Source organism: Cervus elaphus, chromosome 7, assembly GCF_910594005.1.
Source record: "Cervus elaphus chromosome 7, mCerEla1.1, whole genome shotgun sequence".
Lineage (NCBI taxonomy): Eukaryota > Metazoa > Chordata > Mammalia > Artiodactyla > Cervidae > Cervus > Cervus elaphus.
Window position 1 is genome coordinate 16,345,708 of NC_057821.1, and position 70,877 is coordinate 16,416,584.

Below are 70,877 nucleotides of genomic sequence, written 5' to 3' on the forward strand. Positions count from 1 at the left end.
TACCTCCTAAGACGATCGTGAACATCAAGTGAACTAATGGATGTGACATACTAAATGTAACAATTAGGCCAAGGTACAGATCCTAATAGAAACTTACTAGGTTCTTTACTTTTTAAAAATAACAATGACAATGATTAACATGTATTGCTATTTGCTTCTGTTTTCTTAACTTGCCCAGATTGGGAAGGGTTTGGAGCCAGGGTTTCTGGAATAAGGGGCTGTGAATATGCAAAGCCCAGTGGAGAACTGGGGTTGGGGGGGCGGGGAGCAGGGCAGAGGGAGCAATCTGCCTCAGGTGCAGGCAAAGAAAAGGTTCATTGTGTGTCGAGAACTTTAAAACAATAAAATTGACTAAAAGTCGGTCTGCTTTTTTCTTATCACCATGTGCCAGCAATTCTGTGTCAGAGATAAAATATTCCTCCCTTGGAGAAAAAAAAAAAGAATCTTCTGTTGTGCTATGTTCTAAGCAATTACTGCAGTTACTGTTAAGTTTCAATAATATAGACATGAACTTCAAATGAGCGCATCTCTGTTACTTATTCTTTCATAGAGATTCTACAGTGAGTTCGTTTGAAGAACTCTTCTGGCTACAGTCGGCTTGGAACACACAGAACTCCCTACACTCTTCACTCCGGGAGTCAGTTTGTAACAATTCAGGGTCATTAGTGCTGGTTTCAGTCACAGTACCTCAGCTCCTGGAGTTCTACACATCCCTGCGATTAAACGGCAGATTCAAAAATAAACCATGATGTGCAGTGATTCCACAGACAAAGTCACAGACTCAGTCCTGTCGTTCTCTATGCAAATCATTCTCAGCAGCTTGCTGACTTCACTCTTTGGGGAGCTTTTCTCCATGTATTTCCTTCTCCCCAGCCCCCCCAAAAAGCCATTGCGTGCGTGCATGCTAAGTCGATTTAGTTTTATCCGACTCTTTGCAGCTCAATGGACTGTAGCCCGCCAGGCTCCTCTGTCCATGGGATTCTCCCAGCAAGAATACTGGAGAGGGTTGCCATGCCCTCTTCCAAGGGATCTTCCCCACCCGGGGATGGAATACGCATCTCTTATGTCTCCTGCCTTGGCAGGTGTGTTCTTCACCACTAGTGCCACCTGGGAAGTCCCCAAAAGAGCCATTAATATAATTTTAAAGTGTTAGTCAATTAATTTTATCTTTTCTGCAGTATAATATTCATGTTATTTATTACTTAATGGCTGATATGATTATACAAGATTCTTTTGATGTGTACCATTTTTAAAGTCTTTGTTACAATATTGCTTCTGTCGTTTATGTTCTGGTTTTTTAGCCAAGAGACACATGTGACCCTATGTCCTCAACCAGGGACTGAACCCACACCCCTTGCACTGGAAGGTGAAGTCTTAACCACTGAACCGTCTGAGAAGAAGAACATTAATGAAAGAACATTTTCACTGATTTTTTTCCAGCCATTATTATTCTTTATTTATGACAATAATTTTGTTACATGTGGGGTTGTTTAAAAGGATTCACCTGGGGTGTCTAATAATCAGGTCCCCCACTGGTCTGGAAAGGGACCCCTCCTCCCCCGAGGGGGACTCTGCCCCTCTCCCACCTGCCTTCCCGAGGCCCCGCCTCTGCTAGGTCCCTCCCCCAGAAGCCCCGCCTCACCCCTGCCCCTCCTCCCCCATCTGGCCCCCTAAGCCCCTCAGTCTCAGGGGTTAGTGAGTAGGGAAAGCTCCCAGAGGAGACCACGTGTGACCTGGGAGGCAGGCACACTTCAGCACCGGCCACAGCCTCCACAGGACCCAAAAGAACATAATGCTCAGATCTGGGGAAATTGAAGCCCAAGGAGAGGTGGTACCCAGGCTGAGGTCGCCCATCTTCTCGGTGGGTCGGGGGGGAACTGGAGCTCAGCATCCCTGGCCTCCATGCTGGGCCCTTCCAGGACATCACTCAGCCTTAGCCCAACTGGAAAGGAGTGATGGGGAACTTCAGGCATCAGACACGGGCCTCCATGGATGCTCTTTCTGGCCAACAGGGCCATCCTGGGCCCCCTTCTGAGCCCAGAATAGCCTGACTTGGGCCCACCTCTAGCTTGGGCTTCCCAGGTGGCTCAGTGGTAAAGAATCCACCTGCCAATGCTGGAGACACAGGAGATATGAGTTGGACCCCTGGGTTGGGAAGATCCTCTGGAGGAGGGCATGGCAACCCACTGCAATATTCTTGCCTGGAGAATCCCCATGGACAGAGGAGCCTGGCGGGCTACAGTCCATGGGGTTGCAAAGAGTCAGACACAACTGAGCACATGCACGTGCACACACACACACACACACACACACACAGCCTCCCTTCCCTCCCCTAGTGTGAGCTGAGAGCAGAGTCAGGTATGTGATGGAATTCTCTAGATCCATGTCCACATGACGTGCAACCTGGAGGCATTGGTCTTTCCCCGAGGAACTGAGATTGGCCTCAACCCAGACCTCTGGACCCTTGGCCTAGATTGAGAAGGGGTGGATGTGGTGGGGGTGTGGGGATGGATCATGTGACCCGCACAGGCAGGATGCCCTTCTTTTTCGAGAAGAGGCAAATCCAGGATCTCTTCAAGCCAAAGATGCTCAGCATCTGTGAGTTCTACTTCCAAGAAGCCCCTTCCCTCCTCCCACTGGCTCTGCTGCTGCTGTGACGGTTGCTGCTCCCATTTCAACCAGCACCAGATCCATTAATAGCATCAATTTTATTTGCACCAGCCTTGGCTCCCTCCCCGCTCCCCAGGGGCACTCGATCCAGAATGCCAGGGCCTGCTTCCTTTTCTCCTGGAACACGTTGACTCCCTCCCTTGGGCGCCCAGGGAGTTGGCAGGATAATAACCTTCGAGAGGAAAACTCTCTTCTCCCTGCCTCCTAATCTTCAGTGCTCACCAAATTAGAAAAGGCGTCAGAAGCCCATCGGGCCGACAGCCGCAGGGGTGTCACGCCATTAACCCCAGGCCGCCTCCTGCTGGTATTGGCAAGGTGGGGGGAGGATGTTTCTGGCCCCCTAACCCTTTCCAGCTTCCCTTTCTAGCAGGAGAACTCACCTTCACCTCTGCTTTCCCACCCCCATCCCCACCTCCACCACTTGGTGTGAGACCCCTGCCCCATCCTCCTTATGTTTCCCAATCCCCTCTTCCACCTGCACCCTCGTTTTCCTTCTCCGCACCCCACCTCTATCAGAACAGCCAGCAAGGCCTCCCGACCAGCCCAAGCCCTTTCTTCATGTGTGAGAAGGTTGCGGGCCAGGGAGGGGAGGGCCGTTGTCCTGTTCCTCCTTCAGGACGGAGCTCAGCTGGCTCTTCACTTGTCCATCCAGCAAAGACTGGATCTGTGCCAGGCCCCAGTTCTCACGGCTGGGGGTAGAGCAGTGGGAAAAACAGGGTCCCACCTCCATGGAGGGCGCTGTCTATTGGGTTGGCCAAGAAGTTCATTCCAGCTTTTCCATAGCTTCATATGGAAACCCCCTGAACGCACTTTTTGACCAACCCAATACTTCTGCCAGAAGGCGGCCCCTCATCCCTGAGTTTGGGCCAAGTATCCTCCACGTTGGACCACAATTGTGGTTTGACTTGTCGGCCTCCCCACTCGGCCAAGCTCATTGAGACGGCAGGACCACATCCTGTTCCACCCCGCCTCCTCAGCGCTCCCAAGCATCCTTAGTGAACAGTCACGACGGACACTTATATAGCACTGACTATGTGTCAGGCGCTAAGGGCTAAGTGCTGTCATTATTCCCGTTTTAGGAAAGGGAATGGAGTCCCGGACTTGTCCCAGGTACCCAGCTAGCAAGCAATTCAAACCTCGGCGTTCTGGCTCCAGACCGCAAACACGTGGCTGTGAAGGAAGAACAGCCTGACACCAGTGATGGGCATGCCAGCCCTTCTCTGGGCCCTTGTTTCCATGCCTCTGGGGCAGAAAGTTCTTCCTTGCTCCTGACACCAGTCTCTTCAACTGCAAACACCACTAGAGCTTTGTTTTGTAACCTCCAAGGAGGTGGAGCGTGGGAACAGCTCCTGATCTGAGTCAGGTCATCTCCCTAAGCACAGGAGGCAGGCTGGAACCAGGCTCCTGGGGTCCCCAGGAGCCCTTAGGTGTTCATTCCCCTCTCCCTGCCTCCAAGTCCTGCCATCCCAAATCCTACCCATGCCACCTCCTCCAGAAAGCCTTCCTGTGTCTGCAGCACCTGCTGGAGTAGGAAGGGGTGGAAGCCAGCCTGTGTGCCTTCCGGTGTGTGGTTCAGCCTGGTTGTTCTCCCCAGTGGCCTAGGGTGGGGGCCCGTGGTACATGCTAAGTAAATATCGGTGTAGTGCAAGGCCAGGGCTGAATCCTAGCCCAGGGCAAGCCACCCCCTCTTGGAGCCTCAACCTCTTCCTGTACTTAGAGGGGTTGGGTGACTTAGACCATCTCTGAGTTACTTTCCTCCATAAAATTCTAGGTTCGATTGTAAACATTCCCTTTATGAGTCAGCATCAAGCAAAGTTTCCTTCCCAGATCCCAGGTGAGACCTGTCAACTGAGACAGCTGGTCATGTGAGGAGCATCTGAAAAAGGGCCTAGAGAGGAGGTGTCCTCTTAGGGAGGGACTGGGCAACCTCTAGGAGGGTCTTTCCATAGAAGCTGGGAGGCGGGAATGATGAACAAGAATAATACAGTGTTCCCGCCCTGAGCCTGGCCCTGCTGTGGGTACCCTACATGTTTCTGTGCAGTCAGAGCTCACAGCCTCTCTGAAGGGAGTGTTCTCATGCCCATTGTACAGATGAGGAGACTGAAGCTCCTCTCCAAGTTCACATTTACAGCCAGTAAATACCTGAGGGAAGCGTGGGGCATATCTGTCTGACTCCAAAGATCGGGCTCTGCCCATGGCACATAGCGGCATCTTTCAGCTGCCCTGATCTGCGTGTGCCTGGACTGTGTCCTGTCCCTGCGTGGTGTACACAACTTCCATGTGTGCGCATGGTGTAAGGAGGGCTCGCATGGGGCTACCGTGCTCACGCTCTTTCTGGAGAGCCACAGCTGAGTGTGCCTGTGTGTGTGTGTGAGAGAGAGAGAGAGAGAGAGAGAGAGAGATCACAAGTGAGCTGATAGGGACCCCAAAGCGGGAACAGAAAGAAAGGAGCAGCTGAAAGGAGAGAGGGAGGGAGTTAACACGCAGCATAACGAGGGTAACAATAATAACAATAATAATAACAAGGGTAGCACAAACCTTGCCTTTTTTTTTTTCCTCCAAGGCGAATGTGAGCTGAAGCTGGGCTGAGGGGATTAATCTCTTAAAAAATAAGTGCCGTGTGAGGAGACAGGCAGTGATTAAGGTTTTAACTGATCAGTCTGCATCTGACAGTGAACCAGCTATTATCTTAACGGAATCAAACGAACATTCAAAGCCGCGCTCAGCCCCAAACATGAAAGGAGATGTCATCTGCTGGCAGCTGGCAAGCCGCAGGGGGAGCCGAAGGGGAGACAGGAATGGAGGGAGAGGAGAAGAGAGAGGGAGGGAGAGAGAGAAAGAGTGTCACGGGGCGCGAGAAGGGAAGATGGAGGAAAAGAGTGACGGGAGCAGGACCGCTACCCCACTTCCTCCTCCCATCCCTGCCCTAGAGCACGGTGTCACCACCGGCTCAGGGGACCTCGGTGTGACCTACTGATGAAGCTGAGGTGTGAGGAAGCGGAGGCCAAGGGCATGGGCTGCTAGGCTCTGGCGGGAATCTTGTTTCCTAGAGAGGGGACATCAGGACTCCCACCCTCTCCCCCTCCCTCAGTTCCCGCATACTGAAGGCTCAGGAAATTTATCTTAAATAAATAAAAGGGCAAGAGAAAAGAAGCAAGGCCAAAAAGAGAGAGAGAGAGAAAATGGCTTTGTTAGACACTTTGGCTCATTTCTCTAATTTCACTCTCCCAGCAACCCCACAGGAAAAGTTACAGTCTGGATGAGGAAATACAGAGGCCAGAGAGGTGAAGCCTCTTCTTGCTGCAGATGCCACAGCTTGGAAGAGGCGGGGCTGGGATGTGAACCCAGGCCTCTCTGGCTCCCATGTCTCTGCATTTCTCCCCAGGAGGGAGATAGGAGAGCAGAGACCACAGTGGGAAGCACCAGGGCAAAACCAGAGAGGCGCGCTGATGGGGGTTTCTGTTCTGACGCATCAGGCCTGCAGAGTAAGCAAAAGATGCTCCCTTCCCATCCCACACTCCCAAAGCAAGGATGCTGGGGCAAGGGGGACTCCAGAATCCGCTGGGCCCTGGGCCTGGACCAGTGCCCGATGCATCATTGGTGCCCATCACGCGTTTGTTGGGGGAGAGATGGAGGGAAGGATATGGACACAAGGCAAGCTGGGCAGAAGCGAGACAGGGAGAGTGACCTGGTCTGTTCCCCTAGCCCACTGCTGGCCAGGCTCTGACCCCACCCCATCCCAGGAGAAGCCTGAGCAAAGGAGGGGGCACCCCCACTCCTTGCCATCCGAGCCGCCAGACGGAGGGAACACTGCCTGGGGCTGGCACAGGTGCGTGAGCCTGGGGGAGAGAGAAAGGTGGGGGGGAAGGAAAACACTGGAAAAGGAAAGATTTCGAGAGAGAGAAAGGGAAATATCTGAATAATCAGAAAAACTGACACACGCAGGGCCCCGCGTGTGGGACAATTTATTTGCTAATGTGGAGCTGATCCCCTAACCCACTTCTCTTCTTCCTTTGCTGACTCTCTCACCCACTTGAGGAGACATCTGTTTTCCAGAGAAAACAGACATATGGTCCTTCCTCTTCCCTCTTTGTCACACACTCACAGTCTCTCTCACACACACAGGCACACACAACAAATACACAGACAACAAATACACTCTCTCTTAACACGCACACAATCTCTGTCTCATACACACACACACACACACACACACAGAGCCAGGGCTGGGTTCCCCCTCCCAGAACTGCTTCTCTTGGCAGAGGTCCACACTGGGGACCAGATGGGGTCCAGTCATTTCTCTGGGGGTGGGGCTGACCCTGTGCTCCCCCTTCCTGGATGCAGCCTTCAAAAAGCCTGACCCGGAAGGGAGGAAGCGATAGTAGAAGCCAGAAGCCGGGCGTGGTGGGTGGATGGGCAGGAGGCTCCCCTAGAGCTGCAGTGACTTCCCTCTCCAGGTGGCCAGTCCCTCCCTTTCCCTCCGCCACCACCTAGGTCTGGGACCTGCCCATTCCATGCCTGAATTGTGGCCATGGTCTCCTAAGCCATCTCTCTCGTCTTTAATCCACCTGCACGCCACTGCCGGGGGCTCTTTCACACACAGCCCAGATGGCATCCCTCTCTTGTTGGAAAGCTGTGAGGATCAAGCCCAAACTATTCTAGCTGGGCTTGAAGACTTCCACAGTCTGCCCTTCGCACTCCTCTCTGCCTTGGCTCCTGCTGCCCATGCCCCCACCCTCACTCCCGAACACTTCCACCGGGGCAGAGTCGCACTCTCCCCATCCCCGAGCAGAGACACAGGCACAGTCCCACTTTACACCTGCAGTCCCTGTGTCCATCCACCCGGAGAGCCCTGTCCCTCCTCTCCACCTAGCCAAAGTCTCCTCCTAGGAGGGCTGATGAGGTCAACTCAGCTCACTGAGCAGCTCTTCCATGTCAGACACTGCTGCCCTTCATAGGAAGTAAGTCAGCTACTCCTCACTGGAGCCCTGGGAGATACACACACGTAACAGAAAGGAAACTGACATATAGAGAGGCTGCTCATCTTGCAAGATCACAGAGGCACATCCAGAAAGTGGCAGAGCTAAGATCTGAAGGCAGGGAGCTCGGCTGAGTCTGTGCTGAAGCACTGGACTGTCCTCCCCTCCATGCGCACCCCTCCTTCCTTGAAAGCCCTCACTGGCCACCCAGCCCCCACGTCCAGCCTCTTTGTCCTCCAGCTTCCTCAAATATGTTATCTGTGCCTCTCATGGGCTCTTTAATTACACAATGCCTTGAATTAGTACTTTGATCTCAGCGTGTGTTAATTTTATCTCATGAACTAGATTATTTATTATCAAGAGTATAAACTGTTTTTGCCACTACTCTTATAGCCCTCCCTCCCCCCACCAGTTGCCTAGCACAGTGCTAGGCATATGGGTTAGAAATAAAACCAGCACCAGCTAACATGTAGTGAGTACTTACTATGTGCCCGACACTGTTCTGAGTACTTCCCATGGATTTCCATGGAGTCCATGGATTTATTCTTCACAGATGAGAACACAGATGGAAAATTAGGAAGGTTAAGTAATTTTTCTTGCTCAAGGTCACACAGATGGTGGTGGGTTAAAGATGACTGCAGATCCTTTGTCCTTCCTCCACTAAGACATGAAGCTTATTTCTTCTCCCCCTGAATTTAGCCAAGAGGATGCGGCAGAAGTGAAGTCGTTCTTCTTTTGGGCCTTCGTCTTGAGAAGGCCTGGAATCTCCCACTTGGATGCTTCAGGGAGTTCTGAGCTGCTGTGTAAGAAGTCTGGTTGTCTGCCTGTAGGGCTCATGAGGAGAGGAGAGGTCCTGCGGGCCCACAGCGAGCAAGAAGCCTGGCCATCCCTTAGTTAGTGACTGAAAGCAACAGGTTCTCGTGGGCTGGGTGTCTGGACACAGCCCAGGGCTAACTGCACTCTGAGAGTACGGAGCAGGAGGAAGGGTGGAGCCAGAAGGCAGGACCCTGGATACTACTCCCAACCTCCCATCACCCCGCAAGCCCTCATGCATCTGATTTCCCTATAGAACTTTCACAGACGACTTTCTGTGAAAAATGCATTCTGGGTTCTTTTGGTTTGTTTTGTTTTTTACTCTACTGGGTCTTTATTTTGATGTTTCCCAGGTGGTGCTAGTGGTAAAGAACCCACCTGCCAGTGCAGGAGACGTAGAGATACAGGTTCTATCCCTGGGTCAGGAAGATCCCCTGGAGTAAGAAATGGCAACCCACTCCAGTATTCTTGCTGGGAAAATCCCAGGGACAGAGGAGTCTAGTGGGCTACATAGAGTCCATGGGGTCGTAAAGAGTCGGACAGAGCTGAGCAGGGGCCCTGGAGTGTACCGGTTCAGTGGTTGCGGCTTCTCTAGTTGTGGTGCAGGGACTCAGTTGCCCTGAGACATGTGGGATCTTAAAGGTCCCCGGACCAGGGATCGAACCTTTGTCCTCTGCGTTGGAAAGTGGACTCTTAACCACTGGACCACCAGAGAAGTCCCCTGCATTCTGCTTTAAAAGCCGTGGACCAGATAATCATTAAAGCCCCTTTAGCCCTAATATTCCAGGATTCCATGAGAATGATAGGAATAAATGGATGAGTGGATGGTCAAACTGTCATGTTCCATCTCTGCGTGAAAGGTGGGAGGGTACTCAGAGAGGGGAGGAATCCTTGATGCACGTGAGTGACTTGGAATCCAGAGGAGTTCTGGAAGTTGGCAAGAGAGAAGGCAGAGATTCGGGTGCTAGAGATGCCTGCAGGGGCGAGAAGGGCGGCTTGCGTGGAGTGGGGCCTGGGTAGGCAAGCTGGGTATTCTGGCACTTGCCATCAGGAAGCAGGGTGGCATCAGGGAAGAGGCGCAGAAACTCTGGAACTAGCAGGCGTGGGTTTGAATCCCATCTCTGCCCTGTGACACTGTGTTTAACTGCCCTAAGCCTCAATTTTCTCATCTGTAGAAATTACCTGTCTTACAGGGCCGGCCTGAAGTAAATGAGATGATGCGGGTAAAAAGCATAACCCAATGCTTGACGCTTGGTGAGCACATCTTATTTATTTATTGGGTGATGCTGGGTCTTAGCTGCAGCACGTGGGATCTTTGATCCTCGCTGTGGCCCATGGGATCTTTAGTTGCATCATTCAGGATCTCTCAGTTGCAGCATGTGGGATCTAGTTCCTCAACCAGGGATCAAACCCTGGCACCTTGCTTTGGGAGCACAGAGTGCTTAGCCACTGGACCACCGGAGAAGTTCCTGTGGCTTCTTTTTAGGAGACCTGGAGTGGCTTTTGCTGAAGCCCTAGTAGCTTAGCTCACCCCAGGAAATCTAGAAAGGTACCTTTTCCATTCCCCCAGGGAGAGGTACACATGGAATGTGGGGCTGGGGAAGGAAGGTAAAGTAGAATCTGAGGCTGACGGGGTTTGGGGTGTCATGCAGAGAGAGAGCAGGGACAGGTCCCCAGACACCTCTGGGACTGCTTGGAGCTGGGAGCCAAGAAATGACCTGCAGGAGACAGAATGTTAGGACTGGGACAGGGCCCCACGCAATTGGGGGTGTTAGTGAGGTCATGCAAAGGAGCAGGCCGCTTGAAAAGGCTGGGGGTGAAGCTAGGAGGCTCGGGTACCATCACACCCTAAGAGCCACCACGAGGGTCATCCCTCACTCATGACGATCCTCAATGTAAGGCAAATAGAATCCAGGAAGGATACGGCAGGAGGTCCACAGGTGACACAGGACAGAGTTTTCAGGTCTGAGAGACAGTGTTCCCTGGGGGCCAAAAGCACAGACTCTGGAGCCAGGCAAGTGGGGTTTGAAGCCTGATTCTGCCACTAACTAGTTGCATGACCGTGGACAAGCACCTCTGCGCTAAGTGCTGTGGTTGTAGTTACGACTCCTGATCTTGTGGTACTTGTGCCCTAGCTGGGGAGGTGGAGGCTCAGAAACACGTAGGTGGCAGGTGACACACCCATTCACCAGGGCTGTCAGTGCTGTGAACTGGAGGGAAGGGAATGTCACTGTGTTCTCTACCAAGTCTTCAGGGACCATGAAATGCCAGCTGGGTTTGGAGAGATTAAGGGGAAAGCTTTCAGGGAGAGGAGAGCCTGGGGACAGGGACGCCAAGAATCTGTCCCCCCAGAGCAGAAGGTGGGCTCGTGGGATGGGGGTTATGGCTAGAGGGGCGCTAGGATGCCAATCGCCTTGAATGCAGACAGAGAAGTTTGAAGCTCGGGGCTCCATCCGCTCCCTCTGAGCTGAGGCAGGTGTTGGGGCAAGAAGATGAGTCAGAAGGCCTCACAGGTGCCTCTGACGAGGCTGTGTCCGCGCAGCTAGCCCCTGCCAGCTGCCCCAGCCTCCCTGGGTCCCCAGGGTCAGGCCGTGATGGGGTGAGATTTATCATGGGCAGGTGTGCTCCGAGACGGTATATTATCCAGGATTATGAACTGTAACAGGATAATCTCTCTAATGTAATTCAAGCTCTCGACATGGCTTATGGCTCCTTAATGTACCTCAGACTGAAGAATTACAAGAACATTCTCCCCCAAGCTCCCCCATGTCCCCTCCCTCCCTCCTCTGTCAACCCCTAAATGATTTAGTCAATAGCCTGAAGCCAGATCTTGGCATTTAGTCATAATTCAGTGCAGTTCAGTAAACATGATGGGCAAGGAGCTTTCTCTGCCTGCCTTCTCCCACAAAGGCCTCTCTTTCCTCCTCCCCCAAAATCTACCCTCCAGGGACAGGCTGGGATGCAGGACAATGCAGGAAACTCAGCTCCCCAGGACTCACCTCAACATGCCCTCTGGGCACCAAGGCTTAAGCTGCCAGGCTTAGGATCAGGGTCCCCAGTCATTCAGCAGGGTAGTCCCTGGACTTGACACCCTCCAGACTGAGAAGATAACCTCAGAATTATAGAATAACAGGTCCAGGAATCTCTGGTCCTGTGACTCCACCCTGTAAAACTCATGCTCTCAGGGAAACATTCAAATCTTCTGTAAGCTACACCACAAAATGTGCCAAGCTTTATTTTCTATAGTTTTGCCCCTCCTGGGGGGAAAAGAAAAAAAAAACCTTCCCCAGAGAGCTGTGGTCACCAAACCAGAAATCACTCGACTGACAGAGCCTGTTTCACTGCACAGGTGATGATCTTGTAACTCAGATGGGTCTTTTCTAATAATAGACTGCATTTATTGAGCACTTACTATATTGCTGGGCATTTTCCTAAGTACATCACATGATTCATTCATATAAGGCTTCCAAAAATCTTTGGGTGGGAACTACTGTTCCCCCATTTTACTGATAAGAAAACAGGCTCAGAGAGGTGAAGCCGAGGCCAAGATCTATTTATTTTATCTTATTCATTTATGTTTGGCTGTGCTGTCTTCATTGCTGCATACCGGCTCTTCCCTAGTTGTGGCGAGCTGGAGCTCCTCTCCAGTTTCGGTGTGAAGGCTTCTCATTACTGCGGCTTCTCTTGTTGAAGCGTTCGGGCTCCAAGGCTTGGTTGCTCTGCAGCCTGTGGAATTTTCCCATACCAGGGATAGAATCTGAGTCCCTGCACTGGGGGGCAGATTCTTTACCGCTGAACCACCAGGGAAGTCCCACAGATCTATTAAGTGGGGAAGCTGGGATGTGAACCCAGGCAGCCTGGCTCCAGAGCCTGCATTCCCGACCGCTGCTCTGCAACGTGCAGGGTCATACAGCGCTTGAACCCAGGACGCACTGTGCTCCACGCCCGACCCCAGGCTTTTCTCTATCCACTTAGCATCCTGCTGATGAAGCAACGGGACACAGAAACCGCGTCTTTCCTGGCTCCTGGTCCATTTTCACAGTGGCCCTCGAGCCCAGCTTTGCTTTCCAATCCCTGGGGTGACCAGAAATCCAGGCCTCCCCTCAACCAGCTAGTGAGCCAAATGAAGCTATTTGAAAGCCCCCCAGCTCAGGGCAGGCTGGCAAACCCTCTTGGAAGCCAGCAGAAATCTCCTCTGTGGTAGGAAAGGACTGCAGGTTGTAAGGACTTCCTCCCAAAAGCAGCTCAATAAAAACGAGACAGTCTCACGGGCAAGTGATGTGTCTGTCGGTGCCTCTGTATGCACCACAATGGTCTTTCCTCAGTGTTCTTCTTGACCTTGGCAAATCACTTGGTCCTTTCACTGTTATCTCTAAAGTGGGCTAATAATAGCAAGAGCTAAATTAAAAGATGTAGGTTAGAAAATTTTTGGATAAAGCACTCCATACTTGCAACTACAACACACACACCACAGTGCACCCACCCCTCTGGTTGAGTTGGTCATTTAGATGTGGGTTTAGCTGTGTCCCCAGCCTCATCCCTATAACCAGACCCCAATAAAAAGAAAAAAATCCAGGTGAGTGGTATAATCTCTGATCTCTGGATCCAGAATACATAAACTCAAGTTATACCAGCCTCTCCGGCTACAGAGTCTTTGGCATTTGTTAATCTTTGCCCTGGGAGAGACTCCTGCTTAGTCTGAGGCCCTTAGGAGGTATGCTGCCAGACATAGAGGGAATTTGCAATATACACTGTTCATTGAGTTGGATTGCATACGGTACTTGGTGTGACAGAATGAACCCAGCATAGGAGTGGATGGACACCTGAGTCATGGTCCTGCCCCTAACTTCCTTTTCCCTGAACCTCAGTTTCCTCATCTGTAAAATGGGGTCTGGGAGGAGGGCCCAGGTCCCTTCCAATCTAACATTCTGTTTCAGGATTTACTTCCTTTGCAGGTTTGTCCCGATCCTTTCCCAGGTCTTCAGGTCCTTCCTCTTCTGGGTTCTTCCAGCTCCCTCTTTGTGGTCAGTCTGGCCCCATGTCTTATCAGAGACCTGGTTTGTTATTCCAGGAAGTGCCACAAGGGGGAGCCTTCTAAGGATGTCTGGGGTCAGGAAGGAAGCCTAGGCATAAGTGCAAGGCTATGGTGGGAGTCAGCCAGTCCCAAGGGGCTGCAAGACCCAGATGAAAAAAGTTGGGAGAGCAAGGGAGGGGGCTGTAAGCTACAAAGACCATACTCCAAGCTCCTGAAGGACTGAGACCTTGCTTTATGTTAGTTCTTGTCTCTCTGTCATACACTTGTAAGTGCATATGATGAGCTTATCTCATTTGATCCTCAGTGTACTCCATGAGTCATACAGTGCAGGTGAAATTATCTATTGCCTCTACCGTTGGGAGAACTAAAGCTCAGACAGGCTCCAGGCTCACCCAGGGTCACACAGCCAACCTGGACCAGAGCTGTTGATGGCCCAAGTGTCCTGTCCACTGGCCCAGGTCTCCTCTGGGGTCTTGCCCCAGGCTGGACACATGGGAGACCTTCAGGGATGCTTCCTGAATGAATGAGTGGGTGCTCTGGGTGAGGCTGCAACCTCCATAGGTAAGCGTCCTCTGCCTTGCCTGGTGTTGTAGGCACAGAGCAAGGTAACACCTTGGTTCCACTTTCTACCCCTTGCTCTTACCTTCCCAAATCACAGCGTTCATCTCTTACCGAATCACTTCCATGATCCAGAAGTGCTGGCATACAGTCATGCCGTCATCAAAAGCCCTACTCACCTCATTTATCTTTCAAGTCTTGCTCGGGTGTGTCACCTCCTCCAGGAAGCCTCCTTTGACATCTGCACCCACCATGGGTAGAGTTGCGATCATTCTCCTGTAGGCCCCCCAAATAAGCTTCCTGATTACAATACACCAATCATTGTTTAAAAGTTATTAGATACTAGTCTGAGCTTCCCCAGAAAGGGAACTGAGTCTTATTCATCTCGGACACCCAGTGTCTATAAAAGCTCAGCTCAGCCATCAAAGACTCATTTTGGTTACTGCCCCCTTCTCCCTCTACGGTAGTGCCTCTGCCCTGGGGACCCTCTGGTAAAGGCGTTTGAAGAGCATTCGGCCTGAACAACTGAATGAATGATTAGCACACTGCTCCCCCCTTTTCTCTCCTGACCCCTCAAGTATCAGGAAAAGGTGACAATTCCAGATTTCTGAAGATACTTCAGAACCCTCCTCAGCCCACCTTCAACCCCTCTAAATCACTCCCATTGGGGATATTTTATACAGAAGACATTCCCCCTGGCTTGGCTGGAGTCCCCCATGGGACTCTCAAAGCCGAGGGGGCTTTCATTGGATCCAACTCACTTGTACAGGTGAGAAAAGTAAGGTCCAGAAAGGGAAGGTGGCTGGGTCATTCCTTTATTTACTCATTCATTCAACAAATAGTCACCAAGTGCTCACTATGTGTGAAACTCTGTTCTCTATCTGAGACATTTTTTTAAATAAGTGGATTTTTTAAAATATTTATGTATGCATGTATGTGTGTATTCAGCTGCATGGAATTCTGGTTCGGCATACAGGGTCTTGTGGCTACAGGGCCATAGCATGTAGGATCTTAGCTCCATGACCTGGAATCGAACCCACCAACCAGGAACTGAACCCACGTACCCTGCATTGGAAGGCAGATTCTTAAACACTGGACCACCAGGGAAGTCCTGAGCCGAGACTTAAAAAAAAAAAAAGTCTCTGACATCATAGCATCTACAATGGAAGAGACAGACAAACAAATTAGCAGGTAAGTATGTAGCCTATATTAGATGGTGATAAAAGCTACTGAGATATGCAAAGTGAGGGAAGGGAGATGGGGAGCCTGGGGTATTGGTTGGTGGAGGGTAGAAAAGAACCTTAGCAAAATGAGTGATAAAGCACTCTAGGGATCTGGGAAAAGATTGTTCCAGGCAAAGGCAATAGCAAGTGCAAAGGTCCTGAGGCAGACACGTGCCACCCTGCCCGTACAATACTGCCTGGAGAAGAGTGAAGGGGAGAGGAGTGGGAGGCAAGGGCAGAGCACTGATCAGATCCTCTGGGGTCTTTGAAGGATCCTTTTCTGTGAGTGAGATGTGCACCCATTCGATTTTTGAGCAGAAGAGGGACAGGATCTGACTTTGATTTTTAAAAGATAACCCTGGCTGCTCTGCTGAGAACAGACTGAGGGGACAAGGGATGCAGAGTGACAAGAGGTGCTGAGTTATTCCCGGCAGGAGAAGCTGGTGGGTTGGACCAGGGCGGAGGTGGGGGTAAGGGGGGTAAAGTGGTGAAGGGTAGCAAGCAGATTCTGGACATACTTTGAAGGTAATGTAAACAAGATTCGCTAAAGCATTTGGATGAATGACAGAAAAAGAGAGGGGTTGAGAATAACTCTTAAGATTTTCTTCCCGAGCAACTGGAAGGATGGAGTTGCCCTTTTCAGAGATGGAGAAGACAAAAAGGAGCAGGTCTCGGGGGAAGATAAGAATTTCAAAGTTGAACACGTTGAGTTCAAGATGTCCACTAAACGTTCAGGTGGAGATAGGAAACAGGACTGACAAGCAGGTAGGTCAGGAGAGAGGTTATAGGAGAGCTAAGAGAACAAAAACAAAATCTCAAGCCTCCCGACCTGCCACAGTACAGACAGGACTCTTCCTGTGGGTTGGAGAAGTTAAATACCTGCGCTCAAAACCCAGGGCGCAGGGAAAGGAAATACGGTAACCCTGCGCGCGCGCCCCCAGCCTCAGCAGTGCCAACTATCAAGCAAGAGCAGGTCCGCGAGAGGGGGTGGCTATCCTGGGGCTCTTAGGCGAGACCCGAGGGGGGCTAGGGCTCAGCACACACATATCAGGGGCGGAGCGGGGGCCGCTCGGACTCGGGGGCGGATCTTCACTGAGGTCTGGGTTTCTTCTCCCGGCAACGGTCTTGACTCGTTTCCTTGAGTCACCGTCAGATATTTATTTAACCTCGTGGTTCAGCCTCCCTGGGGCCAGCAGGAGGGATGGAGGCAGGGCGCAGGGCGGGGGAGGCTGGCGGAGATGGGGAGCGAAAGGGGAAACATTTTCTTCCCTCCGACAGGCCGCGGCTGCCTCGCTCCTACGTGGGGTCCCACCCCGGGCCCCCAGACCTCCGGGGGTCAGCCAGCTTCTTGGAGTTAAGGGAAATAAGGAATCACGCTGGTCCACCCCCACCCCACCCCCATCGATTTAAGACCAGAGGAAACCTGGGGAGGAGTAACTAGTCTAACGGCCTACACTGAATCCGAGGCGGTGCCAGACTGCCAGTCTCTGGGGTCCCCCACTCCTTGTCCATCCAATGAACGCCCGAGGCCCGGCGGTGCCAGGGGAGCCCACAGACCTCTGAGTTCTGACCAGCCTCCTGTCTGGGCTAGACACTTCACCTCCGCGCGCCTCCGCTCCCCGGTCGGTAAAAGGGAGTCCTTACTCTTACCCCGCCCTCCTTGACTTGCTGAGGGACAAATACTGTTTTAAAAATACCAGCTGCCAGTTGCCGAGCGAGGCTGGCACCGTCCTGGGCGCCTCGACAGGGCCTACTGTTCTCCAGCCTCGCACACCCCGCCGCGGTCTAGCCAGTGAGAATGGGGGGCTGGAGAGAGGGGCGCGGGGAGGTCAGAACCCAGCTCTTGGGTCAGAAAGGAACAACCCCCCCCACGTTACCTCCCCCCCCAAAACCACGTCCCCCGCCCTGCCCCCCGCCCCCCGGCCTTAACCCAAGGGTCCTTGCTGGGAGCGCTGGGGGCGGGGAAGCTGGAGGCCCAGGGGGAGCGGAAGTCCCCGCTCGGAGGCCCCACTTCCCCTCCCCCCGGCCGGCCCCGGGGCAGGTGAAGAGGGGACCGGGCCCCGCTCCAGGTGGCGGGGCAGCGGCGGGGGTGGGGAAAGGCAACAATAGCACTTTTATTTGGGACTGTTTGGTTCTGAGCGGGTGGGCGGAGGAGGAGGCCGACGGGGCTGCGGGGGAGAGGGGTGGTGAGCGGCATCTGGCGACACACCTGCTCCCGCTTAACCCTGTGCGTGCTGGGGCCGGGCGCCCGGCCGGGGAAGGCGGGCGGACGGCGGGGCGACGAGCCCCCGGCAGTGAGTGCGCGGCTGCCGGGAGGGCCAGGCCCCCCCCCGGGCTCGGGGCTCGCAGGAATGGGGACCCCTAGAAGGACACGGGGGAGGTCCCTGTCCCTGGGACTGTGCCCTAGACCGGCGCCGGCCTCGCGCGCAGCCCGGGGCTCGGGCGTCGGCTTCCCCAGCGCGCCAGCTCGCCTCGGGCGGGATCGGGGAGGAGAGGGGTGGCTCCAGGGCCTCTGCGCGGATTCCCCGCCGCCCTCGGGCCGTTCCGGGAAACCGGCCTTCCGGAGGCGGCGCGGCGGCCACGGCTATGCCAAGGGCGCGGGGCGCGGGCCAGGCCCAGCGGGCGGCCGCCGGGCGGGGGAGCCTCGCGCTGGGCGCGCCCTCTCGCGCTAAACGCTTCCAGGCGCGGCGCTGCAGGTGAGCTGGGCGCCCGGCGCTCCCCACCCCCGTCGGGGCCTCGCCAACGCTCTCTGCCCGCCAGAGCCCGCGCCGTCGAGCCCCGCGCTGCACCTGCCCGCGCCGGGACCCCGGCCTGCCCGCGGACCCCCACCCACCTCCCAGCCCCGGGCTGGCGCGCTCTCCCGCCGTACAATCGGAGCTTGTTTGTGGGCGGAGGAGCCGCGCCGGGTGCGGCGGCCCCGCGCCAGCCCACTGATCCCATAAAATATTATTTGTGTTTAAAAATTCCAGTAATTGGCTATGCAGCCGCTTTTTCCGAGCCCTGTGCCAAGCTCAGTAAAATCGCAGTCCGGCTAGAGTTATTTTCATCATGCAAATTCCCATTTCTGTAAACAGGGTTAAAGCCCCTGGAAGAGGCTGGGCTGGAACCAGGGAAGAAAAGCAGACGGCTGTGTTCCCCGAGTCAGGGAGTTAGTCAAACTCGGTCTCCATTCCTGCGGTGACCTGGGCAATTGGGGAGAGCTATTAAGAAAATCCTCCCCAATCGCTTCTCTTTGAGTCTCAGTGACTGGACTCTATTGGTTAAACTCCCTGGTTTCCTTAACTTCCCCTGTCTCACCTGAATAACTTACATCAGATCACGGAATCATCATTCTTTTCTCCTTTTTTGAATCGCAAAGCAAACTGAGGCTCAGAGAGGGGAAAAGACTTGCCCAGCAGTCACACTGGCAAGTCTGTGCAAGAGCCCAGGCCAGCACATAGTTTGCCTGACTCCCCAGCCATCAGGACCCCTTCAGGTCCTAGTAATAATAGTAGTAGTAGTAGGTTGCCTAGTGCAGCCAGCACCCAGAGCCCCAGGGCCTGGCTCTGGGATGCTGGCTCTGGGATGCTGACTCCAGGTACAATAACTAAGGGAGGACTCCCCCCTCTCCAAACACACTCACTTCCTGTCCCTCAGGAGCTGGGAGCTGCCCAGAGAGGAGGAGAGCAAGGGAGTCCCTGCCAGGGTCTTGGAAACCCTGAGTAATGGACAGGGGAGCCTCTGCCCTGCCCTACCCAGGGATGGCTGCTGTCTGCTGCAAGGAGAACCACACATGTGAGAAGAACGAATTTCTTAAACAGATACTGAAAGGGAGCCCAGATTCTGCTGCCGGAAGGAGAATTGGGGCTCAGAAAAGAGTAAATAATAGTATATTATTTGTAATATAATATTGTATTATATATAGTATGTTATTGCTATTTGGAGCTTCCCTGGTGGCTCAGAGGTTAAAGCATCTGCCCGCAATGTGGGAGGCCCAGGTTCGATCCCTGGGTCGGGAAGATCCCCTGGAGAAGGAAATGGCAACCCACTCCAGGATTCTTGCCTGGAGAATCCCATGGATGGAGGAGCCTGGTAGGCTACAGTTTACGAGGTCGCAAAGAGTCAGACACGACTGAGCGACTTCACTTTCACTTTATTGCTATTTGGTATTGACACTTAGTATGTGCCAGACGCTACTGCACAATTTGTCTCATTTAATCCCCGTAACAAGTCTAGGGGAAGGGTGCCCACTTTCCAGATGAAGATACTGAGGCTCTGAGAGATTAAGTCACTTAGCCAAGGTTGCCTGTAAGGAAAGCCCTTTTTCTGGGGATGTTTGTGAATCTGGGTTTCCTTCACCAGCCCCAAGGTTTTCATACCAGCCCAGCCTCCTCCTGCCTCCTTCCATTTCCCCCCACAAGCCTTTGTGCAGGCTACTTTGTACCCTGAGTATTCTTCCTCCCTCCTATTCTCCATCTTCCCCATTGCCTCCCCTCTTCAAACCCTAGGCTCCTCAGTCCCAGAGATCAAGGAATATCTGCATAAATAAACTCTATTCGGGGCTTCCTTTGTGGCTTAGCTGGTAAAGAATCCACAGGAAGACCTGGGTTCGGTCCCTGGGTTGGGAAGATCCCCTGAAGAAGGGAAAGGCTACCCACTACACTATTTTGGCCTGGAGAATTCCATGGCCTGTATAGCTCATGGGGTCACAGAGTCAGACACAACTGAGCGACTTTCACTTCACTTCACTTCAAACTCTATGCGATGCTGCACTTAGACCAGCAATTCAGGCAAGTAAAGGCAATCAGGTTATGAAGCTCTTTGCATAACGACAACAGAACTTTTTTCCAAGAAAACTGGTTAGTGTTTTAGAAGTGCCTCCTACATGCAACCCCTGGAAGAGGACACGGCAACCCACTCCAGTACTCTTGCCTGGAGAACCCCATGGACAGAGGAACTTACAGCCCATTGGGTCACAAAAACTAGGACGCAACTGAAACGACTTAGCATGCATGCACCTACATGCACATCCAAACACACACACACAAACCCCAAAAGCAGGAGTCTCAGTTGTGGTTCCCAAGAAGGAAAGTGTTTCTGGTGGTGCAGGATTATTCTGCCGCAGAATGGGCAGCCTTGTGAGGAACTGAGCCTCCCGTCACTTAAAATGTGTCAGCAGGGGCTAGAGGTCCCCAGCCCAAGGGTGGTGTCAGAGAAAGTCTTGAATCCTCCTTGGCTTGTTTGCTCAGAAATCAATCCAACCCCAGGATTCCACCTACATTACTGTACAAATGTAGGTCCTACTTGTAATTAAATTGAATTCGGAGTTAGTATGTAAGTTTCTCTTTGATCTCCGAATTGCAACACCATCCAGGTGGCCGATGTCCATGGGAGAAAGGAGAAGGACCCTCAGGTGGGAGGGCAGCTTTTGGGGGTGAGAAGGGATACATTATGGTGGCGGTCCTTGAGAAGTCCATGGTGTGGGGGAGGGAGTCCTTGAGAAGATGGAGCATCCCTGAAAGAGTAAATGGGGAAACAGTGTCTAGTGGATTCTAGTCAGGGGAAGAGGTTAGCAGCACAAGACTCTAGCAGGAGGAAGGATAAGAGAAAGCCAAGGACTTCCCTGGTGGTCCAGTGGCTAAGACTCCGAGCTCCCAATGCAGGGGGCCCTGGGCTCAGTCCCTGGTCGGGGAACTGGATCCCACATGCTGCAACTAAAGATCCTGCATGCCACAACTAAGATCCGATGCAGCCAAATAAATAAATATTTTTTAAAAAGGAGAAAGAGAGAAAACCAATGCTTCAAATCCCCAGGGCGTAGTGGAGTCCCTGGAGGGCTCCCCTCCTCCTGGGAGCTCATCCCAGCCCCCTAGATTTCCTACCTTTGGTCTTGCTTCCTGCTCAGGTGGGTTATGTGGAGTGTGTTATGTTCAGGTGGGGGTCCTTCTTCCTCCCAGCTCTGGAGGTCTGGACACGGGTTCGGGGCCCAGGGGTGTTTGAAGGATGCCTCTTCCTGCCCATGCCTCCAGGTCCCATCACCCTCCTTCCCAGAGCTCATCACAAGAATTAAGATGTGGGGTGACTGCCTCATCCCTCAGGGAAGGAAAGAGCCTCCCCAGTGAGCCAAGGGCCATTTGAGGGGCACGGGGAGAAACGGGGGTACAGTGGACTTCCCGGGAGTCTGCCCAGGCCAGGCTTGGTAAAGCCACAAAGACTTCTTGGGGTATATGCCCCACAGGTATGGTGGCATGATGGGTTTAGGAGGTATGGTTGGAAGCTTTGAGGTCTCTTCTTTTTGGACCTTGAAGGACTGAGAAGGGGAGTTTCTTTCCTCCCAGGCCCCTGTCCCCTTCACCCACCCAAGAGAGGGTAGGATGGAGTGGGGTGGGTTCCATAACCGAGCAGTGGGTGCTAGGTATACTTATTGCTCCTGGAGTTAAAGATGTCATTTTAATGTTTTACTTGATATTTGTATTAAAGTTATTTTTTAGAGCGTCCATATCTTTTTGTTTTTTGATACATAAATATTTATGGCTCAAGTGATATGCCTGTGATTTGTCTCAAAATCATATGGGGAGAGATGGGACAAAATTGACCACGAATTGCTTCTTGTTGAAGCAAGGTGATGGGATACAGGGCGGCTCTCATACTATTCTGTCTACTTTCATGTATGTTTGAAAAATCTAGAGTAAAAGCTTAAACATAGTAGGACAAAACTCAGTCCCAGTCGCCCCATCTAGAAGCCGTTCCTGATTGCTCTCACATAGCCTGCCATCTGCTCCTGCTCTGTAGGTGTCTCGGGTCTCTGTTCACGGCCAGCCTGTGGGTGGGGTGTCCCCTCAAAGTGGCCACCACTGGAGCATCCCCGCTGTGGGGGTGCTCAGCTTCAGAGAGGGAGGAGCTGCCCCCACCCGCCATGCCCACGTGCTGAAGTATGGAGGGCAGCATGCCAGGCATGTTCACAGATACAAATTATTCCTCATCATACAGTCCTGGGAAGTGAACTTTATTCTTACCCTGGATTTACGGATGAGAAAACATAGATTAAGAGAAAAAGGTTAAGAGAACTTTCCCTCTTGATCCATTTTCCCAAGTGTTCACCTCCCATCTGCAAAGCCATCTCAGGTATAATATAGAACCACAAGAGTTCTGGTGTGCCTCCCCACACCTCCTCCCTCAAGCTTTCAGGAAATGGTGTTCACATCCACCAGTCTGCCCAAAGCTCAGCCATCTTCCTTTTTAAAAAAATATGTGTATGTATATATAAATATATGTACACATATAAAATATTATATTATTTGGCTGTGCTGGGTCTTAGTTGCGGCATGCGGGATCTTCAGTCTTGCTTAGGACATGCAGAATCTTTAGTTGAGGCATGCATGATCTAGTTCCCTGACTAGGGATCCAACCCGGGCCCCCTGCATCAAGACCGTGGAGTCTTAGCTACTGGGCCATCAGGGAAGTCCCATCAGTCATCCTTCTCTCTTATCCTTACCCCTCCTCTCCAACCCATCAGCCAGTCCTTCAGGGTCAAATTCACGCTCAGTCACACTTTAACTGCTACCACCAAGGTCAGTCCCTCTGCCTTCCAGCCTGAGCTTGGCTCAGCCTCACTGACCCCCTGCTCCCACCCTTATCCTCACCCATCCCTTCTCAGAGCAGCAAAGACAACCTTGGAGCATTCATCCAATGGTGTCTCTCTCCTCTTTCCTGTGACCTCCAACTGCATGTAACAAGGAAGTCTCAACACCCTACGAAGGGCAACAGCATCCTACTACACAGCAGGGCCTTTCAATGGCCTCTCCCCTGCATCCCTTCATCCCTCTTCTTACTCCCCACTCTCTTCCCTCAGCCTGCACCCCGGTTTCCTCTGCACCATCTGTGCCTCTGCCACTGTGCTTTCCTCAGTTTCTTCTCATCCTGCAGGCTCACGTTCCATGCCACGCTTTTGGATGACCAGCCATTTTAGCCTCTGGTTAATTTTCTTGCAATTCTTTTGCAGTTGTCTTATGCATGCATTGATTTTCTTTCTTTTTTTTCCTTTTGGTCTGTGTCACTCCACTAAAGTGAAAGAACCATGAGGGCAAGAAACATGACCATCTCCTCAGCACAACTGGTCTAGTGTTGGCCTTGACACATTCAGTGCAGTTCAGTTCAGTCGCTCAGTCGTGTCTGACTCTGCGGCCCCATGAATCGCAGCACGCCAGGCTTCCCTGTCCATCACCAACTCCCGGAGCTTACTCAAACTCATGTCCATCGAGTCGGTGATGCCATCCAGCCATCTCATCCTCTGTCGTCCCCTTCTCCTCCTGCCCCCAACCCCTCCCAGCATCAGGGTCTTTTCCAATGAGTCAACTCTTCGCATGAGGTGGTCAAAGTATTGGAGTTTCAGCTTCAGCATCAGTCTTTCCAATGAACACCCAGGACTGATCTCCTTCAGGATGGACTGGCTGGATCTCTTTGCAGTCCAAGGGACTCTCAAGAGTCTTCTCCAACACCATAGTTCAAAAGCATCAATTTTTCGGCACTCAGCTTTCTTCACAGTCCAACTCTCACATCCATACATGACCACTGGAAAAACCATAGCCTAGACTAGACGGACCTTTGTTGGCAAAGTAATGTCTCTGCTTTTTAATATGCTATCTAGGTTGGTCATAACTTCCTTCCAAGGAGTAAGCGTCTTTTAATTTCTTGGCTGCAATCACCATCTGCAGTGATTTTGGAGCCCAAAAAAATAAAGTCTACACTGTTTCCACTGTCTCCCCATCTATTTCCCATGAGGTGATGGGACCAGATGCCATGATCTTAGTTTTCTGAATATTAAGCTTTAAGCTAACTTTTTCACTCTGCTCTTTCACTTTCATCAACAGGCTATTTAGTTCCTCTTCACTTTCTGCCATAAGGGTGGTGTCATCTGTATATCTGAGGTTATTGATATTTCTCCCGGCAATCTTGATTCCAGTTTGTGCTTCTTCCAGCCCAGCATTTCTCATGATGTACTCTGCATGTAAGTTAAATAAGCAGGGTGACAATATACAGCCTTGACGTACTCCTTTTCCTATTTGGAACCAATCTGTTGTTCCATGTCCAGTTCTAACTGCTGCTTCCTGACCTGCATACAGGTTTTTCAAGAGGCAGGTCAGGTGGTCTGGTATTCCCATCTCCTTCAGAATTTTCCACAGTTTATTGTGATCCACACAGCTGAAGGCTTTGGCGTAGTCAATAAAGCAGCAATAGATGTTTTGGCACATAAAACAAGTTTAAAAATTCTACATTTGATCAACAAAGGAATTCTCCATCATTCCTAAAAGGCCAAGGCCTTTAGGAACTCAGTAAAGATGCTGAAGACCATTTAGTTACCATCTTGGGCCATCCCTGAACCCTTCCAGACTTTGCGAAAGGTCTCAGCACCAGGAATTCTTTGAGCCTGCTCTAGTCTGCCTGCCATCTGGCCACCTTGGCCTTTTCTCCCGCTTCTGCTCTCCCCAGGCATACCTTTAACAACATGCCTGGAATAAAGCTTCATTTCTAAAACAACTACTATGTGCCAGGTATAGCCAGTCCTCCCACCCCAACTCAAGAAGATAGATTTAAAAACAGAAATGAAGACATGGCCAGAAAGAGGCTAAATCATTTGCCCAAGACCACACTAGTGAGTGGGAAGTAAGTAGGTAAGTGTTAATCGCTCAGTCATGCCTGACTCTTTGAGACCCCACAGACTGCAGCCCACCAGGCTCTTCTGTCCATGAGATTTTCCAGGCAAGGATACTGGAGTGGGTTGCCATTTCCTTCTCCAGGGGATCTTCCCAACACAGGGATCAAACTCAGGTCTCCTGCACTGTGGGCAGATTCTTTACTGACTGAGCTACAAGGGAAAGAGTGGGAAATACAGGACAATCTGATTTACTTTAACTGTCCCAAATTAGTGGGTGGGGCTGTGAGAAGGTTTTTTTTTTTTTTTTTTTTTGTTAATTGTTTATTTATTGAGAGACTATTTCTCACCCCAGATAGTCATAGTTTCATAGTTCAGGAACACAGGAAAGTGACAAACTTCCATGGAACTCAATCCAAGAAATTCTTTATATTCCAAATCACTTTGCACTCTGAAAAATACCAGCCTTCCTCATCTCCTCAAAATCTTTCATGGAATCATAATTTCTGTAGAAATCTGCATATGCCTTCTTTCTTCGTTCAGCCACAGCAAACTTATAGAAAGTTGCAAACCCCAGAGAGACCATGAATGCTCCAACAATATGAAATCGCAGACGTTTGGCCAAGAGGCCACGCATCTGAGGTTTTGCCAAAGCAGTGGACATGGTAGTTCTCCTTCTCGGCGGCTCAACCGCAACGTCCTTCCAGGCTGATGGAGAAATGGACGGCGAGGTTTTTGTTTTTTAATATTTATTTTTTATTTGGCTGTGCGGGGTCTTAGTTGTGGCATGTGAGATCTAGTTCCCTGACCAAGGATCGAACTCAGGCCCCCTGCATAGAGCATGGAGTCTTAGCCACTGGACCACCAGGCAACGTCCCTGTGAGAAGGTTTTTAAGGCCTCTTCCTTGTAGCATGCTTACCCCTCCCTTAATGTCCCGTCTTGCCCTTCAGCCCTGGGGGTTCCACCAGGAGCAGGAGGTAAGATATCAGGACCCCCAAAGTTAGAAATCCAGGGAGGGTAAGGTCAGGGTGATAGTGTTGGGGGACGTGGGGTTTGGTCTTAGGTATGAACAGAGCTCTGGCTTCAGGTGGGCATGTGAAAGGAGGGGATGGTAAAAGGGAAAGATGGCCAGCGGGGTGATGGGGAAATCTAAGCACCCTAATTCTGAACACCTGTGTCTCCTTGCCTCGCCTGTCACACAGCTCCGCTTAGGAGGCTGCAGGTTTGCCATTTCCACTTGGGCAGGCACGACGGGGCAGGAAGGGGACCCCTCCTCCCTCCTTGACCTACCTGCCTGTAGTCCCCACAGCCCATCTGATAGGCAAAGCATTCGCAGCAGCTGAGGCGAGAAGAAGGGGGGCAGGTGGGAGGGAGGTAGCTCTGCTCATCTTTGGGAGAGAAGACTGCAGCCAGGAAGGAGGGGAGCAGGACAGTGCAGCCAAGTAGGGGTCAGAAGCCAGGGCTGGCAGAGAAGAAGGGGCTCTGGTGGGGTGGGGAGAGCAGGACCCAAGGTGGACCTGCCTCCCCCCACCCAGTTCAGCCCAGCCTGGGAAGGGAAGTGGGGAGGGGTCCTGTCACCAGGAGACCCTTTGTACTGCCAGCTTTTTGCAGCAGAAATTGCCCCTTTCTAACCAGCATCCTCCTACTCCCAGGGTTAATAGGAATTCCCTCCCACCCCCGGGGCCCTAGGCCTGGAGGGTTAGGGATGGAAGGAGGTGTAGGCCAACCCCACACAGGCCACCCTGAGTGTCAGCAGACTCTTGCCTCAACTTCAGACCCTGGTCCCATCCCAGCCTGGGAGAGGAGTGCCAGGGATCACAAGAGTGAGATCAGGTGGTCTCTGGCATTCTTGAGAGCTCTCCCGGCTGCTAAGCTCCTCCCCTCCTCCCGTAGCCCAGAGGTGGGTAGGTTTACCATCCCATCCCAACCCCCTCTCCTTCCTGTTCAGACACCTTCTTCCCACATGCATGAGGGGGAAGATTGTAGACACTCGACTCCAAAAACTCAGTTCGAATCCTGACCTTGCTTCTAAGTAGCTGTGTGGCCTTGGGCAAGTCGCTTAACCTCTCAGAGCCTCAGTTTCCCTGTCTCTAAAAGGTCATCTCTAAAAATCATGAAGGAGCTAGACTTACCTTATGATGTCTTAGGGAAGACGGAGAGACAGGACCTCTGGTAAGCTAAAGGCATCTCACAGCATTGTCTACTGGTCTCTTTTCCAGGGAGGGGAAGACCTGGCAAACTTCCTGGAGGAGGTGGCTGGGAAGTGCTGAGGGGCCGACAGGGGTCGCTGTGAGTAGGCAGGCCCATCGGGACCTCCCTGGGGCTTTGAGGACGGGGTGTCGGGCGTGGAGAGCAGTGGAGGTTCTCTGAGCTGACACCAACCCTCCCCAAACACGCACCACCCGCCCGGTCTCTTGTTCCTCTCAGTCCAGGGCACGACTCGGGCCGCACCTCCCGGCTCTCTCCGCCGCCCCCCTACCCAGGGCCCCCCTGACCCACACCCTAGGACGGGCTGGTCTCCCCTTGGGGGGCCGGGGCCAAGAATGGGCGCGTGAACTGGGGCAAATTAACACGTAGGAAAACACCCCGGCACCTGGAGAAACAGGAGCTGGGGCCGGGGGAGGGCGGCCAGAGCCTTGGAAGTCAGAACCCGAACGGAGCGATAATTCACCCGAGTGTCCGCGGCCTCCCGCCCGCTCCCCGCCCCCGCCGCTCGGCCTCCGGTTTCAAAGGCGGACAAACAGCACACTGTGCTGGTCCCGGCTCCCTCGCTAAATCTTCCTGTCTTCAGCTTCTGGTAACCTGAGCCGGCAGCGCTGACCCTCCCTCGGAGGCCTAATGGGTACCGGGAGAGGGGAGAAGGTGGTGGGAGGAAGACGGAGGGGAGGGGGATGGAGAGTGCCGACCCGCCCCGCTGGGACCTCGGCCCTCACCCCTCCTCTCAGGGGCGGCCCGGCCAGCCGCCCACATCCCTGCACTTTGGGGTACGGGTTGGGGCCGGGGGGTGGGGGGGGGTACAGTGGGCGAATGTTGCTTTAGAGCAAGCCTTTGCTTTCACATACCCTGCCGCTTTGGCCTGTGTTTGCGCTTCTAGATGCTTCTGCGCGTGGACAGAGTGAGAGTCTGTGTGTGAGAGGGAAGGGGGGTGGCTGTTGTGAACTCACACCTCAGCATGTGGAAAAGTCATTTTTGTGCTTAAGTCGGGCACCGTCGTGGGAAGACCAAGGAGCCCCGCTCCTTCCCCCTCCCTCCTCCCCTTCCTCCTCCCCCTCCTCCCCTTTCTCTGCTCTCTCCTCCTTCCCCTCCCCCTGCCACTCCTGACCAGAGGCAGGGCTGAAGGGGTTGCCGTCTGCCCAGAGTTCTTCTCCAAGGCTCCTTGACAAGTGAGCCTGCCTGCCTGGGATCTTGGCCCTTAGGAAGCAATCTGGGCCAGAACCTCCTGACCCCCTGTCCTCTCTTTGGGGGCAGGATTGGGAGGGGGAACGTGTTCACCTGGAGAGGTGCGCCCCCCACCCCCTTTGCTTTGGGATTTCCAGCGGGAGGTCCTACTTCAAGGCCCAGGGTGGAGTGGGTCCTCAAAGCACAGGGGACCTGGAGACTTCTGGGAAGGGCTGAGGACCATTTAATTAAGAAGGCGCTGACTGGATGGGGGGCGGGTCAAGATTTGATTGGTGAGGGCGGGGCTAAGAGCAGAGGTGAAGGCAGGGCTAGAGCTGCGGTTGAATCGGGGGTCAGAGAGTAGGAGTGAGATTTGAGGGTCAGGAACTAGTTAGGGGAGGGGTTGGTGTAGCGGCAGGCCTAACTGGAGGGGTGGACAAAGAGTTGGAGTTGAGATTCAGAGTAGGGAACTGTGTTGGGACAAGGCGCGGTGGTAAGTGCAGAGTTCATTCATGCTGTCTTTAACCAGAAATCTTTTAAAAATGTATTTGGCAGTGTCGGGTCTTAGTTGTGGCCTGCGAACTCTGAGTTGCAGCATGTGGGATCTCGTTTCCCTGACCAGGGATGGAACCCCGGGCCTCCTGCGTTGGCAGCCTGGAGTCTGAACCCCTGGACCACCAGGGAGGTCCCCAACCAGCAAATGTTAATTGCCTCTCATGTGCCAGGTCCTGTTTTACTTACTGGAAATAGATAGCAGAACACAAAACTCTGCCCCCCTCCAAGGTGGGGGCATGCCAGTGGTGGACAGATAATAAAATTAGAAACTGGATAAATGATATTTTAGATGGTGGTAGAGACTGCAGAGACAAAGCTGGGAAGGGGGAGAGGGAGTGATGGGGCACGTCTTGCAATGTGTGATATGGCCTCACTGAGAAGGTGACACATGTGTCAAAACCTCCCGGAGGTGGGGAAGCCCGCCAAGCAGATACCTTGGTGAAGAGCGCTGTAAGCAGAGGAATGGCAAATGCAGTTTCTGCCGTGTGTGTACACCCGCCCAGCATGTTCAGTTCAAGGAACAGCAGAGATGCTCAAAGGGTAGGGAGGGTGGGGGCGAGCAGGAGGGAGGAGGCCGGAATGGTCAGAGGCTGGGGTCAGGGTAGGATCAGAGTCAGGGTTCTGTATCAGCTCTGTCTTCTCCCTCTTGAGTCACGGGGAGGCAGATAGCTTAGGCAGGGGCCAGCAAGGAGGAAATGGGTGAAGCTGGGAGACTGGTGGGGGGCCCATGAAGCCAGCCCACCCCTGGGAACTGCAGGTCAGGAGAGCCTCAGCTTGGGGCATCTGACTTCGGGGACCTCCTGGTCTTACCCAGGATCTCCCCTCCAAAGCATGAGACACCTCTTCACTTGGAGCTTCAAGAACTTTGTCGCCCACCCCCCATTTGTTTGCTAATAAAAAGATGAAGGGGGGGGCCTGTCTGCCTTCTCCGGATCACTAGCCTTCTCCTTCCCTTCTCCCCTGCCTGCCTCCTCTCCCTCTCCTTTCTCTCCCCAAGAGCTGATGCAGTTAATTGGAGCGTCTTGGAAGTGCACATTAACACACAGAGCACCAAGGAGACGTCTTGGCAGCGAAATATCATTATCACTTCTTGAGCTCCAGCCAAAATCCCCTCGCGGTCAAAACACAATTCTTTAAACTAAACAATTAAAGATTTGTGCAAGTGTGGCTGCCATGAGGTATCAGCCTGGGAACGGTCGCCCCTGCCAGCGTGTCAGCAGAAGTTAGCAACCTGCTCTGAGCTCCGAGCCAGGTGATGGGCCCAGCGTCTCCTGGGAAGGAGGATAAACAGCAGGCTCACGGCGGTGGCCTGGTGACAACCTGCCCCCATCCTTAGAGGCACAAGGATTTTGAAATACCAAGCCCCCAACACCTTTTATTTCCTGCTTTGTCTGCAGAAGCCCCCGGCCCTAGAGAATCACTGGGCACCACACTGCCCCTTGTGGCTGGGGCTGGGAGTGCTGGAAGTCACAGGCTAAATTTCCCGGATTCCTAGAGCCCAGGCTCACACCCACCCCCTCCAGCTCAGCCCTCTGACACCTGGGCACACGCAGGGCTATGCACACCACACAGCTGAGGTTAGAGCAGAGAGATGCTGGGCCAGCACTCCAAGTCTACCCCATAATATGTAGTTTCTACCCTGCCCAGCCCTCAATGAGGACCCCAAGTTCGATCACGGGGCAAAATCTGGGCTACAAATCTCTCCAATAGGTTGCAGGGTAACCGCCTCTCTCTGAGCCTCAGTTCCCATGTCTATATCATACAACTTAGGCTTGATATTGAAGATTCTTCCAGTTTAAATATGCTGTGGGTCTTTGACTTTAGGTACCAATTGCAAGGGTCATAGTCAGTGAAATGTGTTAGTCGTTCAGTCGTGTCTGACTCTTTGCAACCTCATGGATTGTAGCCCGCCAGGCTCCTCTGTCTGTGAAATTCTCCAGGCAAGAATACTGGGGTAGATAGCCATTCCCTTCTCCAGGGGCTCTTCTGAACCAAGGATGGAACCCAGGTCTCCTGCATTGGAGGCAGATTCTTTACCATCTGAGCCTCCAGGGAAGGGCCATGGAGGTATTTGGACAGCAGGCTCAGATAAACCTCTCCTTCCACGCATGGAAATTTCCTCTTGTGCTGTGCATTTCAGCGATCCAGTTCAATCAGATACTTGCCATGCTCTGGGTACAGTAAGTCAGGGAGATCAGGAATGATGGTCCATCTGTCTCCAGCTATTTTGAAATGTGTCTCTCTAGACTGTCAAGGAAGCTTGAGTCTGATGAAGCAAAGACTGTGGAGCCAGACAACCTGGGTTCAATCCCAGCTCCCTGCTCACTAGTTATGTGACCTTGGACAAGATGCTTAACCTGTCTGTGCCTCAGTTTCCCCATCTGCAAAGTGGGGTTAACCATAGAACCCACCTCTTAGGGTGAATATAAAGATGAAATGAGAAAAAAAAAAAAGTATTGAAACCAGAACAGTGCCTGGTTCATAGAAAGCACTCAATGAATAGAAGCTATTGTTATTTCTGTGGCTTTTCTAGTGGGAAGCCTGTGGCAGCTTGTCTCTAAAGCTGGCATCTCGGGAATTTCCTGGTGGTCCAATGGTTAGGACTCAGCATTTTTCACTCTCTAGTTGTGTCCCGTGGGTTCCAGAGCCTGTGGGCTCAGTAGCTGTGGCACATGGGCCTAGTTACTCGATGCATGTGGGATCTTAGTTCCCCAACGGGATCAAACTCTTGCCCCCTGCATTGCAAAGCACATGCGGGGTATTTTATTCATCACACTTGAATAAAATCCAAAGTCCCTCTCTGCGGCCATACATAACATGTGCCCCACTCTGCCTCCAACCTTGTCTCCCATCATCTCTTTCATCCTGTCCTCTGCTCCAAGGATTCTGGCCTCCTCGTAATCCCTTAAACACACCAAATAGGCTCCTGCCCCAGGGCCTTTGCTAGTGCCTGTCCCTCAGCTGGGTGTGCGCTTCCCCCTATTTTCTCACAACTCAATCCTCCACTTTATTGGGGTCCTTGGCCAAAGGTCACCTCTTTTGGGGGAGTCTTTCTTGAAATAGCAACCCCTCCCCAGTCCTTCTAATTTTCCTTTCTCTGTCCTTCCCTGCTTTATTTTTCCTCAGGTTACTCATTGCTACCTCCTATTTTTTTATTGTACATTTTATTTAATTATTATCGGCTTATTTGGTTGTGTTGGGTCTAGTTATGGCATGTGCTTCTCGCTAGTTGTGGCACGCGAGCTTAGTTGCCCCGAGGCATGTGGGATCTTAGTTCCCCAAGCAGGGATCGAACCCACGTCCCCTGAATTGGAAGAAGGATTCTTGACCACTGGAACCACCAGGGAAGTCCCACTACCTGCTATTAGACTGCACGTTTATTTATGCATTCATGTTCTGTCTCTCTTCTTTCCACTAGAATGTAAGCTCCCTGAGGGTAGGAGTTCTGTTTGCTTGGTTGACCTCTGAGCTCCAGGGCTTGAAACGGTGCCTGACACATAGTAGGTCTCAAGCAACAGTCGTAGGATAAAAAAAACTCCTCTATTCCAAAGAAGGGAACTGAGGCCTAGAGATGGGGTGGGGACTTGCCCAAGGTCCCACGGCTCCTTAGCCTGACCCCAGCCCAGGGCTCTGCCTTCCTGGGTGCCAGAGGGCTCCGCTCCCCTTTGCCTACAAGCGGCCACAGCCACAGCCCTCTGTCACTCAGGCGAGCCAATAGCCCTATAACTGAAGGGGATCCTTCAGCTGTTTCTGTCAAACAGTATTTACAATAAACTTTGTTTGAACTTTTGTCTAAGTGATAATAATAATAACACGATAATTATATGGAGTATAACGTACAGCCAGCTGTATTTAATTAAAGCTGTAATTTCACTAAGGGTTTCTGGAAACAGTAAACCGCAAGAGTTGTACCACCCATGCCCCTTGGTGGGGGATTACAGCTGCTCAGGAGCGGGGTGGCTGGAGCGGAGGCCGCCAAAGCCAGAGGCCGCCAGCAGGGTCCGGCTTCCGGAGTCTGAGCGCTCCCGTCCTGGGGCCACATGCAGAGGTGGGTCTGCCATGGCCTCGGGCCAAAGACTAAGTCTGGAACCGCTCAGAGCGCGTGCACGGGTTTCTTCCGGCCTTCACTGGCTCATGAGAAACTAGTTTCTCTCAACACTCCGGGATAGAGGGCTGGGGAACCAGAAAGACACCAAATAAGAGCAAGGAAGATGGCTTGGAAGGCCAGAGGCCGAGGGTGTGGGTCAAAAAGAAGGAATTAGCACCTAAGGAGGGAGGGCAGGCCAGGCATGGACTAAGTCAGCACAGTTTTGCTTGGTTGACTCTCATGTACCCAGCACCACTCAGGGTTAAGGAGACTTGGGTTTTGTTATGCCGAGAGTTTGGTTGAGCAAGGAGACAGTCTCTTTTTTTTAAAAAAAAAGAAAAAGTTCTTTATTCATTTGGCTGTGTTAGGGTTAGCTGTTGGGTGTTAGTTGCAGCACAGGGGATCTTCATTGTAGGATCTTTCGTTGTGGCGTGTGGGCTGAGTTGCTCTGAGGCATCTAGGATCTTAGTTCCCCAACCAGGGATCAAACTCACATCCCCAGCATTGCGAGGCAGATTCTTAACTGCTGGACCACCGGGCAAGTCCCAAGGTGACAGCCTTGTATACCAGCCACAAGAGGAACCCTCCAAGAGAGGACCTGATAGCCTAGTGGCTAAGAGCCCTGTCTCTGGAGCTAGAGTCTGAATGGTTCAGTCCTGGCTCTGCCCCTCTCAGCTGGGCTTGCCTTTTCACCTCTCTCTACCTTCCTCTTTTCATCCGCAAAATGGGGATAATCGCATTTACTTTAGTGTTTTTATGAGGGTAAAACGGGGGAATCCCTGTTGAGTGCTTAGGATAATGGGAGAGTGGGTCAATAAATATTAGCTGTTGTCCTTGGACATTCTGGGAACACAGAAAGAGGCGGAATCATTTTGACCTGGAAATAGGGTGACCAACCATCCTGGCTTGGTTGTGGAACATTCTGTGCTGAAACCAGGACAGTCACAGGAAAACTGGCCCATTGGTCACCCTATCTAGAAAGCCAGAGCAGGAGCTCAGAGAGGAAGTGATGTCTGGGCCGGGCATGCGCTAACGATGACAAGGACTTAGCTCAACAGAAGATAAAGGGTACGTGGAAAGGTATAGAACCCAGGTTCAGGCCCAGGTCAGCTGTGAGCTCCCTAGGTGACCCTGGGCATTCTCACAGACTCAGTTGTCCCATCTGTAGCCTAAGAGGGGACTGACTGCTCCCAGAGGCAGGCCCCTTGGGGGTCTGCAATCTGGGGAGATGGGGGCTGCAGGAACGCCTGGTGAGAGAGCATCAGGGTCACCCACTCCTGCCCCAAGCCTGTGCAGACACACGCACATGCACACACACACAGACATCCACACACAACAGCAGGGCAAGGGTGAGGGGTCAGCCTCACAGGACAAGGGAGGCACTTACCCCCTTGGGGCCGGGAGCGGCCCCATCGGGAGGTCTAACTGGAGAGTCAGCTTTAATTGTCTAATGAGGCTTACTGCTGAGGGTGGGGGTTGAGCGAGAAGATCTCTGAAGAGATGCAGAAATATTCCTGGGTAATAAAATATCCCCTTTTCAGTGTCAAAGTTAATGTTCCAGGCCTCAGGTAAAACTGGATTCTTATCAGCCAGCTCTCTCCCTGGAGAAGGCTAGGCGGCTGCGGGGAAGGAGGGGACAGGTGGGTTCCCCTCATCCTCAGAGTCAGGGGCTCGGTGGTCAGAGGGAGCCGAGCTCCCGTTTTGAGCCTGCCCCCTCGGTCCCTTGGACGTGCCACCTGGATGTCAAGCTGACACCCCTTCCTCAGTCATTCTGCCTCCGCCCCATCCCTCCCTCATGGGTTCCTTTCTCCTTTTTTTCCTCCCATAGCATTCTGCCCACCTGCCTGTCTCCATCCCTTCTGCATGTGCCGGCACCTGTGACTATTTATGTCTGTCTGTCCTGCTGCAGTCTGTCCCCTGAGGCCAGGACAAGAGGCTGGAGGCCTGGTACACTACTTGGGAAGAACACACATGCACCGCACGCTCATGCACCCCCTGCAACTCTGCACCAGCAGGTGGGGGCGGGTGGTGGCTTTGCCCCCAGACGCCGCGTCCATGCCCAGGGCTGCCGCCTGCACCCCTGCTTCTCTGCTGGGCCCCAAGCCCTCTGGCATGTGCCAGCGGCGCAGCGGCTCTGACAGGCCATGGGTTTAAATATAGAGTTGCGTATGCAAGACGAGGCTAATTTTAGCAGGAATGTGCTGGAAACTTTCTGAGGGCTCTGTTCTCTAGCTGTCTCCCCTGTGCTCATCACTCGGGGCTGGGAGTCAACCTGCTGGTCCCCTGTCCCTCACCTTCCCACTTCTCTCTCCCAGGCACCCCTCTCCCCAGACCAGGACCCCAACACTGGCCCTGTCCCTTGTCTCCCCAGGTCTCTGCTCCCAGGGGCCCAAGCCCACCCAGCTGCCTGAGATTCTAAGTCCCTCAGGTCCCCTCTCTTGCCCCAGTCTCTTGGGCAACACCAAGGCTGGCCAGCCCTGGGGAAAATGATCCAGCCAGCAAAATTCCCCTTCCCCGCCCCCACCCCAGTGATGTGTCCTGTCGGAGTGATACCCCAGATTCTCATGCTCACCCAGTCGCCGAGCAGTCACTGTGTGTCAGGCACGTTGATGAATGCATTTCTAGAGTCACTTGTTTAATCAGTACGACAACCTTGAGACAAGCGTGAGAAATAGCCCCATTTTACAGAACAGCACACTGGAGTGCAGAGAAGTTCGAGGACCTGCCCAAGGTCATTGAACATCACAGCCTGGTCGTGAGATACATTAATTTTCCCAGGGAGGGTGCTTGTCTTGTAAACGAGAACTCTGGAAGAAGGGGGTCACATTCAGCACGAAGGAATCACTGACATGTAAGTTCAAGGACTGTGATTCTGGTAGAGCACCGCTCCTCGGAGGCTGGAAGGGGGAAGCCCCTTGCCTCTCATCCTTCCCGTGTCCTGTTGCCCCACCCGGGGGCCTAAGGCAACAGGCCATGCTTCTCCTCCAACCAAATCCCGCATTTATTTTGGTTCCTCTCCTGTCTTGCATCTATGGGGCACCGACTGTGGGCCCAGCACTGCCTCGCGTGCCCAGCTGCAAAGATTAAGGGAGTGAAGGGCCAGCCGGGCTCTGAGGTCCTCCTGGCTCAGCTGGTGGCAGGCAGCAGCCTGCAGTAAACAATGAGTTGAGCACTCGACGACGGTAAGGATGATGATAGGAGCTGGGAGGACAGAGGAGAGAAAGAGTTGACATCCAGAAGGGACTGCACCCCCGCGAGAAACTCCAGAAGGCATCAACTCTTCCTCCCCGGGCTGCTCTGACTGTTCTCCCCGGCAGCTCCAGAAAAATGCCCTGTCTCCCCACGGAGCCGTGTAACAGGCTGCGTGGTTGTTGTGTTTGAGCGTGAGGACAGGTCCCTGTAATGAGGATTAGAATAGTAACAGGAGGATGACACGCTGCAGTTAGAGCGCAGAGGAGCTCGGGGAGCGCAGTCCACCCCCGAGGGAGGGGGATGCCGGAGCCCCCCACACATGTCTGACCAACCTTCGCTGAGCCACTCCACTGGGGCCTGTGGGGCTCTCCTTACGCCCTGGCACTGGGGGGGGGCGGGCAAGGGTGCCCCAGGAGGGCGCAGAGGACCCACTTAAAGTTGTCCTCTTCTCTCCTTCCTGTTCTGCCTTCGAGTTTGTCCATAGCAATAAATTCCTTCTTATACACGAAGTAAGTTCCTTATTCATTTTTCTTACTGTCTAGAGTGGACTCTCCAGGTTTTGTCTCCTGCCACCTCTCCAGTGACTAGGACAGTGCCTGGAGCATGGTAGTTATTCAAGAAATATGTGTGTGTGCATCAGGGAAAACCTTTGAATGTTAGTAGATAGACTTCAAATATCTGAAAAATGAATATTGACTGGTGGCCCGCACAATCCCCATGTATCACAGAAAGGAATTAAACTCCCAGTAATACATCTGAAACCTGAACATCAAACCATCTTGAGAGGTTTGATAAAATGAGATGGTTTGCATTTTTAACTAAACTGATAAAAATATGATCAGTTTGATAATCTTCATTTTCATGAGCAGGAAGTGGAGACTCATTCATTCAACAAATGCTTATTGACTGTCTACTGCGTAATAAACTTTTCTGATTCAGTGGGAAAAAAAAAAAAGAAATATGTGTGTGTGAACAAATACTTGTGGGTTTCCATGGGCTGTGTGGACTTGCCGAACCTATGGGACTGGAGATGGGCTTCTCGTGGCTGAGCCTGTCTGTGGGAGGAAGGCTGTGAGGGGTGTGTGTGTGTGTGTGTGTGTGTGTGTGTGTGTGTGCGTGCACATGCATATGTATGTCTGTGAGGGGTGTGTGTCTGTGAGGGGTGTGTATATCTGTAAGGTGCATATGCCTGTGAGTTGTGTGTGTGTCTGAGAGGCACACACATGTCTCCGTGAGGGGAGCGTGTGTGTATGTGTGTGGGGGGGCTTTCAGCCTGGTCACTGACCCCCTGCACACCATGGCGCAGGCGATTGTATGGGCTCAGGTTCTGGCCTAGGTCTTGGTACCGATGCTTAGGGAGCCGAGGGGTGCAGGTGTGTGTCTGCGTGCCCCAGTGATGAGCGTCGTGTCTCCCTGGAAGATCCCGGCTGATACACATTTCCCCACCCCCACCACACACCGGGTCCCTGGGACTAACTCCATCAGGTATGCCCACATTCAGTCACATCCCCCCAGGTACTGGGGTCACTGTGCCAGCTTTGGAGCAGAGGCCACTGTCTGCAGGAGGAGATACCATCTGGGTGAGGTGATCGTCCCAAGCGGGTTTCCATGTGCTCCTCATGGAAAAGTCAAGGGCTCTTGTGAAAATAAGAAAGATGGCCCGACTTTGAGTCGTGCCTGCTGCGTGCCAGGCATTGTGCCAACGGCCTTCTGATTCTCCCAGCCCTGTGGGGTGGGTGCTGTTGGACAGATGAGGAAACGGAGGCACTGGGGGAAGAAGCAACTTGTCCAAAGTCACACAACTGGGATGGGGACTGGACCCAGCACCACACCGATGCCTCACGCCTCCTGCTCTCGCCACCATCTGAGGGCTTCACCCAGGTGAGAGAGCTCCCTTCCCCCCTTCCCCAGACACCCCCCACCTTGTGCAGGGGAGGGATGGAGAGTGCATGAGGGAGCTGCCTGCTTTCGAAGAGTCGCATGTGGGTTTATCACCCAAGCTTTACTGACAACCACCCCTGTCCTACAGTTGTGTCCTCCAAAGACGTGTTCAAGTCCAAACCCCTCGCACCTGTGAATATTATTTTATTTGAAAATAGGGTCTTTGCAGATTGGTCGAGATAAGATAAGGTCACACTAGATCAGGGAGTGCCCTTAATCCAATGACTGGTGTCCTTATAAGAAGATGGAAACGCAGCCTCAGATGCAGAGACACGCGGAGAGAACATCCCATGGCAGTGGGAGCAGAGCCTGGAGTGATGCCTCCGAGTCAAGGAACACGGAGGGTGGCTGGCCGTTCTGAGAAGCTGGGAGAGCAGCGTGGAACAGACGCTCCCTCTGAACTTCCACACAGAATCAAGCTCACCTCAGCCTTGATCTCAGACCTCTGGTCTCCTGAACTGTGAGAGAATCTGTTCCCGTTGTTCTAAGCCACTAACTCCATGGTAACATGACAGCCTTAGGAAACGAGTCTGCCCTCCCCTCCCAGCATGAAAGGACACGTGTACACACACACACACACACACACACACACAGTAACTTAAATACACAATTACTGAGGCTCACACTTCAGGTCACACAAGCCTATGTTGGGTGTCTTCTGGGTACGGTGCTCGAAGCTACCTCACACCCGCCGGGCACACGCATCCCTGCCCGTCACTGGATGGAATTCCCTTCTCCGGGCCCACCAGGAACTCACAGCGGAAGCCTCGCTGAGGACAGAAACCACACTCCTCCTGGGGCTTCCTCCCGGGTGTCCCCTTGGTCCACTTCCCAGCCTTCAATCTCCTGGTTTCCCTTCCTTCCTGCCTTCCTTCCTGCCTGCCTCCCGCCCTCCCTTCCTCCCCTGCCCCTTTCTCTTCCCCTTTGAGTAAACACAGCCCCATTGCAAGGCCCTGCCGTGTTCTGAGAGCTGCACATTGCCACCTGTTGCTATGGAGAAGCCTCTTTATCACAAACACTGGGTAAACAGCTGCTGCTGGGAGCCCCTTTCTGCTGGCCAGGGGTTTATTTGGAGAAAGTCAATAAGGAAAAATAAACATTCCCAGCCCTGTGTATATACAGCCTTGGGACGAGTGCTCCACAGAGGCTCAGGGCCTGCCAGCTCCCCAGAGGGTCCGGCAGGCTGCTCCCCGCCCCTGCCTCTGATCCCAGAATCCTCTGTTCTGAGGCGGGGTGGGGGGCCAGACAGCCCAGGACCTCCCTTCAGACTCACCCACCCTGTCCTAGGCCAGGCCCAGCCGAAGGGTCACGACTTGGACCCCTCAGCAAGGGTGTAATGAAAGAAATCCTTTCAGGGATGCTCCCCCAGGACACCAGAATTCCCGGGAAGAACCAGGCTCAATTTGGCTAGATTAGGTTTCTCTCTTAAAAAAAAAAAAAAAAAAAATCAATTTCTTTAGCTGCATCAGATTTTAGTTGTGGCATGTGGGATCTAGATCCCGGATCAAGGATTGAACTGGGGTCCCCTACACTGGGAGCATGGAGTCTTAACCACTGGACCACAGGAGACATCCCTAGGCTTCTCTCTTGTTTGGCATCTTAGTTTCAGTCAAATTCAATGTTACATGTTTAATACTATAACCATCCATTCATTCAGCATGTACTTATCTGACAGTTATGATGTGTCAAGAGATTGTGCTGGACTCTGCTCGCTCCCGCCTTCAAGGTGTTTACAGTCCAGTGGGGAAGACAGGGCATCAGTCACTATCATGATGCACTCCGCTAAATATTTGTAGGTGTGTGGCATGCAACACAGAAGTATAGGTGTTGTGGGAGTGTGTAAAGGCGCTCATCTCTCTTACATGTTTTAACTCAGTTCATCCTCAGAACAATCCTGTGAGGGGATAATATTTTTATTCTCATTTTACAAATGGAGAAGTTACTTTACCTAAAGTCAATTAGCTTCTAAGTGGGAAACTCAGGATTTAAACCCAAGACAGCCAGAGGCAAAAGTCCCAGGCTCTAAATCACTGTGTAATTCTGTCAGGCTCGCAGTAGAAAAGCTACAATCCCTACCCTCAAGAAATTCACAAGGAAAGTTTTCTTGAAATATGTCCGTGTCATTGTGGACAGGCAATGACCCGCGTGGTCAATGAGGAGCACCAGACATTCATTCAGAGAACATCAGTGTGACACAGAGGGCTCGAGGCCAGAGGAAGCCATTGGGTTGAGCTTTGCAAGCTGAACAGAATTTAGATAGAAGCCAGATGGCAAGGGAGGGATCTCCCAGGGGCGGAGCTGAGGACAGTCTGGCTAGGGTTGGGGACCAGGAAGACATGCTTTGGAGAGGCGGGAGGAAGCCTGCCACCTTGCTTTTCACTCCAGACCCCTATGCATCTCTTAGAAACTCACCCCCATCCACACCACCCTGCTTTGGGTCAAGACCTCATCCTCTCCCTCCTGCAAATCTAGGCAGCTTCCTTCCTGGTCTTCTTGCCTCCAGTCTTGCTCAGCTGTAATCCACTCTCCACCAGCCCCCAGGATCTTACAGAAACACAAATCTTTTTTTTTTTTGTCCTGCTGGGTCATTGTTGCAGCACATGGTCTTCTCTAGTTGTGGTGCTTGGGCTGCAGAGTGTGTGGGGTCAGCAGTTATGGCCCCAAGGCTTAGTCACTCCGCAGCATCTGGGATCTTAGTTCCCCAAACAGGGATGGAACCCGAGTTCTCTGCACTGGAAGGCAGATTCTTAACTGCCGGACCACCAGGGAAGTCCCCAGAAACCCAAAACTACTCATGTTGCAACTCTCCTACTTGCCGTCTCCAGATAGACAGAGGCCACGCCAGTTTTGCTATCATCTCTTCCTCTTTTCCATGAGCACTCGTGCTTGTGCACCAAACATGGAGAAACACTCATGTTTGCAAATGCGTGGGTCCCTCCTGTGCATTTGTGCTTTGCCCTCATTCTTCCTCCTGCTTGGAAATCCTTTCTGAAGAGTTACCTTCATCCGCAGACTCTCAATGAGCACCTATATGTGCCTGGTGGTGCTGTCCTGAGCCTTGGGAACAAAACAGTGAAGAAAACAGCAATCCTTGTCCTCACGGAATGTGTATCTTAGTGAAGGGTCTGCACTACAACAAAACAAAGGACAATATGTACAAGAGTGGGTGCTGCTGAGTGCTGGGGGGAAAATACAGTGGGGAAGGGATGGGTCAGAGCTAGAGGCCATTGCGATGATTCTGAGTGAGATGAGGAACTAGTTCTCAGGTTTTAGGGAGATCCCTCTGGCTGTTGTGTTGAGAAAGGGCTGAAGAGTGGGTGGGGTGGAGGGGGATGGAGCAGGATTCTCTCTCCCTCCCAAGGCTGGCAGGGGCTCTGTCCAAGGTATCCTCCTCCTCCTGCCCCAGCTCCCTAGGGGATTCCTGAGGATAACCTGGGATGAGAAGACACCCCCTGCAATCCTCATCCATCACCACAGGTCCCGCCAAGGTGCTCTGGTTTATGGGCACATCCCTGCAGGTCTCCAGGCCTGACATTGCCCTGGCATTACCTGATTCTCTCCAGGCTGCCTGCCCATCTCCCCCGCCTCCACCCAAGGCTCTGGGGAGGGCCCGAGCCCTGCAGAGCAGTGATCCATGTATCAGGAGCAGAAGAATTAACATTCCCAAGCTGTAATTATATCTTCCATGGGTGACACCTAAGGAAGCATCTTTTTATAAAAGCAGGTAAATTGAAGGCTTATGGGATTGTGGGGAATGGGTATATTTTTAGCATGCTCCCCTCACCGCCCCTGATTGCCAGAACCCTGATAATTGCTCAGTGTGGGGTTAAGGGATTCTTGCGAAGGGGATCTGGGAGGCACTGAGAACCTAGTTAAGCCAAGTGAGCGTCTAGGAAAGAAGCCTGGAGAAACTCCTCCTGATGAGGGAATTATGGGATGAGTCATTCATGAATGGGTCGGGTGTAACCCTTATATGGTACCTAGTACGTGCCAGATGGTGTTCTCAGTGCTTTCTGTTAATCTTCACAACAATCATACGAAGTACGTACTGCTATGACCCCCATTTTGCAGATGAGAAAACCAAGGCATTGGAGGTTCAAGTGTGATTTTGAGTCAGACATTGGAGATGCATATACATGTCTATACACATATCAAAGTATGCTGACTTCCGTGGTGAATGAATGAATTCCTTCTGTATTCCTCAGATGTTTACAAAGAAACCTAAAGCTCAGCCAATCAGAAAGCTCGGAAGTTAGGAAGTCCCTACCCTTTGGGGTGGGGCCTCTGAACACACTTCCTGTTCCTAAGAGCTGGAGGTCCCCGCTCAGTGTAAAGTCAGCCATTTTGGTTGGTGGGTGGCCCCTCTATGTCCTTAAGCGCAGAACACTGGAGCTTGAGGCTGTGATAAGATGCTTAAGGAGCTAAGAGCAGGGTCTCTCAGGCTTACAGGATCTTCTGCCCATTTAGGGAACTGGTTGGATTAGTAGATCTGCTGACATTGAAGAAATGTAGAGAGAGAGAAGGAGGGACTAGGGTCTCCCTATGTGTTGTCCAGCGGCTGCTGTTGTCCAGGGACACCCCTTCTCCAGCAAGGACATCAGCCTAGAAGAAGGCACAGGAGAGAGAGAGAGGCCGGGGGAAATGTGATTTTTTAATGCAAGCCTTGGTAATCAGCTATTTGTGATGGAATTTTATCTGTCCTGGTCTCTGAGGGACGTGAAGCGGGAGTGAGGGAAGAGGGGTCAGAAATTAGTATGCAGAAATATCTGATCAGCCAAAGTAATTTTCTTTAATAATCGTATTCATACTGCCTGCTCTCTGCTCACTAGAAGAATTAAGTATTTAATAGTAATATATTTCATCTGGCAGTGGTTCCGTTTCGTTAGGAACCGTGATGCCTCGTTGGTGTATGTGGGTGGGTGGAGGTCTGGTGCGGGGACAGGTAGGAGGTGTCAAAGCAGAAAGAAATAGATAAGTGAGGAAGGGAGTCGGTATGGGTGGGCAGGAATAGAAGAGGGGAAGCTGTGTGCCAGGGTGAGCCCAACAACCCTCGGAGACGCCATTCAGGTGCTGTCACCACCTAAGCTGGGCTGTCCAGCTCTGTCCTCTGGCCGCAGTTAACACGTCCCAGAGGCACCCAGTTCTGACCCAGTTCCTTAAGCTTTATCCCTAACCATCAAAGATGGGTCCTCCTTTCTGACCTCTGATCTGTCCCTAGCCCCCAGTATGGAGACTTTCCCAAAGACTGATAGATGAGCTGCATGGCAAGTCTCGCTGAGGGTAGCATGACACAGTGAATCCCAGATTAGGCGCTGACACCCATGTCTAAGCTTCTGGACAGATTCCTGGGGCTGCCTCCATGTATTTCCCAGGTTTATGCCATTCCTGGCTCATGCCTGAGCAGGGCTGGTGCAGAGGAGAGAAGCATCCTATATGCTGGCTAGCGTAGCTGACAGCTGCCTCTCTGCCCCAGGGCTGCAGGAGCAGTGTGCTTTAGCTATTACATGATTTTAATAGTTAAAAAGCAGGCCCAGCGCGTGCCAGGGATGTAATTGATGACACCTAGGGCTTGGGAACTCGTTCTCCACTGGAGGCACTTGGAGAAGCTTTTGGCCTCTTTTGCCAGGCTCTCTGAGCCCAGCTGCCCCAGAGGAAAACGTCAGTGAGCAAGGGGCAACTCCATTTGCCCGATGAGATGGAGACAGAGACACAGAGGGCCAGGCTACAGAGAGCAGAGTTCAGCTTCTCACTGTTCTTGTAAGAGCAAGCTCCACAAACTGATGTGCAGTGATGCTGGCTGGCATTTCCAGGCACCCGACAGGCTGGAATTAAACACCTGTCCATTAAACTGACAGCCCCGGGAAGGAAAGAGAAGGGGAGAAAAGGGAGGTAGTGGGGGAGGGCTAGCTGGTAATCCAAGCCCAGACTGGCTCCTTCCCCGCAGGAGGTAACGTACCTGCTGGAGAGAGAGGTCAAGGTGGGAGCAAGCCACGTCTTGGTCCCCACTCTCCGGTTTCTGAGGCAGAGTGCGGGCAGACTCACAGCAAACCAGTATTCAGATGTGGACATTGGGGATGGGGAAAGGAGCATGAGATGTCCCCAAGAGACTGAGCCAAGAAGCTGGGAGATTTATCTGCATTTACTGAAAGCTCTAGCTCATGCTGTAACAGCCTCCCTAGCCTCTTCTACACAGATGTTCTTCATCTGCTCTGAGCCATTTCAGCATGTACCAGGCGCTGGGCAATTCATGCTGGGCTGCCCCGAGACACCTCTTGGGCTGTTGCTGAGCATCTGAGTGGGTCTAGCCTGGCTCCCCAGGTTTCCCCGATGGCTCAGACGGTAAAGAATCCACCTGCAGTGCAGGAGACCCAGGTTTGATCCCTGAGTCGGGAAGATCCCCTGGAGAAGGGCATGGCAACCCACTCCAGCATTCTTGCCTGGGAAATCCCGTGGACAGAGAGGAGCCTGGTGGGCTACAGTCTGTGGGGTCGCAAAGAGTCAGACAGGACAGGTTGACTAACATATACCCACACATCCTGGCTCCCCAACTCAAGTGTAAGCTCCTAGAGAGAAGGAAGCTCTTCTACTTCATAGATGCCCCCATACACGTGCTTGAGCCTGTACACAGTGGGCGGGGCTGAGGGGGAATGGGTTTATGAGGTGTAATGGGAATGGGATGATTGATGGGTGCTCAGCTGGATGGACATAATGCTGAGAGTTGGGTGGTATATACTGGTGTGCCTGTGCTGGTGGTTAGCATTTCCATACCAGTTAGTAAATCATCTCTGCCCCTGCCCAATTCCCCACCAGTCTAGCCGTTGCCCTGGAATTTACTGGACTTCCCCAAGATTCAACAGCTAAACATTAGCACCCAGCCCAGCAGGGGGCCTCAGGACCCTGCTCCATTGCTATGATCAGTGTCCATCCCAATGGGCTTATTATTTTAACCCACACCCTTGGGTGGGTAGATGAACAGAGGCCAAGACTGAAGAGATTAGATGGTTTTAGGGAAGGCGGAATGGGAAGGAAATAGGGTGGGACAGAAACAGCAAATAGCTTGTCAGGTGGCCAGGTTTTAATTCTCACACCAGCCACCACCTTGCGCTCTTCACTTGAGTTCTCCGAGCCTCAGCTTGCTCACCTCTTGAGTGGGGATGACGTCTGCCTTCCCTTCCTTGGAGTATGTGTGCGCCCAGTTGGAAGCTCCCCCTTGGGCCTCTGCTCACTCTTCTTTGCCATGTGCTTCCCCCTTTCTCTAATAGCTGATGAGCTCCTTGAAAACAGGAGGTCAACATCTCTATATCCCAGCATGTGCTTGGTAAATGTTTCTTGAATGGATGGGTGGATGAGTAATGGAGAAATGAATGCAAGAAGCGGCAGGCTCTGGAGAGTATAATGGGAAGGGGGTTACAAATGGGGGAAACTATTAGGAAATGGATAAGGAAGTCGGGGGAAGGAGGCCTCAGGATGGTGCTGCCAGATATCAGAAGAGATCTTCTCACACCTTTGGCCCACCTTGCCATACGCCACCCCCCAGCTCAGGACCACACAATGCATCACTTAACTAACAATTATTAAGTCCTTACTATTTCTTTTTTCTTTTTTTTGGCTGCACCACATGGCATGTGGGATCTTAGTTCCCTGTCTAGGGATCAAACCTGCATCCCCTGCATTGGAAGCTCAGGGTCTTAACCACTGGACTACCAGAAAAGTTCAGCATTTAATTCTTTCCCATCTGGAGTAATTCCCGATTTGCCGGTGTGAGTCTGGACTGCCCTTGAGGGCAGTCTCCCAGGACATCCATCACCCTCGACTGTCTGGGCTGATACAGCTAATCTGTCTGGGCAGGCCACTATCCTCTCCATCAGGAATTCCAGCAAGATCGAAGCTGCCACAAGTTGGGCAGGGGGGCGTGGTGAGCAGCACCTGGCTGGACTGAGGTGTGTTCCTGGCTGCCCCCCTGCCAGAAATCATATGTATGTGAGCATGGATGTTAGAGTTCTGGGTTCAGCTTCCCGATCTGTCATTTATCACCTGGGTGACTATGGACAAGTTACTTAACCCCTCTGAATCTCACTCACCTGCCCTGCCCCACTTTAAAGGGCTGTCTTGAGGATTTAAGGTGAGGAGGGGTGTGAAAGCTCCCTATAACTAAAACGATACGCAAATGCTCAGGAGCCATGCTGCAGTGACTGGTATCATTGTGACGGTCATCAGTTTGGGTGCAGCTGAGAAAGCAGGAAGGAGCGACGGCCGGATCTTATTAAGGCTCTGCCGTGGAGCAGGGTGATAATGTGCAGACTTCTAGGGGAGAAGAATTCTTTGCCATCTGTTTGTGTTAGAGCAGAGCCTTTAGCTGCTGCTCCAGCCCACACCGGCCCCTCTGAACCCACCCTGAACCCCTTTAGGACTCGGCATCGGCACTGCTCATCCTAACAGCAAGCTGTCCCCTGTCTCCACTGCTTTCAGCCTCCTCTGACTGGTCTCATCTCCTCACCCGGACGGACTGTAAATCTTCCCTGGCCAGGATGGCTGTTAGTCTATCTTTATAGCATTTATCACTTGGGGGTGGGGGAAGAAGGTAGGTGGAAAGGAAGGAGGGGAATGCCAGTGTGGGGGGTAGGAAGAAGAGGGAGACCAATCCTGGCTTTGGATCAAATCCTGGCTCCCCCCACTCTCACTAATTTGAGTGGCCATCATCAAGCAGCTCAGCCTCTCAGTGCCTCAGTTTCCCTATCTGCTCATGGACCTTCCAGCTCCTTCTGCAAAGAGTCAGAGAACCAGAGACTCTCAGACCTCCTTCCTTGCCCACCACGTCCTCCGCCAGCCCCATCTCTGCAGGGAACCAGCCCCCTCATGTTCACTTTCTGAACCCCTGGTCCCCCACAGTCTTTCCTCCCCTGAGCCCCCCCATCCATCTCCTCACAGGGGCACCCCGGCTCCAAGCCCGTGTTTGTGAGCTCACCGGGAACCGCGGGACACGGGCCTTTCTCTCTGCCGTAATGAAACCCTTTAATCATATTCAAATAGGTTACTGTTCAGGGGGAAAATAGAAATATGGATTTGATAGCAATAAATTTCCCTGGCTGGCTAAGCCCAGTTCTTAATTGTCCTGTCCCAGGGCTCGCACATTTCATTGTTCGTTAGGTGCTTAAGTCCCCACTCTCATTTTGTGGCGGTGACATTACCGTTGATGGCTCTAATACTCTCATAATTTGAAAGGGGATTTGCATGATAGAACGCAGAGTATTAAAAGAAAAAGAAAAAAGGGAGAGAGAAAAATGGGAGGGGGCAAGATGGGAGGAGGAGCTCAGAAGGGAAGAGGGATGGCAAGGGGGAGGGGGCGGGTGAGGAACTCAATCCAGTTTTCACTTTAAAAAAGTCACTTTCTTCAAAGTCAAATCATTGTTTTCATTAAAGTAAAAAGGGAAAAAAAAAAAGGAAGAAGGAAAAAAAGCCGAGGCTGCACATTGGGCTGACTGGGCACTGGTATTCCTTATTGTTCCTAATGGTTATTAATTATTATTCTCCGGCTGTGCAGGGTTCTGTGGACGTGATGTCCCCAATGTCCTTGGAGTGGGTTGCGGGGGTGTCAGGGGAGGGACTGACTCCGAATGGGGGGATGTGCTCCTGGGCCACTGGAAGATGCCCGTGCCCACCTTGCTGCCAATGCCAGGAGGAGCCAGGTTTGGAGAGGTGGAGGGCAGAGGGGACACTTTCCTGGAAAGAAGGCCTCTGTCCGAGGAATCTAAGTTTCCTGGGTCACGGCCAACTCTTCTTGAGTTTCCTAGAAGTTTCTTCTTTCTAAAAGCCAGGGACTTGGACACCACCAGTCTTGCTGGACATGAAAAAATTTTGGTCATTGGTGGGGTCTTCCAAGTCTCTTTTACAAACTGGATTCTGCACACACACACTCACCTTGCCCTCGCCTTTCCTGTTTGCCCCAGTCCAGAACCGAGGCCTTGCACATGTTTGACTGGATTCCCAAAAAGAAGCTCTCCTAACTCCATCATTAGGGTCCGAGAATGCTAGGGCCAAGCTACCCTTTCCTCTCACTGGGGAGTCTCAGGTTCCCAAGACACCATCACACACACCCCCAACCCCCCCACCCCGCCCCCTGCCGCAACAGACACACACGCTTAGCATCTTTCTACCTAGGAGGACATAAGTTCTAGAAATCACTGCAGCCCTGGTTTTCTGAGGTTTGAGGGATGGCTAATTCAGCTTTTGTTGAGGCGACGGATCTGTGCCTCAAGCAGGGCCACCCCAGGGGATTCTTGACTCTCCTCAGATGTGGAGAGAGAGTGGAGTTTGGGCTCCTTGGACAGATGGGGTAAAAGTGCCAGGAGGGGCATTGCAGGGAGCCGGTGTGGTACCAGTGGGTACTGGTCTGAGGAGCTGAGGAGTACGTCCATGAGTCTATATGGCCAGGAGTCTAGGCTCATGAGTTTAGGTAATGGGCCCCCCACCCTCTGTGCAAACCCCACCCACCCCTCCATTTTTGTCACTTTCTAATCATCACCCTCACTGGCCTGAGCCCCTAGTATGGTCCCTCAGGGGACAGAGCAGGACCCCCCAGAGAGCTCAGCACCCCCAGACACTGCCAGCCTGGGAGCTGATCATACCTGCATTTCCCTGGTTCCTGCCTGGCTCAGCCTCACCCCCTCCATTTCCCGGGGACTCTCTTCTGGATTAGAATTTTAAATCAAATAAATTCTAGGATTGGAATAAAAGTCGTCTGCAGAGAACTTATTCACCCTCCCGCTTCTTCCTCTTTTTGGCCTGCTGTTGGAATTCAGGGTGCCAGGAAGGCACACCCCCAGGGCTGCCTCTGTCCCCTTGCCCCACAGGGCGCGTGCCCCCCCCACCCTGCCCTATCTGCTAGTACACCCGGCCACCCGACCCCCATTCACTCCCCTTCACTGGGAGTCCAGGACCACCATCGGGGCTGGCAGACACCCAGTTTCTGAGGCCTAGGTCTAGGATCGGCTTCCTCAGACGAGTGGCCATCACTCAGCCCTCTGCAACTACAGAAATCTAGATTATCCCCCATTTAATGGGGCTGAAGTTGCAGGGAGAGGGAGGAAGGGGTAAAGAAACAAGTGGAGGTGATGGGGAAGAAATCTAGATCACCACAGGACGAATTTCAGGTCTATGCCAGACAGGAAAACCATAAGTGTCAATACATTCTTTATTGGCTTTTGTCCGCTTTTTTTTTTTTAAATATTTATTTGACTGAGCTGGATCTACATTGCAGCACATAGGATCATAGATCTGATCTTTCTTGCAGCATGCGAGATCTTTAGTTGCAGCATGTGGGATCTAGTTTCTTGACCAGGGATAGAACTCTGGCCCCCTGAGTTGGAACTGCAGAGTCTTAGCCACTGGACCACCAGGGAAGTCCTCCCCTTATTGTTTCCTATTGTGAGGATCCAAGTGGAGGATGAACCAGGGACAGGAGGGTCCTCATCTCTCCCTCCATACAAGCAAGGCAGGGCCTGGCCTTTCCCACCTCTTCCCCTTGCCGACCCCACCCCACCCCGGAGGGAGGGAACACCACAGACACAGACTCTGCTCCCCAGCCTGACTCCTGGACTCGTAACATTCCAGACATGAAGGGCCCACAGTCTGAGCTGCAGGGTAACAAACTTGGTGCCCCGCTCCCGTATCTCACCCTGAGCCCCCCAAGGAGAAGCTGTCTCCAGGCAAAGGGAAAAAAAAAAAAAAGCCAGAGAGACAAAGTGATTCTTAAATATTTTCCTTCTCTGCAGTCACTCAGGGAGGAGGGGGTGAGGGGCGAGGGAGGCTGGAAGGGGGGACAAAGGGGGTTTAATAGGCTCCGGTGACAGCACAGTGTCCACATTGGGAAAAGATTAATGACGAAAATTAATCGCCTGACCTTTCTTTCCAGGAGCTGGAGGTGAGGCGGGCCATTAAAGCCTCTTATGTTGTAATTAACGTTGGAGGGGAGAAGAGAGCTGCCTTCAGAATGGATGTGATCATTTAATTAGGCTCAGGCGTAGGTGCCACAACAGGTCCGGAGAAGTCATAATTTAACTACGGCTTTAAATTACACAGGCCGAGTGGGGATGGCGGATTTTGACGGCAGGAGAGCCTGGCGCGCGGGGAACTCAGGAAAACAATGACATAAACACCCCGAGTGAGGGGGAGAGACGGTGACAGACAGACAGACAGACAGAAAGACAAAGCAGTAGGTGCTGACAGCGGGGGCTGGTGGGGTTGCGGGGATGGACTGGGGAGAGCCCTGCTAACCGGGCAAAACTGTGGGGTCGCCGAGAGCTGGAGTGGCCTGGGGAGGGTGTGTGTGTGTGTTCACATGCGGTTCTGGGGCGAGTGCCTCTGAGCACCCTCACCTCTGACCGCATTCCACGAATATATCCCGATCTTGGAGAATTTTGCAAAAACGCTTTCAAAATGCAGAGTGGGCCAAGTATTTCACTTCGCCTAGGCCCTCGCGGGGCGCCCCTCTCCCCGCAGTCTCGCCACCAGCGCTCGGGCGACAGGAGATACTCCCTTACTAACCTGGAGATTCTGGGGGATCCGAGCGCCACGCACCGCCCGCCCGTCCGGGAAGACGAGCAGGGCCGGGCCCCGCATGCTCGGGCCGATGTCGAGGCGCCGGGCGCGGGGCCGCGGGGTCTAGAGCCCGGCAGGACGGCGTGAGCGAGCGGGGTCGGCCCTGGGTCGGCGAAGTTCAAGGCCGGGGCACAGCGCCGCGCGGTGGGGGACGCAGCCGCGGTCGCCGGGGCGCCGGGGCCGGCTAGTTGCTCAACCAGCGGGATTAGTCACTCGGGCCGGAGGAGCCCGACCGTCGGAAAACCGCGAACAGGCGCTTCTGTGCAGGGGGAGGGGACAGAACGGCCCGGAGGGCGGAGGAGGAGGGACTGGCGATGCGGCCCAGGCCAGCGTGGACCGAGAGTGAGGGCCCTCCGGGCTTTTGCGGAGCGCCTGGATACGGTTGCCGCCGGCTTTGTTCTGGATGGTGGGAGGGGTGGGAGCTGCTTCCTTTGGGATCCAAGAAAGGCCCCGGGCGCGGCCCTGGGACGCGGGGTCACCGCTCTGCCTTCAGATGCCGGTGACTGTTGGGGCTTCCTGGGCCCTGGGGGACCGTGGTGACCTCATTGTCCCCTCCTGCTCTAGAAGGGATGGAGTCGCAGACGTGAGGCAGGGTAGGACTTCCCTTACGCTCCAAAGGGCTCCCGGGTCCTCCAGGCATTGGGCTGGAAGCCAAGCCACCAACTTTTTTTTCTCTTTTCTCTCTCTCTCTCTTTTTTTTTTTTTTTTTTAGTTTTTATTGAAGTTCAGTTGCTTTATAACGTTGTGTTCGTTTCTGCTGTGCTGCAAAGTGAATCGGCTCTTCGTATGCATATATCCCCTCTTCTTCGTATTTCCTTCACATTTGGGTTGCCGCAGCACTGAATAGAGCTCCCTGTGCATTATAGTAGGACCTCCGTCAGTTATCTCTTTTACACATAGTAGTGTATATATACCCCTGGTGGCTCAGACTGTAAATCGGAGACCCGGGTTCAACCCCTGGGTTGGGAAGATCCCCTGGAGAAGGAAATGGCAACCCACTCCAGTACTCTTGCCTGGAAAATTCCATGGACTGAGGAGCTACAGTCCATGGGGTCGCAAAGAGTGGGACACGACTGAGCAACTTCACTTTCACTTTTCAGTTATCTGTTTTACATATAGTAGTGTATATAAAGCCACCAACTTTTAAGACCTGGCCTGAATTGTCCTGCTCCCTCCCGCTACCATCTAGGTTGGAAGAAGAGACAGGAAGGATGAGAAGGAAGACAGAGACACCTCACAACTTCCCACTCATTCACTAGCCGCCATCCCAGATCATCAAGCCATGGGACCCTGCCTCCTGCCCCACCCCACGGCAAAGTACAAAAGGCACCAAATGGTCAACTGTAGGACACAGGTTCAATCCCTGGGTTGGGAAGATCCCCTGGAGGAGGGCATGGCAACCCACTCCAGTACTCATGCATGGAGAATCTCATGGACAGAGAAGCTTGGTGGGCTACAGTCCAAGGGATGGCAGAGTCAGACTCAACTGAAGCGACTTAACACATCACAGGACACTTTTGGGCTTCCCAGGTGGTGTTAGTGGTAAAGAACCAGACTCCAATGAGGGAGACATAAGAGATGTGGGTTTGATCCCTCAGTTGGGAAGCTCCCCTGGAGGAGGGCATGGCAACCCACTCCAGTAGTCTTGCCTGGAGAATCCCATGGACAGAAGAGCCTGGCAGGCTGCAATCTATAGGGTCGCAGAGAGTCAGACACGACCGAATGACTTAGCACACATGCAGGACACTTTTACCCCACAGCAAGGCAGAGTTTCCATTTTGATTAGACATCCACAAATTCTCCAAATTAGTGACCCTCTCAATTGGAGCTTTGTCCCTGCCTACCTGCTTAATTGATGGATGGAATGATTGATAGTCTAATGGGTATCTTTGAGCTCCTTTGCAGCTCCGACCTCTGTTCTGAGAATGTCCATCCTGCCCTGGGGGTGAAGGGGGAGCTGTGGCCTGAGCTGGGAGTGGGCCCAGGCAGAGGGGCAAGGGTTCCAGATGGAGGACGGGGCTCCTCTCCTCAGACCAGGGCTCCAGCTGGCCCAGGAGGCATGGGGTCATGTCTTGAGGGTGCCCTGGGCTGCCGTTGCTGTGTGGCTGATCTAAGGGCTCCACGGCCCAAATCCAGTTGCCATGTCACGTCTGACTCTTTTGCAACCCCGTGGACTGTAGCCCACCAGGCTCCTCTGTCCATGGGATTTCCCAGGCAAGAATACTGGAGTGGGTTGCCATTTCCTTTGACCCTAATCAGAGTCAGATGGGGAGGGAGGTGGAGGTTGCCTGGCACCCAGAAGGCCAGATGGGGAGTGCAGAAAGAAGGTGGGAAATGAGGCTAGCAGAAGGGGAGTAGGGGTTTGTGAACAGACAGGAGGGGAGGAGGAAAGCCCAGGCCCTGAAGGCTTCCTTTAGCCCCTTCATTGAGACAGACAGGGAGAGTGCCTGTCCCCACCCTCTACATGGGCAACATCCCTCACAAACCCCAGCTCATAGGAGACCTCTTGTGGTACCTCCACATCAGGTGATCCCTTCCTCCTTCTACAAGACTGTGGGCCTCTGGGCATCTCTCTCCTGCACCTCTTGTTCTGATTAGAATAAAATCCGAAGGGGTGAGGACTTATAAGACCCACTGTGCCTCGGCCCTCTTTCTCCCCTTAAGTCTCGTCTTCCTGGTCCCCCCTCATTCTCCTCCAGCCATACCTCCCAGCTTTCTGTCTCTCCTCCAACTAGAATTTAAGCTCCTTGAGGCCCAGACCAGGCTGTCAGGTTCACTCATATTCTGCAGAGCCTTAGAATGGTGCCTGGCCCATGGTAACCTCTGAGTAATCCACGTTGGTTGATTAAATCAATCTCACAGTTCTGTTTCTGCAAGCCTCCCCCACCCCTGGCACACACAGAGGGCCTCTCCCTTTATGGACCCTAATGTCTGGCTTTAGCTCTTCCTATGTTTTTTTATGTTTCTTTCTTTGTGAAGCCTGGAATTGAGTGTTTCTGGGAGGATGTTGTACAGGGGCCCCAAATTACCCCCTGCCAAAAGAAAACCTTCCACTTAGGACATCTGACCCAAACAGCCAGGAAGCGCTGGGGCTCCCCTGGCCAGCAAAGTGCCCCCAACCCACCCCATCCAAGGCCCCAGCAGGGCATCCCTGGATGCAGGAGAAGCAACTGGGATATTCCAATAAAATTAAAATAAATTGAAAAGAAAAGCAGCTGGGGGAAACAGCGTTTGGGCATGGACAGCAGGCTTCTCCCCTTTGATGAGCTGATGCGCTGAACGGAAGCACAGGGGCCCTGCCTGGAGGAATTTAGTTGGGGAGAGTCTGGGGCTGGGGGAAGGGAGGATGGGTCTGCCTCTCCGTGAGAACAGCCCAGGCCCTGGCCTGTTTGTTTTTCTGTCTGACTGTTTGTTGGATGGGGGGGGGGGGTGGGGTGGGGTGGGGAGATAAGGACATGGAAACAACCTTAAAATAACCTCCACAATTCCCTCAGCGCCCATGGGGACCGGGCACAAGGGTCTAGCTTGGGGCCTGCAGCGTGGCTGAGGAGGGAGGGTTCTGGGCCGTTCTGGCCTGTGTGTCTGTCTGTCTGCACGCGTGCACTGCACTCTTGCCCCGTCCCCGGCCCCAGGCTTGCTCCCTGAGGGCTCTGGGTGAGTCGGAGTTGACTTCAGCCCTCTGAGCTGACACTAGCAGGAATAAATAATCCCATGACTTGAATTAGGAGTCAGGGCTCCAAGGAGGCCTAGCAGCTGCATAAATCCTGAAGATGTGGGGCTCAGGTGGGCCCCGCAGAGCACTCAGGTCAGTCCCTGGGAGTTACGGCGCCTTAATTCAACTCTTGCCTCCTCCTCCTCCTTCATTTCTGCCCAGTGGTATCCCACAGAGAACGTCTGCTCCGTGCCCTAAGAGGCTTGCAGAATAGGCTGGAAGCCCAGTGATGCCAAGACTTTCTCTTGGGCCCTGTCTCTCCAACGCATCTCTCTTGGACTCCCATTCAGGACTCCCTTCTCCCCTTTTCCCACCCTACAGAGCATTCACAGCCAAGCCCTGGAAGCCAGACTCTTCCACCTAAGATTACACCCACATCTAGGAATCCACAGGGAGGCTCAAGATAATCTACCCTTCCACCTGGGCCTATCTTGCCCCAGGGTCTTAGATAACAGTGCAGAATGTTTGTCTTGAAACCTACGCCCTTTGATTACCCTTCTCTAGGCCTGGACTGGGGCTCCCACTCTGCCACACTGGGAGCTTGACCTTGAGCAAACAGATTGATCTCAAAGGGTTAGGTCTGAGTTTTAAAAGAGGGGCTTTTTCACCTAGAGATTTTGTCATTAGGTGGGTGTTTGAGGATGGGGGATATTTCTGGAGAGGGACTTTCTAATGGATGGTCCCTGGTCTTGGAAGACCCCTTCAAATAGCAGACATTTGCCAGTTAACTTTGCCAGTTAACATTGCCCTTAACTTTCCAAAGGATGGGCTCTCTGCCATCATCACCCCACACCCAAAATAGCTGGCATTGGAGAGTTTTTAAATGTTTCTAAAGTCAGGGAGACCGGGCCCCAAACTGCCGAACATAAAATCATTTTCCAATCAGACTTGAAAAGAGCATGTCATTCATCCCTTCAGACATTAAACATTTGTTGAGCAACACCTGCAACGCACTGGGCACCCACACCAAGATCAAAACCAAGATAAGTAAGACGATCTAGATTCCAGCTGTGTGGTTGATGGCTTTACCGTCTAGGAATAGGAAGTCAGTACAGCCATTCAGTGAGACAGAGACAGGAAAAAGAATGGGACAGGGAAAGGGAAGGAACAAGAGCAGAATTAGGCTACGGCCCTTCTCTTCCCCTTGACCCTAAGGGATACTTTTCTCTCTTGCTGGGTGGCTGATGTTCATTGCCTTTTTCTCCAACTTAACTATAACTGCTAGATTGAGCCTGAAGCTAGACTTGCAAATCACAGTTTCTGGGAAGTGGGGTGTTCTGCAGCAGGTTACACCGGCTGTTGTTGATTCATTCAACAGGTATTTCCCAAGCACAGCTTAACAAAAGACTCCTGAACCACAGATGAAGGAAAGATTTAGCCAATGGCGATGCTGGTCAGAGTGTGCTCAGTATCCCACAAAGGGGAGGGCTGCAGGAGCTCAAAAGAGGGCGGTTGTGCTGACGTGGACTGGGGCTGGGCAGTAAAGGAAAGCTTCTGGAAGGAAGTGGTACTGTTCTTGTCTTTTGGGGATTGCCATGGCTGGCACAGACTGGTATAGACTAGTATAATGAAGGGAGAAAAACTTCGGCCCTCAGGAAAGAGGAAGGATTGAGATGGAAAATAAAACTTTGAGTTAGGCAAGTGGGAGCGAGAGGGAGTGCTAAGTCTCATGGGCTGTTGGAAGGACTGGTTTGGCTGGACCTGAGTTGCTGGAAATGGGACTGGAGAGGTAAGTGAAGGGAGACCCGCTTGGAGATGACCTTGAGGCTATGTTAGTCAGCCAGCACCACAGTAATGCTGGCCAGCAAATCACATGAACATGAACACTCATGGTTTACAACAACAAGTCTTTGTTTCACTCACAGACTGTGGGTGGGGCTCCAGACGGCTCTATGTTCTCCTTGGACAAGCAGGAGCTCAGGAGACCAAGCCTAACCTCACATCCCTGTGCCCTGGCCACATCCACGGTCAGGTCATTGGCCAAAGCAAGTCATGTGACCAAGCCACCCAGACTGCGGTGGGAAAGTAGAGTCATGTGACAGGGGATGTGGCCACAGGATCCCTTTGCTGGGAGTGGAGGATTGAGACAATGATCCAACCTCAGCTGCTATGCAATAGCCATCGAAAGTGCCTAAGCAGCGGACTGGTATGGGTGACACCCTATGGCTGCCAGATTCCTCAGTTTCTGAAGCTCTTTTCCAGACACTACCCCATTTTTTCATCTTCCCAACAATCCTCTGAAGGAGGAGTTATCCCATTTTACAGATGACAAAGAAAGATTTATAGAAGCAATGTGGCTCAACTAGATGGCACAGCTGGCAAGACATGGAACTGAGATTTAAACTGGGATCTTTGGGCTCCAAGCCTGCGCCTCCCCGACCTCTTCCCCGCCGTTTCCCCAACAGCTGATTTAGAAGGATGCATATGCTGGCTGTGTACAGGCTGGGGAGAGGCTGCAGATGGCTGACAGCTGAGAGATGAAACAGCCGTCCCCGCCCTGTGAGGAGCCCGAGCTAGGCTGGGGGGGCGGGCAGAAGAGGGGAGATGGTGATCTAAGTGTTTTTTGGTTTATTTTTGCATTTCCTTCTTTTATTGAGGTATAATTTTCATAGAGTGGTAAACACACAGATCTTAAGTGTACAGTTGATGAGTTTTGTCAAATGTAAATGTGTTATCAGCACCCCGGATCAAGGTAGGAAACATTTCCATAATCCCAGAAAGTTTCCCTTGTGCCCTTTCTAGCCAATCCTCCTTCCCCCAAACAACCTTTTTTTTTTTTTTTTTTTGGATCCCTTATCACCCTAGATTAGTTTTGTCCATCTCTGTACTTTATAAAAATGGAATCCTGGGCTACATGCTCTTCGTGTCTGGCTTTCTTCACTCAGTGTAGTGTCTTGAAGTTTCATCCATGTGGTTGCATGTAGCAGCAGTTTGTTTATATTTTTATTATAATGCCTATTCCATGGGATGAATTTACCACAGTTTAATCCACTTTCTTGTTGATGGATATTTGGGGTTCTTTCTTTTTCTTCAGTATTTTTGGTTTGTTTGTTTTGGGGGGCCTGGTTCTCATTGGTGGATGTTTGGGCAGTTACTATCAGTGCTGGGATGAACATTCTAGTGCAAGTCCTTGTGAAGAAAGCTTCTCACTTTTCTGGGTATATCCCTAGAGTAGAATTGCTAGGCCAGAGATTAGGTGTATAAATAACTTTGATCGAAATTAACAAACAATTTTCTGAAGTGGTTTTTACCATCTTGCACACCGTCTATAAGATGGGAGAGTTGCAGATTCTCTCCCTCCTTGTCGCCATTTGGCAGAATCCATCTTTTTCATTTTAGCCATCTAGTGAGTGTGAGGAGGTGTCTCATTGTGGGACGGTCTATTTTCAAGTCCGGTTCTCCTCTCCCTTGCTCTCTTCTCAATCTTGGGCATCTGCGCCCCTAGACTGCCCTGTGTTGTTGTTTAGTCACTGTGACCCCATGAACTGCAACACGCCAGGCTTCCCTGTCCTTCACTATCTCCTGGAGTTTGCTCTAATTCATTAAGCACCGAGTCGATGATGCCATCCAACCATTTTATCCTCTGCCTCCCACTTCTCCTTTTGCCTTCAATCTGTGTCTCCAGCCACATCTCCAAGGCTCCAGCTCCCAGCTTACGCCCCACCATGGTTGCTGCTTCTGCTGAATGACTCCCATCTGCAGGGTCTAAAAACACCACTTCTTTCTTTTGTCTCTGTTGACTAGTGGCATCCATCCATTTGTTTCACTGATGCCTCTTTGGCTTCTCAGCTCTTCCTTCACCTGTGTAACCATTTCCTTTCTTTTCATTGAAGTATAGTTGAGTTGCAATTTTATATTAATTTCAGGTGTACAACGTAGGCTGTGTAACCATTTCTTGCCTCTGGGATCTTGTATTTGCTGTTTCTTCCATTTAGAATGCTCTCTCTCTCCTCCCCGCAGATATCTGCTCGGCTCTGCCAGTGTTTGCTCAGATGTCTCCATCTCAATAATGCCTCCCTCCCATCACCATCCAACTTAAAATTAACCTCGCAGCATCCTACCCCTCTGTCTTGCTTTTTTATATGTATTTCTCTATATTGTCATCTTCCTTCATACTCTCCTTTATGTGTTTTACTTATTTCTATTCTAATTGCCTTTCTCCCTCCATCAGAATACAAGGTCCATGAGGGCATGATTTGCTGTCTGTTTTGTCTCCAGCTGTAGGTCTACTGACCAGTGAACAGAGTTGGCAACCAAGCCTTTGTGGAGTAAATAAATGTGGGCAGAGAAAGCAGAAAGTCCCCAAATTCTGAAAGAGAATCCCAGAGTCAGAACTCTACAAGGCATCTTTTCTTTTTTCTTTTTAAATTTTATTTATTTGTTTCTTTATTTACTTTTGGCTGCACTGGGTCTTTGTTGCTGCCTGCGGGCTTCTCTCTAGTTGTGGCCAGCAGGGGCTCCTCTCAAGTTGCAGGGCTCGGGCTTCTCAATGCAGTGGCTTCTCTTGCAGAGCACAGGCTCGGGGGCTCGGGGGCTTCAGTAGTTGCAGCACACAGGCGCAGTAGTTGTGGCACACGGGCTGCTCAGCGCGTGGAATCTTCCTGGATCAGGGATGGAACCCATGTCTCCCGCATTGGCAGGCAGATTCTTTACCACTGAGCCCCCAGGGAAGCTCCACAGGGCATCTTTAAATCTTGCCATGAGAGTCCAATGGGTGGCAGAGTCCCAGCTGAAAGGTGGGAGTGTGCTTCATCTCTCTCTCCAGCTTTCCTCCTGTGCCAGGGCACTGCCCAGAAAGAGGTGAGCCAGGCACAATTCAGGACCACCCGTGTTGAGAGCTCTGCCTTGGGCCCTACACGGGGACCCAGAGGGCTGCTTCTGAATTTGGCTGTGAAAGGACACGTTTGGACACAAAAGCCTTTCTTGGTTAAAATAGATCTTTCATTTGGGAGTGGATGAGGTAGGTCCGAGGTCAAGATGATGCTAGCCCATGTTTTAAAAATGAATCTTAAAAAAAAAGAAAATTGAATCTTGACCCATTACCTCAGAGTGTACACAGAAATCAACTCCAGATGGGCTAGAGATACAAGTGTGAAAGACAACACAATAAAGCTTCTAGAAGAAAACATAGAATATCTTCGTGACCTTAGGGTAGGCAAAAAGTTCTTTCTTAAAAGTGTTTATTTGGCTGCACCGGGTCTTAGCAGTGGCGCCGGGCTTAGCTGCTGCACAGAATGTGGGATTCTAGTTCCTCGAGCAGGGTTCGAACCCGTGTCCCCTGCATTACGAGGTGGATTCTCAAACACTGGACCACCAGGGAAGTCCCCACAGCGTTCTTAAAGAAAGGACACAAAGCTATTTGTAAAATATATATCCACCAAATGCCTTATATCAAGAAGATAAATGTCTCATATAGATCAATAAGAAAAACAAAAACAAGAAAAGAAAAATGGGCCAAGGGCTTGATATTCATTCCACAGAAAGATAATATCCAAATAGCCAATAAACATAAGAAACAGGATTCAGTTTCATGAATCAGAGAAATACAAAACTAAAACCACAATGCAACACCGCGATACATTCAGCAACGTGGTTAAAATAAAAAGACAGAGAATATCAAGTGTTGATGAGAATGTGGCAGCTTCAGAATTTAGTTGCATTGCTGTTGGGAATATAAATTGGTTCATCGGTCACTGAGAACCGTGGCATTATCTAATAAAACTGAAGGCATGCACGGTCTGTGACCCAGAAATTCTACTTGTCGACAAATGTTCATGGCAACCTTATATGCAGTAGGAAAAAATCTGGAAAAACTCAACAGCAGAATGCAGCAATAAATGGAGATAATACTGAAGCAATGGAATACTACAAAAGAATGAGAAAGAACATGCTATTGATATATAACAGTACAACAAAGTATATACAACAGCAGTATGCAACACTGAAAATGAATCTTGTCAACAGAATATCCAGCGAAAGGAAGAAGATGCAAAATGCCTACATATTGAATGATTCCATGTATATAAAATTTTAAAGCAGGCAAAACAAATCTATGGTATTAGAAGCTAATAGAGAAGAGTGGTGACTTTTGGGGGGCAGTGAGTGGGCAGTAACTGGCAAGGGGCACCAGGCAGTATTCCAAGGTACTAGTCAATGTTCTGTTCTTCCTCTGAGTGCCGGTTACTCGGTTGTATTGGTTTTGCAAAATTTCTTCAAGCTGTACATTTATGACTTATGCACTGCTCTATGTATATTGTACATCAATAAGAGGATTATTTTACAGAAGAGTTAGACGGGAAAACTGGAGCCATGAAGGCAAGTAACCCAGAGGGAGAGGTTGGCACAGGGTAGAATGATAGGGAGGAATTCTGGACTTGCCTCTCTTATAAAATCTGGTTCTTTCTCCTCGTGTATTGCAGCTATTCTTGGGTTCTGGGGATGAGATGTACATAATGGAAATACAAAGAGGCACATGGTCACGGAGCAGCTCTGCTGTTACCAGAAAGCGTGTCACATCTCTGAACCTCAGGAAAACATAAAGAGGACACTACCCTGGTACGTGGCAAGGAGCCCTACAACAGCACAGGTGAATGAACCCTGCAGCCCTCTGTGCCAACTGGAGAGGGCTGCACCAACGGGAGCGACCGGGGAGTCCCTTTTACTCCACAGGGCAGAAAAAGAGAGACACACGATTATAACCTGGAGGCGGGATGTGCCCCAGTGAGCTGGGACACAGGGCGTCATCCGACAGCCATCCGCTCTTCCCCATCATCCCAGCACACCTCCCAGGGCCCGAAGATCTCACTGTCCATGAAGAGGCTCCTGTTTAAAAGAGATTTTTTTAAAATTTATGTATGTATTTATTTTTGGCTGTGCTGGGTCTTTGCTGCTGTCCACAGGCATTCTCTGGTTACAGTGAGAGGGGGCTTCTCTCGTGGAGCACAGGCTCCAGGCACATGGGCTTCAATAGCTGTAGCGCACAGGAATCATTGTCCCACAGCATGAGGCATCTTCTGGGACCAGGGATCGAATCCATGTCCTCTGCATTGGCAGGCAGATTCTTAACCACTGGACCACCAGGAAAGTCTTAGACTTATTTTTCAATAATCGAGGTCCCTGAAAGGAAACCAGCTGCTTCTTCGTTGCCTCGTCCAGGAGTGGAGGCGCTGGCAGTGGGGGAGCCGCAAATGCAGAGCAGCAGGGAGGCCTGGAGGACGTCGCAGTGGATGCAATCTGTTCCCACCACATTCGCGCCCTCGGCGCTGTGTCCGACCCTTTTGTGCCCCTCACCACCAGCATGGCCCTGTCTGCAAAACCCCACTGCCCTTCAGCCTGTCCACCATCACCTCCGCCAGGGAGACCGAACACTCATTTCCTCCCAGACTCAATCCCCCCACTTCTGGAATCCCCCCAGCCCGTTCTCAACTCCTGCGCTGACGGCCATCAGAGCTCTTCTCACTGGTCTCCACAGTGGGGTCCACCTCCAATCAGAGAGCTTCTTGGGAGCAGGTTCTGTGTCTGATTCACTTTTGTGTCTTTGACGCTCAGCAAATAGGAAATGAACAATAGATGTTTTCTGAAGAAGGGGAAGGGGACCATCTCATAACTAGGATCAAGGGATCTGCTAAACTCATTCCCATGATGATGACAAGCCAGTGAATTTCAGGTATAGTTTTTTTTTTTTTTTTAAAGGATAAATACCTTAACCCAAAATACTGATCGTGGCATTGATCACAAACTGATAAGGGAAAATATATTTTAGCTGGGATCCCTCACAGTGACACTCAGATGTCATTGTGTGAGGAGTTATCTGCAGGGGAGAAGTTGGCACATCTGTCATCATACGATCACCACCACCACTGGTCGTAACCGGCCAGGTGTGTTGTCCTGTTAATCCTCCCTGAGCCTGTGAGGTGGCTGCTATTGTCATCCCTGTCTTACAGATAAGGAAGCTGAAGCACAAAAAGATGTAGCAACTTGTCCAGAGACACGGAACAGCTAAACAGCAGAGCAGGGATCTGAACTGGGGCTGGCTGACTCCCAAGTCCATGTGCAAATCCCCCAGCTAGCTCCGAGCGTTCCTATGACCCCGCCCAAACCCCCTCTGCAGGGTGATTTAGGAGGTCAGGGTCCCAGCCTGCTGAGTGTCTTAGAGTTTAAGGTGAATGTCCTAAATTAAGGCTAAAACATATATGAAGTCTGAGAGGTGAGAGAGGGCAAACAGCCCTGGGTATCTGTGTTTACATCTGCGTGCTTGTGCGTATGTGCATGTGCATGCACACACATACATGGGTTTGTGTGTGGATGCCAGAGCCGAGGGGAGAGGTTGGCCAATTAGGAGAAGGTAATCGATGTGAAGGCTCCTCACATGGTCAGCGCACAGTAAATATTTGCAGAATTGAATTGAAATGCTAAAGAGAGGGCTCTCCAAATGTGCGGTGTTATCATTACTACTATCTCCAAATTGCAGGCTTTTGGAGAAGAGAGGCAGGTGGAGAGCTGGTTCGTTGGTCTCCAGACTACACTGGGCTGACTACCCCATCACCACCACCACCACCACCACATGGACTCTCTCTGGCTGATTGGCCTCCAGAGCTGGCTGGAGAGGGAGTTCTTGCAACCTGTGAGGATGGCAGGGACAAGGTAACTAACAAGGCTAACTAACGAGGGTAACTAACAAAGAAAGAGCCCTCCTGTGGTCTGGCCCTGTGCTCAGGGCCTGTTCTCCATTCCTCTTTCCCAGCAGTCCATGAGGTGGGCACTGTCCATCTCGCTAGCATCCTCAAGGTACAGAGGGGGAAGGTGAGGCTCAGACGGGTTGGCCCAGAGAATGTGTTCATGGGTGGGTACTGGGAACAGCTGGAGGCCTGGGGCCGTCCTTTCTCCACATCCAGAGACCGAGTCCTCCTACACAGCACTAGCAGCTAACGGGTTAACAGGTGGTCCAAGGCCCTGAGTGGGCTGGCTAGTATGGGGCCACGGGCCCTCGATCCGGTCAGCCTGGAGCCGGGAACTTCATCCCCCAGGACCTTGGTGTTCTCACTGGCGAAGAGGAACTGAAGAGTTACCACCCAGAGGGTCGTCGTCATGAGAGGCTCCATGTGAAGAGCCCAGTGCCCTGTGAGCACTCAGGGACATCAGCTGTTACCTAAATGTGCTTGAGTTTTCACTCGAACCTAATATTCACTCCTCACCCAAAGCCAAGACGTTAGACACAGAGGACGGGTGCTCTAAGTTCAGGAGTGATCCAGCGCAACCCTCTCTGGGGACAGACAAGAAACGTGAGGCCCCAAGAACAGCACCAAGGTCCCAGGGCTCCTAAGTGGCAGGGCCGGGATTCAAACATAGATTTTTCTGCTCCCAAGTGGGGCCTCTCCACCTGCCAGGACTGCCTCAGGGCTGGCCTGAGGGTGCAGAGGGCCCAGGACAAGTGTGGGTGGAGGGGAGCCTGGGGGGTTGGGGCCCCTGCCCCAGCCTCCAGAGGAGGGAGGCGGGAGATTCCAAAGCATGGCTGCCACATACCTGGGAAGGAGGCCAGAGAGGGCCGAGGATGAGGGGCTAAGAGCTGGCCCAGCGGAGGGTGGGAGACCGAGTGTCTCTCATCAAGGCCCCGAGCTCCTCAACCCTCCTCTTCTCATGAGGGAAAGCCCTGTCTTCTCCCCACTTAGCTCCCTCAAGAATGTGGGAGCCACTGACCAGGCCCGGAGAGAGGGGGAGAGAGCCCCGCGCCGCCCCTCACCCTCTGCCCTGCCGCTGGACCTGTCCCCTGCCCACCGCTTGCTAAGACCTGTGCCCACGTCCTCAGCCCCTGTCAGCCTGCCGGCTGCCATGGAAACCCAGAGCCCGCAAACAACCCCTGTCAACCTGCCTCCTCCCCGGAGGTCCAAGGCCTTAAAACTTAATAGTCTCTCAAATGCTGTAACGCTAGAGGGGGCTTTTATGGACTCAACAGGGATAATGATATGAAGGGGCGTTAGCCGCCTCAAGTTGGCTGCTCACAGTGGGCCACCGGCCACCCCCACCCCAGCCCCTCACGTAACACTTGGAGGGCCTCTGGAGCGGCGCCCTCCACCGCCTTCTGACGAGGTTATTAGAGCCCAGTTCTCTGCGATAGGGGCCTAGTGTGGGGTGGGGACCCCTGTGGCCCTGGTTCGATGGAAAACGGACCGGTGTGTCCAGGGGAAGGATCTTGGTGACTAATGAGCGGGCAATTGAAAGCGCCTTCGTGTCAATGGGGAGCAGATGGAGAAAGAGGGGAATTCCTGTGGCCTGATCTCAGAGGTGTGGGTGGCTGGGAGGGAGGGATGAGTGAGCTGTGGGGTCAGCAGGTGGGGGAGGGGCGGGAAGCCCCCCCAACCCCAGCTTCCACCCACACACAGAGGCGCACAGGTTCCCAGGCCCAACCCAGGGGACCAGGCGCTGAGCTAGAGGCCAGGTTCTGGCGTCTTTTGGGCCACTTGGCTTTACCCTCTTCTCCTCTTCCAAGGGCCTTATTTTTCTGTGATTCCCTTTCTTGCCCCCTCAGTAAGTACCTCCTGGTCTGTCCTCACCCAGCCCTCTTCCCTGCTTTTCCTCCTTATTCCCGCTTCTCACCCACCTCACCCCTTATTAGCGGGAGACCTCAAACAGAGATTCTACCCAGTCTTCAAGAGAAGTAGGCACCCCCCCCAATAAACAAAATACTAAATAACACTTAATAGAATACCCTGGCTGACTTGCCAACACACACACACACATACATGCAGGCACGCTCACACATATTTTCTTCATTACCTCCCCTAACACTGTCTTTCTTCCATCTTGAGTTCAATGTTGTTTTTTGTCTCTTTGCAACCCTCCCCCTCCACTTCCCCTCAATTTATTCCAGCTGTGAAAACCTTTTTCCCATCTCCTCTGTCACCCCGGCAGATAGGTGAGTGGCAGGCAGAGGAGTCCATTCCGCAGCCACCGTTGGTAATTGATGCCAGATGTCGAGCTGGCCCCTGGCCCAGCCCCAGGCCGGGCTCCCGCGCCGCCTCCTGCATCTGGGTGTGAAAGGCGAGCCGCAGCCCAGCCTGAGTTCTCGGGGGGCTATGGAGCCGGCTCAGGGGACGCCCGGTGGGGCAGGCTGGGACCGTGGGCTGCCACAGGGAGGAGGCTGGGAGCAGAGCGGAGTGGGTGGAGGAAGATGTAGGCCACTGAATACACTTTGGTTGGGAGAGCGAAGTCAGGACTGTCCAGAGTCAAGATGTGAGAGCAGCTTCCCTCGGCCCCTTGTCAGCCTTTCTATTTGCTGGGGATGAAAAGTTTGTTGTTCCTGCTCTTTATAAATATATGTAATTTGGTTAAAAAAAAAACAAACCCAATTACGAAACTCTAGAATTCTTCAGGATTCTTCTACTACCCTTGGTATTGAAACTAGTCAATGTTTCTGGAGTATTTTAGGTGCTTTCTCAGTCATTGACCACGAACACTCTCATCCCCTCATTTCCTTTTCACAACCATCCTGTGAGGTGGGGCCCATAATTGTCCCCATTTTACAGATGCAACAAAAGATGCCTGGAACATCTAATAGGCCCAGCTAGGAAGTCCCAAAGAATCTGCCTGCAATGTGGGAGACCCAGATTCAATCCCAGGATTGGGAAGATCCCCTGGAGAAGGGAATGGCTACCCACTCCAGTATTTTTGCCCGAGAACCCCACGAACAGAGGAGCCTGGAGGGTTACAAGTCCATGGGGTCGCAAAGAGTCGGACACGGCTGACACAACTAACACTTTCACTTTTCAGAAAGTGGTGGTACCGGGATTTGAGCCCAGACAGTCTGACTCCAGAAACCACATTAGGCTCTCTGGAAAGACTTTAAAATCTTCAAAGGTCAGAGATAGAAGGAACCTGGTCTAAACCCTTTTTAAAGGAGAAATGGAGGTCCAGAGAGGAGAAGTGACTTGCTCAAGAAGGCACAGGGAGCAGGACCGTGAGCAGGGCTGAATCTCAGCGCTCCTGTTCAGAGCCCTTAGTTCTGACTCGGGTCTGCACACCCTTGGCCAAGAGCCAGGCTTCCTGGAGGAGGTGCCTTTTGTAGGACTTGGAACAAGACAAGGATCAAAGCCTGGCAGATAGGCAGAAGGAAACACTTTCAGCGCACAGCCTTCTGTTCAAAGGTGGGGCTGGCAGACATTAACTGTGTCCTACTGCCAGGCACTGTGGTCACAATGGGGACTTAGAGACAAACTCTGCTCTCAAAAAAGAGAGAGAGGAAAAAAAAAAAGCAAGGCACGTGGGATAGGGAGGAGCATGGTGGGCAGCAGTATGCAGCAGTAGATTCGTGGTAACGTGATGTTTGAACAGACCTCAGATGAGGGAAGGAGCCATGTGGATATCCGGGTAAGAGTGTTTCAGGCAGAGGAATAGCGCATGCAAAGGGCCTGAGGCAAGGGTGTGCTTAATGTGTCCAGAGTTCAGGGAGCGAGGGAGAGAATAATTAATAGGAGGCATATCAGAGAAGGGAAGGGGGCAGATCACAGACGGCCCCATGGTTACTGTAAGGGCTTTACTCCCAGTGCAATGGGAACCATGGGAGATACTGAGCAGAGGGTGACATGGACCCAGAAACACAGCCGTGGAGGTGCTGAGAAGTCATCAGTTTCTGGATGTATTTTGAAATCACAGCCTAAAAGTTGGGTGTGAGATATGAGAGAAAGCAAGCGGTCAAGGATAACTCCAGTTTTTTTGGCCTGAGCAACTGGTCGGACAGAGTTGTCTTTTCTGAGACGGGAAGACGCTCAAAGGAGTAGGTCTGGGGGCAGATCAGGAATTTGCTTCTGAACCCTCTGCATTTGAGATGTCTGCTATCAGACCACAATGATTCATACCGGAGACCGAGGCAACAGGGCAATCAGTCAAATGGGCCATCTTTATTCAAAATTATGCTATTTTATTCATCATGGATGTTTTAGCATTGTTTTTTATTTTTTTTTAAAAAAAATACTACATCAAAATATTATCTATCTTGATTACTGAGGTGTAGGGTCCCCACTTAAATTTGTATCCTAGTCTGGACCCTGCCTGTTACAAATATTCACGTGGAATGCAGACTTGGGCTGCCCCCCTCACTTGATTCCCACACTCTCTCTGTCCAGAGTCAGCCATAGTCCTCCCAACAGGATCCATGGCAGGCATGTGACCCCAGAATAGCCACATGCAGCCAGGAGAGGTGGTCCTGATGGGGACCACAGCCAGGGTAGGCAAGGAGAGCGTCCATTCGAATGTGTGGCTGGCTGACCTAGAAGCAGCCAGAAGGGTGTGCGTCCATCAGCTCACCGCACCCCACCCGGGGCCCCCGTGATGGATGGCATCTGTCTTCTGCTTTATTAAACTCACGCCGCTCAGTTCAGCCCTGGATTTGCAAACGGCTTAATAAGCATTTGGAAGGGATCGGGGGAGGGAGGCCGGGATTTCAGGGGGTTACCAAGACCCAGACAGGAAATGGCTTGCGCCCTGAGTGGGCCCCAGGAGGGAGTCAGGTGTCCGGGTGGGCCACTGGGGAGTGTTTGGTTTCACAGAAGGCAGTGGGGGGCCCAGAGGAGGGGGACCACAGGCCTCTGGTGCCACCCCACCCCTGGCACTGTTGTTACCCCACACCAGTTCACAGCACGTAGAGGGGTGTTCTGGGCACTCAGGAGGGAAAGGGGTGCCGGAAGTGACCAAGGAGGGGGGAAGGGAAGAGGCGGTCCTGCCCTTTAGGAGTTCCAGCCACGGAGGACAGACGGATACATAAGACAGACACCACCAGCACCCCCATGCTCCCTTCCCACTTCTAAACATCTAAAATTCTACAGCATGTGCCCTTGGTTTAGAATCTTCGGTTCAGCCCCTGGCATGGGCAATGAGTGTGGGTACCAGGTGCCTTTACTCTCCTGAATGAGGCAGGAAACTCCCAGGGGTAAAAGCGGGTACACAAAGTCACCTTCTCTCTGCCCAGGCAACCTGGGCCCCCCTTACCCAACTTACCCAGGCTTCGGAGCAGATTGTAGGCATCTCTTCCTGATTCCTGTCCCATCAGGGTCACCCCGGTAGCGGGGAGCCAGCCGTGGTGGGAGTATTTACACCATGGAAATTGGTAAGCACTCTTTTTTCCCTTCTGGAGAACCTCTGCCTCACCTGCCCTTGCATCAGCAAGAATTGCAAGTCCCTTTGGTTGTATAAAAATCAGCCTCTCCTCTGGAAAAGGCAGTGGAGCTCCTTCTGGACAGTGGGGATGGGGACCGCGTGTCTCTTCTTAATAAGGATGGGGATGCAGGAAGCAATAATGGACAGTCCTCAGCTGGCAAGGACCAAATCATGGCTCCACCATGGAATGGATTGACTGTGATTTCACAGTGCTCTCCAGCTAGGTCTTGGAGGGGCTCTTCTCAGGTTTAAATGAGATAATACTGGAAAGATTGTTTAGAATGGAGGCTGCAAATACTAAGTAGCAAATAGACATCAGTCTTTACTCTGGGTCTCAATAGTGCCAAGACCTTGTCCTAATTTGAACCTTACAACCACTGTTGAGGGAGATACTGTTGTTATTACCATCTGTAGATGGGACGTGCTAAGCCACTTCATTTGCATCTGACTCTGCGACCCTATGGACTATAACCCGCCAGGCTTCTCTGTCCATGGGACTCTCCAGGCAAGAATACTGGAGTGGGTTGCCATTTCCTCCTCTAGGGGATCTTCCCGACCCAGGGATCCAACCCACGTCTCTTATGTCTCCTGCATTGGCAGGCGGGTTCTTTACCACTAGTGCCACCTGGGAAGTCCTCTGTAAATGGGAAAAGGGAAGCTAAGATGTTTTTGTCCCTTACCTGAAGTCAGGTAGAGGCAGAGCAGAGATTAGGACCCAGGACTCTTATGGTCCAACAGCCCAGCTTTCTCACTGCTAAGCCATCAGAACTCTCCGACGTGGAATGCAGTGGGGCCAGGAGTCTTAATTGTGGCGGCAGTGGCCCCTGGTTTTCCTTCTGTCTCCATCTTGCCACCAGCAGGAGGGGTGGATCCTCCTCCTACATGACCACCAAAGAAGCCTCCTCAGAGTTGTGTCCCCCAGCCCCAAACCCCCATACCTGATTGCCCCCATCAGAGACTGGGAGCTACCTTATCAAGGAAATTCACATTTCCCTCGGGCATTTTCTGTCCACGGCTTTTCCAATTCACTACCTTTATCCAGCCCACGCTCATCTCCACCCCATTCCTCCAAAGCTATAAAAATACCCGCTCCAGACTGGCCCTGATCCAAGACCAGGGTCAACAGAGCCAGCGCCAGGGAAGGTCAAAGGCCCAGCAGGCCCCTGTGCAATTCTCCTTCTAGGTCTCCATTTCCCCCGGCTTCTTGCCAGCTTCACCTCATCTTCTTCCATTTGTCGTCTTCTCCTCATCCTCGTTTACGTCTTTGGTGTCTCTGGCTTTACGTCTTCCGTCCTTTCTACCTCTGTCTCTGGGTCAGTCTGTCTGGTGACAAGCGTGTAAGTGCGTGTTTCTCTGTCTCCTCATTCTTTGTGGATGTCTGTGTGTCTGTCTTTCTCTCTCTGTCTCTCCCCCGATCCCCATCTCTCCTCTTTTTCTCCAACATCCGGGAATGTGTGTGTGTGTCTGTGAGTTTGTAAGCATGTACTGTGTTCTTGTGTCTCGGTATCTAACTCTGCCTCAGTGATTTTCCTGCTCTGCGTCTGTCTGTCTGTCTTCAAGGCTGTCTCTTGGGGGTCTCTCTCCAGCAGCATTCGGTAGGGCTGCACTTTGGAGGCTCCCGGAGGAGACCCCCCCACTCACCCCTCCCAAAGTTCACTGCCTTGTCAAATGGAGCTAATCTCTTATGGGAGGAAAAAGCTTCATTCAGACTTGGGGGGGTGGGGGGTATGCAGGGGGAGCGGAGGGGGAAGAGGAGGTCTCCTTGGCTGCAGCCTGAAAACACCCGGCCCATAATACCCCTTTTGTTCTAGGCTGGTGGGAGGGGGTGGGCGGTGGAATGAAAGAGGGGGGATATTAAAGGAGCAGGTGAAAGACATGTGTCTTCAGCAGCCAGAGATAAGCGCTTACCCCCTTCTAATCTGACTGAGGCCTATTATCTTCCCGCCACAGTCATTACTATTAATATTAAACACCCCCCAATCCAGCTAGAAAACAACCTGAAAGGGCTGACTCTCAGCCCCAGCCCCTTCCAAGAGGGAGACCCTGCTCTGACACCGCCTGCCAGGACTTGACCACCTCCTCCCTCTCCCCAGACCCAAGTCCCCTTGAACTTCACATTGACCTCCAGCCCCCAAGAGCCCCCCCTTCCCTGTCCCTCCCCCCAACCAAAGCCAGTGGCCTCTCTGATCACCAACCCTTGCTCTTTCTAAAAGAGCTCCCATTTCAGCTTCATTTCTGGGGGGCTCTCTCTACCTTAGCCCTCTTCTCTGGACACCTCAGTACAACCTGAGATGCAAGACGGAAGCATGTAGAGGTTTATTCCCTGACTTTGACATCTGACAGAACTGTGTTTGCAT

The 70,877-nt window shown here is 52.2% G+C and overlaps 2 long non-coding RNA genes across 2 annotated transcripts; both read right to left on the minus strand.

Annotated features, from left to right (window-relative positions):
- Positions 1–11,849: 11,849 nt before the first annotated feature.
- LOC122697056 lies at positions 11,850–17,135 on the minus strand. The gene is made up of 4 exons (XR_006341987.1): positions 16,836–17,135; positions 15,120–15,177; positions 14,235–14,331; positions 11,850–12,844 (listed from the first exon to the last, which is right to left on the minus strand). It is a non-coding gene; the product is annotated as an uncharacterized LOC122697056 (long non-coding RNA).
- A 2,586-nt stretch (positions 17,136–19,721) lies between these two features.
- On the minus strand, positions 19,722–27,793 carry LOC122697057. The gene is made up of 3 exons (XR_006341988.1): positions 27,504–27,793; positions 27,043–27,176; positions 19,722–20,772 (listed from the first exon to the last, which is right to left on the minus strand). It is a non-coding gene; the product is annotated as an uncharacterized LOC122697057 (long non-coding RNA).
- Positions 27,794–70,877: the final 43,084 nt, after the last annotated feature.